We start from the raw sequence: 72,089 nt of genomic DNA on the forward strand, positions 1-72,089 counted from the left end.
AAAAATATATTTTCACCATTAAAAAAGAATCGACAAGACAAGAAGAAGTTGGTAGAAACCGTCCTGAAACAGCTCAGACAGTTAACATCAAACAGTGATTAGTATAATTGTACTTTATTCTTCCCTTTGTTACATATTTTGGTTTCCTATAATTACTGGCTTGATGGAAAGTATCCATTCAGGTTTTTGTGTGTTCAATGAATTAGTAAAATGTGACTGTTCAATGTCAAGAACATTGATATCAATTATTCTGAGAAGTGAGTGAACCAGGCTTTCAGTTAACATTAATAAAATATAAAGATTCTTATTATTCTTTACTGTAGTTTTGTTAAAAAATGGACAGTTCTAGAGCAGAGCTTACCATATTCATGTCTGCCATAAAGGGAAATTAGGCCAAGAAGTGCACTTTCTACTTATTTCTCACAAAACATATTGACCAGTTTTTGATTGTTTGGCTATATAGTTTTAAAATTTTGTGAGAGACAAAAACGTTTATGACACTAAATTATTAAAATTATTTGACCCATGTGTTGCTTTATTTCTCAGTTTTAAATCACTTTTTGTTTAGCCCATTTATTGTGTTATAGAATAGGAAAGAGTGTGATTCTAAGGGAAGTTTGATATTATAATTAAATTGTGATATTAGCACAAATAATAAAAAAACGACATTCAACTAGGGTCAGTGTTATAGTTCTCTTCTAATTTTCCATTTGATTTAATAGCCAGCTCATAACTGTTTGGTCTTAAGGTAATACATAGATATTAGAAAATGAACTTGAATCATCTAATAAACTGTTGTTGTGACACAACTGAATTCCTTGTGTTTTTCTGAATATAACTTAACAACTAATTGTAAAGTTACATACAGATATTAGAATATAAACAAACCTTGTGGTCTAATAAATAGCAGCTATGATAGATCTAAACTGTCTTCTTTATGATTCAACACACTGATATAGTTGTGTTGAGAGAGTCATCTGTATAAACAATATCTGTAAAGATGTGTTTTCAAAACAAACACCAAGGGCCTTTATGAGATTTTAGAATGGTACTTAATACAGTTATTCAAGTGTGGTCCCAGTGATTACTAGAAGAAACATTTTCATGTGGATACAAAGTAAAATTGCCAACCTGGTATGTGGTGAAGTAAAATGGTGAGCAGACAATACAGGAGAGAACAGTTAGTATTATGTACAATAATTTAGGTATAGTTGACTGGTATGCTGTAACATAATAATACATTGTGTTATAATAATTCAAAAATGGCTTAATGATTGTTGCTTTACACAACTGCTGCAACCTAATGGCAGACACTAGAAAAACACAGTACTCTGACAAGGAAAAACAATGGTAATGTGATTGTTACCCTGCTAATATGGTATACTCTAATATAGTGGGAGATGCTAAAAACAAACAAACAGTACTACAACCATGAAAAAGTGGCTAAATGATTGTCACTGTGCTGTACCTTGATGTTGCTATAAGGTGACTTTTTTGTGGTGCTAAATAATTTGACAAAGTTGTTTACCAAACTAATGGAGAAGAGCATATGATGTTACTATTATAGAATAATTCAGTTTGTTTGTAACATATACAAAACAAATATGTCTGTAGTAATATTACAAGGTAGTTTAATTTGTATAAACAGACTTTTCATCCTCTACTTACATCAGACACTTAGAGCTGGTTTTTACTTAATATTAAACATATTTACGTGTTATGCGTATCTGAAAGCCAGTGTTCAGTTTATTTTGAAATAAATCTCACACATCTCATGCTTGTAAGAAATGTTTGGTAGGATAGTCTACAAATGGTAAAAGGACTTTTAAAGAATCTTAAAAATGGGAATAATGTTTGACATGTTTCTCTAATAATTGGACACTGAAAGAAGTTAGTTGTGCTTAACTTTTATGAAACATTTAAAGTTGTGCCTTTTACTTGTCATATAAGTATGCTACTGGTTGAATTGTAATTGACTAATTAGATAAAATAATTATTAGTTATGTTGTACTGTACATTTTAGGCTCACAATGAATGACACATCATCAGGTTATTATGGGGTATAATTGTCAACAGTTTTTGTACTTTACATTAAATAAACCCCACTATCTGGTAGATGGTGTAGTTAAATACTTTTCCTTTGCAAAGAGGTTTTAGTGGAATAGTCCAGTGCAGTTAATAATAAGATAATATAATTTACTTTGTTTGTGTGAATAATACATACTTCATGAAAAATATGTTAAGATCCAATTTTTTTCATAATTACAGTCATTAAGTGTTGCTTTTTTTTATATATCATTCATGCTTTTTCATTTATAAATTTGACTGCTCATGGGAGAGATGTAATTAAACATTAAGGGGTTCTTTTTTTTTCTCTCTAACACTATACTGTTTCTGCTTCTGTTTGTTACATGAAATACCAATTTTGTGGTCCCAAACTTGTAGATGTTTACAGCACTAGAACTACTAGTAAACATTTGTTAATGAAGAAGAATTTTTGTAACATTACTCCTGTTACTGATTGTAAACAGAAGGCTTGGTACTCGTGATTTACATATCATTTTATGTTAGTACAAGTATAGTACTATATCATGTTTTTGTTTTTTTAATTCTTGGAATACCTATTGTGAATCATATTAGATACTCAAGAGATTCAGACAAATGAAAAAGGTACAGAGCAATATAAAATTGTGAATCATATTAGATACTCAAGAGATTCAGACAAATGAAAAAGGTACAATATAAAATTCTAACAAAAGATAGCCATGTTTAGATAGTGAGTAAAATACTTTCTTGTTTTGTTTTTGTTGTGAAAAAAAGTCAGAGTGGCCTTTTAACTAATATAAAACAATTTGTTAATGATAGTGCAAGTTCCCTTGCACAGGCCTTCAACAGCTACAAAGATTAGTGATAAGGGTTAAAATTTTCTGTGACCATCAGTTGTCTTAAGGGTTCAAAATATTTGTAAGCTAATAACCATCATGAAGGGTGGAAAGTTCTGTGAGGTATCACCCCTGTGTTTCTTAAATGTTTTCACAAAAACTCGTAGTTGTTTACAATCCATTTTGTCAGGTTGAACTTCAGTGGTCACATCATGTTTCAAACTGCTTACTCTTGAATGTTCAACATTTAGTTGTTTCTTGTCCCAGCCTTTTGTATTACTTTGTTTTGACCATACACATTTTTTTTTTTTTTTCAGAATAGTATGTTACTGTGGACATGAATAATTAGTGTAAATATGTGTATATTGCTTTGATGTTTTGAACTATGAAGTGCTTCTTTATGTTTAGTTTTACACTTCTGGAAACAGCTAAAACCATTTAACTGAATTGGGAGTTTAACACTCGTTAAAAGGTTATAAAATTTGATAATATTGTCATGCCTTTGTGTAAATAATAAAAATTTATCTAGAAACTAACTTTAAAACATAATATTTACAAGTAGATTTCAAATAAAACAAGTCAGAACTGTTTGTTTTTTTTGTGTGTGTGTTTGGAAAATATTTTATTAATCATTATAAACTTATAACTGCTGCAAAGAAACTGTATAACATACTTATTTTTCTGGTTGTGTTAGATGTTGATATTTTTCAGTTTGAAGAAATCAAGTATTGTGGAATGTTTTTTTGTTTAGTAACTAAGAAAGATATTTATCTGCATAGTACGTTGTACATTTTTTTTGTTTGTGGGGTACATTTTTTTTTCCACAAAATAGTTTATTGTAACTATCTGTCCATACCTTTGTTGCTGAGTTTTTGGGAAATAGTTTTCAAGTGCCTTTTGTGTGCAAACCAAACAATTTCCATAAAATCAGTTTATAAATGTTTGGTAAATTGATCCAATTTAATAATACCATTTTTTTGCTTGAGTTGTATATAGAGCTATATTTATATGTTTATGTACACAGTATATTTATTATCTGTTTTGGTTTCTGAAAATATTGGATGGATGAATGGATAGAATACATTAAAAGTTAATTGTATACTTATTGTTGTTTTGTTAGCTGATGTTTATTTTTTAATGTTTTAAAGAGTAATTTGTATGTATTAACCAGTACTATATTATATGAAACTATATTGTTTTATCCAATAACAAACAAGCATACTTCAATGACATGTTGGTTGTTGTTTTTTTTTAAGTTAAGAAATAATAATACAGTTGTTTACAGAATGACTAGTACACAGTTTCCAAAAAAATGTTTTGTAGATTGTTTTTATTATAGGCTGTGTTTGACTTACAGATATTGCTGTATAGTCACAGTTCTTTGTAGTAACATTTACTATGCAACTCTAGATACATATACTTCTCCCTCAAGTACTTTTGTCAGACATCATTTCATTTGTAGGTCATAAAAACGTGATGAATATAATCTACAGCCTTTGTTACTGTTTGTTTTTAACAACTAAAATAAGAAGACAATTTTTATGACACACTATCAAGATGTTCCTCTCATTTAATACTTCTGCTTATAATGACGTAAAATTATTTTTATGGAAGTAAACATTACAACTTTATTCAACATACATTATTATTGTGGCATTATATTTCTGATTTTATTTCATAACATTCAGTTTGAGATGTTTTAAGGATAGTTTGGTACAGCTGTAGCAATGTATCCATGTCTGATAAATTTTTTAGTGTTCGTCTTTCTTTTGTTCATGAATTCATATGTCCTAATGTGTTATTAAATACAGTTATTGTGAAGGAAAAAGAAAATTTATTGAATTTTAACATGATACAGGATATTTGAATATTTTGAGTTATTTGCTTGAATCATTTCATAATATTCATTATGAAGAATGAAGATTTAACAATCTGCATTAAACAGAAGTTTGTTTATACATTGCTATTTATCTTTAGTTAAGAAATTTTACATTTTTATGTTAGAGATTCCATCTTTTGATTTCCCATCCTGTGTTATAATCCTTGTACAAATTTTACAATCCTAGTCATTCCCTTGGTGATCAAGTCTGTATGTATATCTTCCCCCTTAAATAGCTGATTGGCAAATAGCAGTATTTTACACCAGCTGTTATTATCTTTGAAGAAAGTTCACTGAATAAAGTAAATTAACATTTTTCCAGGGATATTTTTTATGATACAGCCATGTTCTCAAAGCTCTCTTTGCCTTCAATTGAAGGTTTACTGTTAGTAATAGGGATAACACAAGATGAGTGTGTAAAATATTTTATATATCAATTTTTTACTTCCAATAAAAAACTTGCTTACAAGAAAACGTGGACAGTTTCACACTATTAACTCATCACCTCTTTTGTATGCCTTTTTTCAAGGAGCTACCACTAATAAAAATGGCCATTCTGAATTTTTATAGTTTATTAACTAAATGTGTAATAATCTCACATTTTCTTATTGTAGTAGCAGAACAAACAGTGTATTATACATACAGCTGTGATTGTTTCACAGTTTTGGTTTGGAATGTTTAAAAACAAGTGTTCAATTAGGAGATTTTGCGAGTTAAACAAAGGAAATTTGACAATTTTTAGATTATAAAATGTATTTTTAACTTTAATACTTTGGTCTACTTTCATCATTTTTGGAGTAGTGATCAAGTTCACACAGTAGATCGTTCTTTTGTCAATTTTCAAAAAGTAATTTAGAGAACTATGCAAGAGTCTGTTGGCTGTGGTTTGTATATTTGTACATAAATTTTCACAATGTACTACGAGAGACTTTGTATGCTGCAGTAATTATTAAGTTTTGTATTGATTATAATTTATTTATGTTTCAGTCCTATGTTTAACCATACTGGAAATGCATATTCGATAGTAGGTCGTATATATGTTTTGTAGATTTTTATTATGTTGTCTGGTGAGGTTCCTTGGTTTTTGCCGGTTAGACTATTTGCATAATTTGTGCGTTTCCAATTTTTTTTAAATATATTATTTGCATGTTTCATCCACGTTAGTTTCGTATTGACGGTTAAATCTAACAGGTTTGTTGTGGTCTGGAGAAGTGTTTCGCTCGTGTGTAATTTGGAAGGATCTCTTTTATGTTTTGTTTGTGAATGTAACTAATTGATTTTTGGTAAGTTTGGTTTAATACAATATTTCTCACAGTATTCTTCTATATTATCTAACAACAGTTGTAGATTTGTCGCTGTTACAGATGGGGTGGGACTACTTTTCCAGACCACAACATCGTCTGCGAATTGTGATGCATACCCAAGTTTGGGTGTTTTAAGGGCATATTGATGAACAGAATAGGGCTACTTACCCCTTTTTGGGGGACACCAACCTCTGGAATAAAGGCGAAGGTTCCCTTGATGAAATAATAATTAGTGATGTCGAGAAAACCCACTTGTAGAGAAATATATGTTAAAACGGCATCGTCAGGTTTACAAAGGATGACCGAAGAAGGTCGAAATGTTGTTCGCTCCTCAACGTAAAATATTTTCTCAACCCAAACGAGCCGTTTTTACATGCATAAGGTTCCCCTGAATTTATTTTCCAACTTCTATCTTCCAGAAAGTTAGATAGCCAGGTGATCTGTGGTCTGTCTCTATATTTTCTAAATTCATTTTTAATTCTAGTGATTTTCAAGTTATTTCTAAACAATTTGAGAGTCTATTACTAATTATTCTTTCGAGAATTTTTCCTACACAGCTGGCCAGGCTGATCGGGGGGTAATTGTTTGGTTTACTTGTTGGTTTTCCTTTTTTTATAGAACACAAAGACTATTGCTTGCTTCCAAAAAACCGGGATGTATCCAGAACTGAGTGATAAGTTAAAGATTGTTGTTATGTGTACACACAGTCCCTGAACGCCATTTCAAAAAGGAGAATGGCTTGTATGTCATCGTTTCCTGGTGTCTTGTCTTTTGTAGATTTTATTGTTAGTTTCACTTCCTTTCCTGTTATTTGTTTGATTGTTTTTGTAATTTCACGCAAAGCTTCACGAGGGCTATTTGCGCTAGCCGTCCCTAATTCAGCAGTGTAAGATTAGAGGGAAAGCTTTGTTTGTTTGGGAATTTCGCACAAAGCTACTCGAGGGCTATCTGTGCTAGCCGTCCCTAATTTAGCAGTGTAAGACTGAGGGAAGGCAGCTAGTCATCACCAACCACCGCCAACTCTTGGGCTTCTCTTTACCAACGAATAGTGGGATTGACCGTCACATTATACACCCCACGGCTGGGAGGGCGAGCATGTTTAGCGCGACGCGGGCGCGAACCCGCGACCCTCGGATTACGAGTCACACGCCTTACGCGCTAGGCCATGCCGGGCCAGAGGGAAAGCACTAGTCATCACTACTCACCGCCAACTCTTGGACTACTCCTTTTACCAAAGAATAGAGGGATTGATCGTACATTATAACGCCCCATGACTGAAAGGGTGAGCACGTTTGGTGTGACGAGAATTCGAACCCGCGACACATAGATCACGAGTCGAACGTCTGAACCCACCTGGGTAAATTGGTACATGCTCGCGCAAGTGTTCATTGTCATAGAAGCAGGTGCTGATTTTCGTACATGTGCGCGCAGGGGCATAAATTGTTACATGCGCACACAAGTGCGAAAAATAGTACAAGCACGCACAAGTCCTTATTTTTGTAGATGCGCGAACAGGTGCGAAAATAGGTATATGCTCGCGCAAGTGTTGATTTTCGTTGCAGCGTGCGCATGTGCGAAAATTGGTACATGCTCTCGCAAGTGTTGATTTTGGTACATGTGCGCGCATGTGTGTTTCAGATTTTGTTTTCTTTACTATTTTCACGTGTGGATGATTGGAGTAGAGACAGTGATTTCTTCTTTCATTCAACAGATATAGATATACAAGGATTAATTTGCTACATGGTTTAGTAACTGCTGATTTTGCAACAAGATATTCTGATTCTTCGATTGTTTGTGAATGGAGTTTTTCTCCTGCTACGTAACATAGATGAGAGTGTATTTGATTTTAAGAAAACAAATAATAATTTATTGTCTGCAGTATATTAATAAGCAATGTGAAATAGTTTTATACATATGATTCTGTACGCTTTTTTATACAACAAAGTAACAGGTTAATATGAATTTTATAAATCAAACGTTTTTCAATCCGCTTTTGACGGTAAGGTATGTAATTCTCTTCAGCGTCGAATAATTCCTGTAACCCATTTAAGTTTCACTTACAATGTAGGTGTCTTATACAAGGGTTCTAATGCAATATCAAAATGAAAGAACACGTGAATTTATGTTGTAACTAGGGTTAACATTTTCTTACTTTATATAAAAAAATTCGAAATAATAGTATGTAGAATGTGATTCATGTAGTGAAATTATCTTGTTGCTGTAATGTAAAAGCACTGAATTTTTCATATTATAATCTTACCCTTCCTCTGAAACCATTATCTGGTCTGTTGTTTTCTAATTATAAACAAACTAAAATTAATATTCCTTCTTACTGCATGTGTATACAAATCTTCTGGCATACCAATTCTCAGGAAGTTACACGAAATACAACTTTTGTCAGAAATAAAGTTACAATAATATTGTTCTATAAACCACTCGGACAGTTTAAATCAAGTTCGTAATGCCAATACATGCTTCAATATCTTTTCGTCAGATCAAGCCAAAAGCAAGCAATCCAAACACCCAAGGAAACATGTTGACCTAATTGATTTATTGTTGATTTCCTTTCTTTTGAATAGTCTAACAAAACGATTCAAGAGTTGTTTGCTCTATAAATTCCTTAACTTTGAACGGAAATACTATAATGACAGCAGTCAATCAACAGTATCCACTGCCAATTGTAGTTTACTATTGTTTGACTAAAGAATGGAATTTGACCTTACTCTTATAACACACCCATGATCCAAAAGTGTAGACCACATTTTTTTTTGTTTATTTACGTAGGTAGAAGAAGACAGATTAACAAAAATACACGAGAATAAATCGCCCCTGTTATGTGTTCCAAATATTCAAGTCTATGGTGGTGGATTCAAGATTTGAGGCATATTTTCCTGACATACAATGAACTTTTCGTTCCTTTAGAATGAATATCTCAGTATGATTTGTGATATACAGGTACTCCAAAGACGACAATACTTCCATACGTCATACCTAAGATTTGAAGAAACTTTTGACATCTCCTTAACCACCAATATCCATGATCTCAATCCTTTTTGATTCTGTTCATTGCAGACAAAATCCGTTGTTTGATTAACATCTTTGCTAGCCTGTACATATTAAAAAATAATTAGAAGCTTATAATAATTTTAATGAAAGCCAAAATAATGAATCCGTATTATTTGCTGAAATATATGAACACCATTGTACCAAGTCACACACCTGCGAGCGCATCTACAATTTTACTTACTTCGCGCTCATGAAAAAAAATAAGCACCAGCGTGCGCATCTACCAAACAAGCGCCTGATCGCACATGTATGAAAATAAGCAAGTGCACGCGCATCTTACAATTTACGTACTAGCACGCGCATGAACCAAAATAAGCTCATGAACACACATGTATTAAAATAAGCACATGCGTGCGCATCTTTTAATTTATGCACATGTAGGAATATTAATTTGTACACATACAAGCACATGTACGAAAATAACCTTTTGCGTGTCAATGTACAAATTTCTTCACAAAATCAGCACCTTCGCGCTCATGTAGGGAAATAAGCATGTGCGTGCGCATCTACCAATGAACGGAAACTTAGTCAGTTCCATTGTCTCAGCCCAGTCTCTGGTTGAATGTGTTACATTTTTCCTTTCCTGATTCATCAAGCCTCTGTCCATGTCTATTACCACAGATAATCTTTTGAATTTTGTCTCTTTCTCATTGTTTCTGCACTTCTCATCTTTCCCTATTATTCACCCAGTTGTTAAATAAAGACTTCTCCACTTCGATTGTGTCTGGCTATTGGGCGGCTTTACTGATTACCCAACATTTCATCTGGATTTATTTTTCTTTCTTTTCCCTCCTTTTATACATCTTTGAATTGTTTATTGTGATATCAGATATGTGTTAGTAAATCCATCACAGTGGTCACATACTTAATAAGATAATTCAATATGAACGATCATATGGCGTCGCTACATGGGCGTCGCGTGGCTAAATGTAGGAGATACTATCATCTGTGATAGGTTTCTAAAAATACCGTATCGTAGGTGTGATTGGTTACGAGAATGTTAGTGTGGTCACTAGAGTTATCGTTCTTAGTAAAATAATTTTTTCTCTGTCAATCATGGGTTTCAGCAAGTGGAAGTATATAATGTCAGGCTGTCACTCGAACGCATGGACGGGATTACTGGTTTGTTTGTTTGGTTTGTCTTGAATTTCGCGCAAAGGTATTCGAGGGCAATCTGCGCTAGCCGTCCCTAATTTAGCAGTGTAAGACTAGAGGAAAGACAGATTGGGTCTTTCCCAATCATTTGTTCATCATACGTGGGAAAACAAAATTAAATGTTGTAATGAAGTTCATATTTTTAATTTCAGATCTCAATTCTTCAGAAAACGCATGCACCGCCCTCTGTTGCACGTGGTTTAATGAAGGATTTGCTCATACCTGTTACTGGGTTTTAAAAATAACACATACGCTTTAGAAGTACTTGCTGCTTTTTTGTTACAGAGCAAAATCACAGTGAGTGATATGCTGTGCCTAACACCAGGAATCTAATCCGTAATTATAGCATTGTAAGTCTTTAAATTTACCATTGTTCCACTGGTAACAATTCCGGGCGATAATCTGACTTTGTGTATCTCCGGGTGTTGGGGGAGAGGGAAGAAACAGGACAAACAGTGGTATATTTTTAGTGAATGTCATGGGTATACTTTAACCCACAGTACAAAGATGAAGAAAGTACTCACCTTATCTGTTTCTCTTTTGTCCCCCGCTAATACAGCGGTATCTTTACGGATTTACAATGCTAAAATCAGGGGTTCGATTTCCCTTGGTGGGCTCAGCAGATAGCCCGATGTGGCTTTGCTATAAGAAAAAAACACACACAGTAATCGCTTAGGCCCGGTATGGCCAAGTGGTTAAGGCAATCCACTCGTAATCCCGAGAGTGGCGGGGTCGAATCCCGTCACACCAAACATGCTCGACCTTTCAGCTATGTGGGCGTTATAATGTGAAGGTCAATCCCACTATTCGTTGGTAAAAGAGTAGCCCAAGAGTTGGCGGTCAGCGATGGTGACTAGTTGCCTTCCCTCTAGCCTTACACTGTTAAATTAGGGACGGCTAGCGCAGATAATCCTCATGTAGCTTTGCGCGAAATTTAAAAACAAAAACAAATCACTGTTTTAGTAATTAATATCCAGGGGGGAATATTTTTGTTATGCATCCATGATCATTTTATCATTTTACAATTATATTAAAAACTTTAATGTTTCATAATCTAATTATATCAAAAATTTATTTTAAAAAATTATTGTATACGAGACATATCTATACCACTACTGAATAGTATTTCATAAGTGTAAGTAGATTTACTATACAAATTATCAAGAAAACCTTTAGATATGGGATTTAGAATGAACTTTCAGCTCCATTTATAATAAGATATTATGAAAATGTATTTATTTCTATCTTTTAATACGTTTAATTATTTGCATATTGACCCATCTCTTTGTACAGTTCATCTTTGTCTTTCTCACATTGCAGGCTAGTCCTCGAAAGAACAAAGTCGACAATAGACAAGAGGTGATACTTTTCTCACATTCCTCGCATATCTGTTTATTGTTCAAATAACAAGCCCAGTGGTATTTTAATTACTGGCTGATAAAAGAAATATACAAACAATTCACAACACAAGTATAATAATGTGTTTTATATTTTAAAACTACTAATTAGAACACTATGTTTATCTTCCCATTTATTCAAATGACATACGAACAATGTGAAATATTATATCGTGGTCAATGTTGCTTACTTACACCATACAGTTAAACATGAAACAATGAAAGAAATGTGTACTTTTAAAACAAGTGTTGGTCACAATGAAGAACATTGTAAGATGTCTTCAGTATTACATCTTTAACCAATTTTAAATATTATACTTCAACCAATAAAATTTTACATAATTAGTTTATATAATGTAGATTGCGCTTAATAGCATTTTTTCATATATTATAGTGAATAATTCAGAAACACAAATAAACATAAAATTGTATTTAAAATATAATAACATTATACTTTTATCATATTATTAAAGTTATTTGTAGAAATAAAATAAATAACAAATATCCACACAATAATTTGACAGCTGATGTTCTAATAATTAATAATCTTATTTACTGACTGTAATTCACATTTCACTGGATGTCAGGGCAGTTTAGGTGTATGATGTAACCCATACAGTGTTTTCAATAGATAAATAATTTATGTACAACTTGACTTTAATAACAAGAAGTAAATAATAAAACAACTAAAATGATTTTTATCAAATAACCTGAAACTTTAGACAATTAAAAAGGTTTGTGAAACAGGAATTGGCCTATAAATTTAGTTAACACAACTGTGTTCTTTAGTAGCAAATCATATATTAAGAAGTTCTTTTAATTAACGTTTTTAGTGGGGTCGAACCCAACAGCTGTGTGGGTATGCGTCGTACTATACTTTATGGCCTAGGAAATTGTTGTACTCTATTTACTCTGTTTGTTTCGTAGTAGAGAGACATATATACGTATGAGGTATAATGTGAGGACTTCCATCCTTCATATACTACAACTGCTTTTAAGTGAGTCGGTTGTTAGCCCACTGCACCTAGCCGTCCCTAATTTAGTAGTGTAAGACTAGAGGGAAGGCAGCTTGTCATCACCACCCACCGCCAACTCTTGTGCTATTCTTTCTGCCAACGAATAGTGGTATTGACCGTCACATTATAATGCTCCCACGGCTGAAAGGGCGAGCATGTTCGAAGTGACGGTGATTCGAACCCACGACCTTCGGATTACGAGCCGAGCACCTTAACCACCTGGCCATGCCGGGACATTTATATTTGCTTATTTTCTTTAGCTGTTTAACAAACCGGCATTAGCCAAATTTTCTTTGCTTGGATAACTGTAGAACTTTGATGTATCTTATCTGATGATCAAACACCCCTTTCGTCATGCCAAAATTTTAAACAGTAGAAATTCTCTAACAAGTTTACATTTATGCTAGCTAGAAACTTTCTAATTAAAACATTGGACTCATTTACGCACCACATAAAGTTAAAATGTGTTTTATTTTACTTTTTATGAAGCATCAATACTGTCAGGTTTGTATTCTTTTTGCGCTTTAGTTCAAATCGATAATGATGAATTTCGCAGCGCCATCTCGATGTTAAACTGCTTGCAAACAAATATTAAAATATTCGAATTTTAAATACAAAGGCACCCGTAGATTAAGGACATCTGGTGGAGCCCAGTAATACGAACGAAGACTTATAACTCTAAAAGTCTGGTATTAAAGTGTATAAAGGTGTTTGGTTTGAGTTTTAACTGTAAAAAGGTGTTTGGTTTTTCTTTAAAGTGTAAAAAGATGTTTTGTTATACCTTTAAGTGTAAAGAGGTGTTTGATTTTAGTTTTAAATGTAAAACATTGTTTGGTTTTAGTTTTATGTGTAAAAGATGTTTTGTTATAGTTTTAAGTGTAAAAAGGTTTTTGGTTTTAGTTTTAAGTGTAAAAAGGTTTTTGGTTTTAGTTTTAAGTGTAAAAAGGTTTTTGGTTTTAGTTTTAAGTGTAAAGAGGTGTTTGATTTTAGTTTTAAATGTAAAACATTGTTTGGTTTTAGTTTTATGTGTAAAAGATGTTTTGTTATAGTTTTAAGTGTAAAAAAGTGATTGGTTATAGTTTTAAATGTAAAAAGGTGTTTGGTTTTAGTTTTAAGTGTAAAACATTGTTAAGTTTTAGTTTTAAGTGTAAAACATTGTTTTGTTGTAGTTTTAAGTGTAAAAAGTTGTTTGGTTTTAGTTTTACATGTAAAAAGATGTTTTGTTGTAGTTTTACGTGTAAAAAGGTGTTTGGTTTTAGTTTTAAGTGTAAAAAGGTTTTTGGTTTTAGTTTTAAGTGTAAAAGGTTTTTGGTTTTAGTTTTAAGTGTAAAAGGTTTTTGATTTTAGTTTTAAGTGTAAAGAGGTGTTTGATTTTAGTTTTAAATGTAAAACATTGTTTGATTTTAGTTTTAAATGTAAAACATTGTTTGGTTTTAGTTTTATGTGTAAAAGATGTTTTGTTATAGTTTTAAGTGTAAAAGGTGTTTTGGTTATAGTTTTTAAATGTAAAAGGTGTTTGGTTTTAGTTTTAAGTGTAAAACATTGTTTAGTTTTAGTTTTAAGTGTAAAACCTTGTTTAGTTTTAGTTTTAGTGTAAAACATTGTTTAGTTTTAGTTTTAAGTGTAAAAAGTTGTTTTGTTTTAGTTTTAAGTGTAAAAAAGTTGTTTGGTTTTAGTTTTAAGTGTAAAAATTGTTTTGTTTTAGTTTTACGTGTAAAAAGTGTTTGGTTTTAGTTTTAAGTGTAAAAAAGTTTGTTTTGGTTTTAGTTTTAAGTGTAAAAGGTGTTTGATTTTAGTTTTAAATGTAAAAAATTGTTTGGTTTTAGTTTTAAATGTAAAACATTGTTTATTTTAGTTTTAAATGTAAAACATTGTTTGGTTTTAGTTTTATGTGTAAAAGATGTTTTGTTATAGTTTTAAGTGTAAAAAGGTGATTGGTTTTAGTTTTAAATGTAAAAAGGTGTTTGGTTTTAGTTTTAAATGTAAAAAAAGGTGTTTGGTTTTAGTTTTAAGTGTAAAAATTGTTTGTTTTAGTTTTGTGTAAAACATTGTTTGGTTTTAGTTTTAAGTGTAAAACATTGTTTTGTTTTAGTTTTAAGTGTAAAACATTGTTTGGTTTTAGTTTTAATGTAAAAATTGTTTGTTTAGTTTAAGTGTAAAAAGTTTGTTTAGTTTTAGTTTTAAGTGTAAAAAGGTGTTTGTTTTAGTTTTAGTTTAAGTTTTAGTTTTAAGTGTAAAACATTGTTTTGTAGTAAAAAGTTGTTTGATTTTAGTTTTAAATGTAAAAATTGTTTGGTTTTAGTTTTACGTGTAAAAAGGTGTTTGGTTTTAGTTTTAAGTGTAAAAAGGTGTTTGGTTTTAGTTTTAAGTGTAAAAAGGTTTTTGGTTTTAGTTTTAAGTGTAAAAAGATGTTTTCTTATAGTTTTAACTGTAAGTATGTGTTTGGTTTAAGTTTTAAGTGTAAAACTTTGTTTGCAAACGTTGTTCGCACTTCTATGTAAAATATTTTCTCAACCCAAACGAGCCGTTTTTGCATATAAACTAAATAATATTTTTCTAATTATATTTACTGATTATCATATTGCACAACATATATTTTTATTTTGGTCATTATGCCATAATTAATGCACACAATGAAAATTTTAATTTAGATTTAAAAAAATGCAGCACTGACTGCACAATTTTTATAAACTATCATTAGCTCCAGAAAAAGAAAAAAAGCAACATACATGCTTAATAACTTTATACTAGATTCTTTAGTCAAGAACTGTAACTGAGCCACAAGTAAACTAAAAACAAATATCCAGCAACTGCTAATATCAGAGCTTCACCGAGTTAAAATAATTCATGTCACTTAGTGGTTAAGAGAGTATTCATTGCTTAATTAACTATTTATATAATTTTTACGTCATCATTTTACATGAATACTGACCTTTGGACACAGAAAGCTACATCATAGAAATATTCTCAACTTATTATATTCCTTTCTTGGACTTAGTCTTGTTCTATTTGGTCCTTTAACAAGGTATTTTATTTATCATAAAAATATGATCTCCCTTCACTTTAATAAAGGTTTCATTTATTTATCACACTGACCTACTATGATACAAAATAATACTTTTTGCATGATTTAGACAGAGAAAATGTGAAGAGTGAATTTAAAAAAAAAATTAAACCAGGGATTTGGTTCCCAACTTATAGCCCACGCGAGTAATCAGATCATTTTACTGATGTAATCATGTTAGGTTCAGGAAAGTTCTTGTAATATAAAGATATGTTTCTGTTTTACTGTGTTCAGTTTTGCGACTTGAAAACTGCCACTTAAAAAGCATGTTAGTGAAGCATGGTGGGTAATGTTTTAGTTATTTGACTTTTTGGCCTCAATATTTGAAACGTATTTAAGTGCTGATTTTAAGTAAAAGTTATGCACTACGTCTTTAATTTCAAATTCATTGGCGCGGCATGGCCAAGCGCGTTAAGGCGTGCGACTCGTAATCCGAAGGTCGCGGGTTCGCATCCCCGTCGCGCAAAACAAACAAACCAAATTCATTTTGTGCATTAACGAAACTTTTGTGCTCATTCGTAGTTCTAACGGTAATTTAGAAAAATGAGAGTTAGTTCCAATGACAATAAAAAAAAACATGTAATTCACCACTTAATGTCAATAATAATAACTTAGAGAATGTGATGAAATGTGGTATTTACAAGTTTTCTATTGAGTAACTGGCAGAATAAAAGGAGGTTCACCAGGAAATGTACTATGGTACAGAGTCGAAAAAAACAACAACAACATGGAAGCATATATGAAAAATATTGCCATTCTTTTTAGGATTAACACTACTGTATAAAAGAACAACATGAATACCAATACAAAGGAATACCTTTATACATAAACTATATTAATAAATATAATCAAACATCAAGCACACCCTATACATTCGTACACTCAATTACACAACCCCTTCAAACATGTGGTCAGCTATCGGTCAGTTATCTCTTTCTTTCTTTGTGAACCTGACAGAGACAGAAGAAGGTCAAAACGTTGTTTGCCCCTCTACATAAAAATCTTCTCAACCCATTCCAGCCGTTTTTAAATATATAAAAATACATCATGTTTTACTTTGAAGGAATTTTTTCCCTAAAAACAACCAAGCTGTTGTCTTAAATTAAAGCTACACAAATAACATATTGAAAAAAGTTTTAAAATGTATATTAAACAAAGCTGAAGGAAATGTAGTATGCTTCAACACCCAGACAAACAGTAAGTTTTAGCATTATTAACTGAAGACAGGGCCCAACATAGCCAGGTGGGTTAAGGCGATCGACTTGTAACCTGATGGTCACGGGTTTGAATCCCAGTTGCACAAATATGCTCATCTTTTCAGCTGTGGGGGCATTATAAAGTGATGGTCAATTCCACTATTCTTTGGTAAAAGAGTAGCCCAAGAGTTGGCGGTGGGTGGTGATGACTAGTTGTCTTCCCTCTAGTCTTACACTGCTAAATTAGGGACGGCTAGCACAGATAGCCCTCGAGTAGCTTTGTGCGAAATTCCAAAACAAACAAACATTCGTAGTTCTAACGGTAATTTAGAAAAATGAGAGTTAGTTCCAATAACCATAATTTTTCATATTTAAAACTGCTAACTCTACAATTTTGTTATCTGTAAAACTTCAGTATTTTTAGAGAGTTGCAAATTATTCATTATATTAGGGACTGTAAAGTTTCATACATTGTCAAGACAAAACACCACTTAAAAAACTAGTTTGTGAGGAGTATTGTAATGAAGTGGCCGTCCACTATTTAACCCAGACACCCACCTATTTGTTCATATGTCGAAACCTTGGGTCACGCAATTTCTTTATCAATATCACGGAATCTTCAGACCTTGAACTTCGTATTAAAGAAAGTTTACTCGTAACAAAAGAGTGCTCTGCTCTTAACGCCGTATACAGCTTCTTAGACTTAAAACTATTTAATAAAGTCTGAAATATTTCACGTCTTTTAATTTCCCACTTTAGCACCGTATGTGTGTATATCACGGAGCCAAAATGCAGCTAGTGGATTATGATATTCAAAAGGACTTAAAAAAAGGCCCCAATTTTGCTATACTTGATTTAAAAGTTAATTGACACTTTTCGAGAACTCGCCGAAAGTTTAATTGCCCTCCTGAAGTTAAACTTGAATCATGATCTAATCTTTCTTAAGTTACATCACAACGTGTATTGGTTGATTGGGTTTACTGTAACTTTACTTTCAGGAATGCTAAATTATTATAAATTAAACATTTATTAAGGTATTTTAATTCATATTGCTGGAGTGTATTTGCAAAAACAAGTTCTTTAGTCTTTTTACCCCCTAACTTCTGGTGAGAAACGTACGGTTTTATTAATAGAATATCATATTAGCATAATCTATTTTCTTTCTGTCTACCATGTCAGTAAATTAGTGTTTGACAATACTGTATCATTAGTCAACATATATTATTTTTCCAATTTTCTTCCAGATGATGGAGTAAGTATGTTCCAAAATTCTTAAAACTAAAAAAAATATTTTATGTTTTGCTAATGGTCATCTTTATTATTAAACTTTGTTTTCCCCACCACGAGTCCATTGGCCAACTTAAGTAAGAGACTGTATGTACTTGAGAAATGTGTTGGAGATTCTCTGAAAGACAAAAAATATGAAATCCATTATGTTCGCACACATTATAAATGATCCCAACTTTGGTTATCATTACTTAGAACACCTGTGTATCTACACTTTTTTTTTCTTAAGTATGCATGCTATCAATGACGTATTTAGGTTGGGGCTAGAGGGGACTTAGTCCCAGGGCCCATGGTTTTAATGGGGGCTCATTGATAAATTTATTATATGTAAAATTACATGGGATGTAAGGCCCACAAAAATTATCATTTTCTGGGCCAACAAACCTTAAATCCGCTACCCTATGGTATCAGTGTCTTCAGATTCTCCCGTAGTCTGACTGTTGTTTCAAATAAAGGAACATCTTTTCTGTTGTATTTTTATCTATAACACACAAATAGTATTTCTTATTCCAACATTCCAAAACATTGTGGTTTCAACGTTGTCTTTATGGCATAAACCTACAACTAACCAATCCCTTGAGACGACGAAGCGTATAACTTCATAAACAGTGTCAAATTTACTCTTAGGAGGGGTGAGTGATTTGTTACCGAGCATAGCAATATAATCAATATATAGATCAGTTTCAATTTGTTTCATAAAACGAATATAGCATCAATGTCTCCAGCGATGTCCTTTAGCACATTCATGTATTTACTTTATTTGTGTAATCAATTAATATATAGTTGTATTCTTAATGGTTGTGAGCAGTTAGACCATTTCCAATGTTTGCTGACGTGTGTTTCATACCTCATGTAAATACTTCATGACATGTTTATAAATGTCAGAAAAACACGTGTTCAAAAAGTCCTGTAACCTGAGTGCTTTCGAAAGGTGGATCCTGAAAAAACGAGTCCATCTTTTGAAAGTGCTCAGATTTTTATCACTTTTAACCCCATATTCAGAAATTTCTGTTCCTGATGTGATCCTTTTATAAAGTTTGCTTCATTCCATGCATTAATTATTGGGTGTTTCCACTGATGATAGAGCCTGCGTACGTCTGTTAGCTATTCATTCTTCTCAACTTTACCCAACGGCAAAAAGATATCTGTTCAATCATCACAACTTGGATTTTTTAATTTTATATATTTTTATTGTTTCTTTGATACATCCTCTGGATATTACTAGTGAATAGCCCCCCCCGCTAGTTCTGCGGTACGTCTACGGATTTACAACGATAAAATCAGAGGTTCGATTCTCTACGGTGGGCTCAGCAGCTAGCCCGATGTAGCTTTGCTATAAGAACACAAACATACTAATGAATATTTATGAAGAATGTCATAAGAGTTTTCAATTTAAGTGCAGTCTTATAAGCTTCATTCCCAAATAATCTTACCAAGTACCAAAATAATTTTACGTTTCACACAAATGTTTTGATGTGTGTTTCATTGAAAATATTTTGTAAAACTTATTTGGGAAAAGAAGGCCAAGTAAAGTTCATTTAATGATAACAAAATAGTTTATTTTTTTTCCTTATTCATTGCTGTTTACCATTCATTCTACAAAGTTGTAAACCTGGGTCACAAATATTGTTTTGAATTTCAACATAAATCTACTTCCTAATGGTAGTACAAATAAATAAAGAACATAGTTAAAAAAACAGGCCTGATGCAACAGTGATTAATTATAAGTGTGAGTACGTATGTAACCATGTCAAGGAAAGCACATAAAAAAAACAACATAAGTGTTAAGTTTAAACGAGCTAAGGGAAAACAAACTGAGGTGCCCAGAGATTTCTTTTCCTTGCTGTATGCAGTATTGTGACATTCACATTAAAGTAGGTAAATAAATATGACTGATTAGTACTTTTATAAAGTATGTTTTTGTTGTGAAATAACTTTCTAGTTTTGAGGTAACGTAGCACGTACTTTTATATCACGTGAGATTTAATATGAAACTTGATGAAAAGTAGTGAACCGTGTGTGTCGACTTTTCAAATATTTCCTTGACATTAACTGAACTCTTTCTCAAGGTTTTGATTAAGTCTGATATAACGGTTATTATTATTGAAGGACTGTAGAATGAGAATTGTTCTGGGATATCGTTTCAAGACTTGAGCTATTAGCCTAAAGATAATTTTTGTAACCTCGTAACCAAGGGCGTAGATTTTTTACACCCAATGGGGGAAGGGGGAAGATTTTTGCAACCACTTATGTGGACTGTGCAATTTCCAAATTGGTAATCTCTGATTACGTGAACCTGAAAGCTGTAAACATGCAAACACAGACTAATCTTGTTGCCACGATACTTGCATGTATAGTTAAATCTACTAACTGATACAAACTATCGCTTAGATCGAAAAGCTTAGAAGCACGCCTATATTAATGATGTACATTTCGGATTTGTTACATGGCTCTAAAACAGCGCTACCTCGCACCCTTGGATTTATATTCAGTTTATGTTGGTTTGTTCTGAATTTCGCGCCAAGCTACACAAGAGCTATTTGGATTAACCGATCTTAATTTAGCAATGATGAACTAGGGAGAAAGCAGCTAGTCAACACCTCCCGCCTCTAACTCTTGGACTACTCTTTACCAACGAATAGCGGGGTTAACCATTATATTATAACACCCCACGGCTGAAAGAGTGAGCGAGTTCAGTAAGAAAGATTCGGACCCACGACCCGCACATTGCGAAATGGGTTTTGTAACAACCACAAGATTCATATTCGTCCATGTTATTACAATGAAAGACATTTTTTCGGTAGTTTTTATGTCTGTTTTAGCTAATTAAACTGGCAAAAATAAATCAAATTGATAACTTTTCGGCGTATTTTATGTAAGTTGCTAAATTATTATTCGCATTGGCATGGCCAAGCGCGTAAGGCGTGCGACTCGTAATGCGAGGGTCGCCGGTTCGCGCCCGCGTCGCGCTAAATATGCTCGCTCTCCCAGCCGTGGGAGCGCATAATGTGACGGTCAATCCCACTATTCGTTGGTAAAAGAGTAGCCCAAGAGTTGGCGGTGGGTGGTGATGACTAGCTGCCTTCCCTCTAGTCTTACACTGCTAAATTAGGGACGGCTAGCACAGATAGCCCTCGAGTAGCTTTGTGCGAAATTCCAAAACAAACTTATCACGATGAAACAAAAAAGAAAATTTAATGAAAGGTAAAATCTGGGTGCTTCCTATAGTATATAGAAATTTCTTTGCTTGTATATAAACATAAAGCTGCACAATGGGCCATCTGTGGTCAGCCCACCACAGGTATCGAAAGTCTATTTCTAGTGTTCTTAGTCTGTAGACACCTCTCCCTCGAGATGGGGCGTGTGTAGAACTAAACACACAATACAACTTCCGGAATCGGTGAATTATTGAGTTAATAAATGTTTTAGTACAATGCAAGTCAATGAGAATTACTGCGTTTGTTCGTTAGAAAGGTTAATTAGCCAAAGTATTTGTTATCGATGAATTAGCAATGAATTTCTGCAAATAAGCATAGATTACTTTCACCCAAATATTAAAAACGTAAGAATAAATTCATTATTGTAACTTCGCATTATCTTTATCAAATCCTGATTGAAAGTAGTTTGGTTTCTCTTCTGAGACACCATTAGATAACTGTTATTAAAACAACAAAAAAGTCTTACATTATACACAATGCCAAGTAGGATACATGTGAGCTGATCACCTCCAGTGTCAATATCAATTCGCTACGAAAAACAAGATTTTCATGTGCCACTAAGTGTATGTATATATGTGTGTGTGTGTGTGTGTGTGTGTGTGATTACATCCTATATGTTATTTGGCTAGAGACAGACAAAACAGTTTGACTTTAACTAACCATCTGAAAGCAAAAATAGCCTGGTTTATATACAACATACATCAACAAATTCAGGACTGAACTACAAGCAAAGATTAATAACCAAAGGAGAATTTATAAATAATTGAGTTTCAGTTATATATCAGTGCCTTTTGACGAAATCCCATAATCTATATTTTTATAGATAATATTCCAAGATATTATTAACACATTGACTCTCACTCGACCCACCGGTGAGTCGTTCTCTGTTTTCTTTTTAGAAGACCACTTATTGGCTTGGACACAACGGCTACACATACACTCTTTCTAAAAAAGAATTGTAAAATGACTAATGGGACCCTAAAGAGTGTCGGTAAAATAAGCTTGGAAGCCAACGTGTTAACATGCAGAAAGTGAAGTTCGATATATTCTTCTGTTATTAACACGTCTCCCAGGAGCCAAGGGGTGTCTTTATAATTTGTTGAATCGCAAAAGTCACTTCAATCCAGTAACTCCTACAGAGGGTGGTTTTGGACGTATCTTTTTGATAGAATTTCGAAACAAGTTTTCACTTGCTAATTGATAAAATTCGAAGTGAAATATAACGTTCTCAAGTTTCCATACTAGTTAGTACTAAGATCAAACCGTTCAGAGTAAATTCAGTACATATCGATAAAGCCACATTCTTAGAATCATTAATTAAACAACTGACAACTTTTTATTTTTCCGCTATCACCTTTTAATGCTTATCTTTCAGTTTAGGTAGAACGATTTCACTTGTGATTCGGCAGAGAAGGTCGAAGCATGAAGATATCCAAGAAAAGTGTGAGTAGACAGGAACAATTTGAAAGTAGCTACAGACATAATTTTGTGCTCGACCTGTTGCACAGTGTCTATCAAGTTGGGCCTAAACCGTTCCTGTGATTTGGAGACTTCCACGCTTATTGTGCTTGGTCATTAAGTCCATGATGCTTAAATGTTTTTCGAATTTCGCGTGAAGCTACTCGAGGGCTATTTACATTGGACGTCCCTAATTTAGCAGTGTAAGAGTAGAGGAAAGGGAGCTAGTTACTTAACAACACCCACCGCCAACTCTTGGGCTGCTCTTTTACCAACGAATAGAGGGATTCATCATAACATTATAACGCCCCCACGGCTGAAAGGGCAAGCATGTTTATTGTAACGGATACTGAACCCACCATCCTCAGATTATGAGTCGAGCACCCTAAAAATCTGGCCATGCCGGGCTGCTATTGATGCACCTACAGATTTCAATCAACTTATGAAATCACTTTTCGCACCCCAAACATTAAAAGAGTGCGGGAAATGCCTTATTTTAAGCCAATAAAAAATTTCAGTTAAAATTAAGAAAAGTCGGATTGGATAATTTTTTCAACACAAATGTTCCCCATTGGTTCATGAGGAGCCTGTTAAAATATTTGACTGTACTTCGCTAAATTACTCTCCGCTTTATTAATGAAAGAAGTTGATAGTTACAAGCGAAAATGTCAAAAGTAGCATTACGTCCAACTGTTTCATTAAATGTTATGTACAAAGTTATTTATACCAAACTAGTAACGCCTGGCAATGTTTTTTTGTAATATACCTATACCATATGTCAGCTCATTGTTTTTAGTTGTAACATGAAATTTCTTGTTCAGTGAAATTAACCGTCACTCCTAATAGTATTTGTGATAATTTATTATTTTCCCCGTAAAACAAATTAAATTACGCTACCTAGATTAATATTATAGTATGATTTTATTTAGTTCTTGGCGTAAAAGACACACAATCATCATATAGCGAAGTACTTATAAGTAAAAAACATAATTACATTCAACTCTTATTCAGAGAGGCAGTATTTTTGTTATTAAAATAACAATACAGAAACCGTCTTACATTCTTATACAAACTTGACGTAACTATTTGGAGTGAGACTAGTTTTTTTTATCCACCTTGTGTTGAACATCTTTTAACTCTGGGATCGGTGTTATCAAACCTTTCCCATCGCAATACGACAAGACGTTTCTTGCCGCAAGTTTAGCCATATTTTGTCTAACTGTTACTTCTGCAGTTCCTATGTGGGGTAGAAGGACCAAGTTTGGTAGAGTGGTGAGTCTGTGATCTTTTGGTATCGGTTCAGGAACCATGACATCCAAACCAGCAGCACGGATCTTTCCATGTTTTAAGGCATCGTATAAATCATCATGTTGGACGACTTTTCCTCTGCTCGTGTTGATAAATATAGCAGTAGATTTCATCAGGTTAAACTGCTTAGCAGTAAACAGTTCTGTTGTTTTGTCTGTCAGATTGCACGTACAAAGAACGAAGTCCGACTCCCTCAGAAGATATTCAAATTCTACATAGCGGGCTCCCATACTTTCTACAGCATCAACAGGTTTGTGTATATCATAGTACACAACTTCATTGACCTTAAATGATAAAAGTCTTTCGGCAACAGCCTGACCGATTTTTCCCATGCCCACGATGCCCACAGTGGCATTTTTAAGTCCTACACCACACATCCAATAAGGCTTCCACTTTTGTACCCACTCTCCATTTTTTATAGCGTTTGAAGCTTCAAACAGTCGTCTCCCAGTTATCAGCATAAGAGCTACTGTTAATTCGGCAACGCTATCAGTTGGTATCCCTGGTGTATTACTTACTAGGATGTCGCGTTTCCTGCATTCAGTAACATCAATATGGTCGTACCCGACAGAATTGGTCGCGATTACTTTCAGTTGCTGTCCAGCTGCATCAAGTACTTCACTGTCGATTATATCTGTTGTTGAACAGTAAATAATATCCTTTCCCTGAATACCCTTAATAAGCGCCTCACGTGGTATTGTTTTGGGTTCCTTATAAAATTCAACATCACATACCTTCCTCAACATGTCGTTCACTTCCTGCGATATGTCAGGCCTAGTAACAAAAACTTTGTATTTTGTCATGGTGACTACGTTTTATCGTTAGCAGTGCTACACTGTCCGTGTAATGCTCAGTGAAACTCAGTCACTCGCATTGCTCAAGATTCATAATATAACCGATATTGACGGTAAGCGCCATCTCTGGATAAACACGTGCAAAAGGTTTGTTTGTGATTATTTGAGTTAACCCAAGAGTGTTGAATTTATAGAGCCATAATTTCTCTTTTGTTGATAATAGTAACATAATACTTAAGAATATGTTATTTAGCCAATAGGTCGCTGCATTTTTGTTTTTCTTCATATAAGTGTTTCACATTCTAATGGTAACTGTTGAAGAATTGAAATATATATTTTCTTATTGAAAACGTACTTCAATATTAAGCCACACCTCAAGTAATGTCCGATTTTAGGTTCAGAAAAAGAGAAAGGATTTCAAACACTTTTAATGTCACTTAATCAATAATGTATGTTTCTTTATTATTAATTACTTTCTGCCATCGATTCACAAGCTTCTGAATGCCACTTCTATAAAATTATTAGGGTTAGGAGGAAAAGAATGTAGAGAAGGTAGTTTTGACAATTTCATGTGTTCCAAGCTCTTTTCCATCAAGATAGTTCTGCAAACTTCGGAATAGATGATAATCAGATGGGAAAAGGTCTGGAGAATAAGGAAGTTGTGGAAGTTTTTCCAGTCTAGCTCTTTAATCTTTGCAGATGTGGGGTATAGGGCAGTGCATTATCCTGGTGTTACACAACATCTTTACAACTGATCAAAGCAGGCCTCTTTTCTTTCAGTGCAAACTTTGAGCGCTCTAACTGTTGACAATAGAAGTCTGATGTAATCGTTACATTAATAGCAGCAATTAAAGTGGATAACACCAACAATATCCAACCGAAAGATTAACAAGACTTTCCTAGGGTGGTGGTCCATTTTGGGCTGTGCTTTAGCCAGTTCACCTGCACGTAGCTATTGTCTGCGGCACTTAACATTTTTATAAAATATCAATTTTTCATCTCCAGTCACTAACCTGTCCAAAAAAGGTGAGTTACATTTACGAGAGTGCAGAAAAGTGCAAATGTCCACTCTTGCTCTTAGGTTGGCTTCTGTCAAATCATGGGTGACCCATTTGCCAAGTTTTGAAACGTTTTCAAGCTGCTGTAGATGACGGTGAACTGTTGAATGGTTTGAAATTAGCTTTTGTGCTAGTTCTTCAACAGTTACAGCACAGCCTTCATCAAGTGCAGCCAGCAGCAAGTCATCGTTAAACTATATAGGATGACCTGATCGTGGCGCATCACGTAAACTGCAGTCACCTGATCTGAACTTCTGAAACACCTTCGACATTTTCTTTCATTGAGAGATTTCGCATCATAAACACCTTGAATGTTTCGTGTAGTTTCTGCTGCACGGTTGTCTTTCTTAAATTCATAAAGCATTATATGCCTAATGTGCTCCTCATACTCTATACTACATATTTCAGTCATTAAAGTATTTTGCAAAGACAAAAATGACAATACACTTTCTGTATTACATTTTTGAAAATTACTTATGGGATGACCTGATAGTTTTTCCTTTTTTTTTTAATTTCGCGCAAAGCTACACGAGGGCTATCTGCGCTAGCCGTCCCTAATTTAGCAGTGCAAGACTAAAGGGAAGGCAGCTAGTCATCACCACCCACCGCCAACTCTTGGGCTACTCTTTTACCAACGAATAGTGAGATTTACCGTCACATTTTTTCGCCCCCGATGCTGAAAGGGCGAGCATATTTGGTGTGATGGAGATTCGAACCCACGATCCTCAGATTATGGGTCGAGCGTCTTAACCACCGAGCCAGGCCAGGACTCTTTATAGTTCAACAATACGTCTGTGAAATTAAAAAACCGAATTTTGTTTACCGTTGTGCGTACAGCAAAAATAGTCTATTGCAAACTTTCTACTTACCTACAAACAAACGCATCCAAAACATATAAATTATGGTGAATTAGAACAAAGCGTACGGTGAAATTTTCTCGTCTTCTCCAAAATGTGTAAATTGTATTAGGGTTTACATATAAAATATCTGTTTATCTACATTTTGTACTGATAAAGACCAAGATAAAATTTATTTTTGTTTCTTTTTTAAGCACAAAGCTGCATAATGGGCTGTCTGTGCCGTGCCCAAAGAATACAATAAGTATGAGTGATATTTTAGTTACACAGTCCACCTTGAGGAATCAAATTCCGGATTTTACCTTTAAAGGTTCGTATGCTTACTGCTGTGACTTACAACTTACTTTTATAAAGTTAATTACACTTTATACATCTGAGTTTACGATAGTGAAATACCATTAGCATTAATTTGTTGCAAAATGTTTTTAATTTCCTTTATACATGACTCGTAATCTGAGGGTCGCGGATTCGAATCACCGTTGCACAAAACATGCTCGCCCTTTCATCCTTGGGGCATTATAATGTGACGGTCAATTCCATATTCGTTGGTAAAAGAGTAGTCCAAGAGTTGGCGGTGGGTTAGATTAGGGACGGCTAGCACAGATAGCCCTCGTGTAGCTTTGCGCGATATTCAAAAGAAAACTTTTACACATACTGCTCGGATAATTAAACTAACGCTTTGTCTCTTTCGCCATCTATTGAGATTCCAAAACAATAATATTTTTGCCAAATTAATGTTGTTTGTAAGAGAAAAGTAAATGATTGTGTTATTTACGTTCATTCAAAAATAAAAGTTTATTTAGTAATTCCTTATAAAGAAGAGTGTGAAATAACTTAATGTCTAGGTCCACACCCTTAGTTATGTAAACTTTTAATATCACTAGATTTTATTTTTTCTGTAATTGGTGTTCATTGGTAAGTCCTCATACCAGTTTCATAGGAATAACTCTCCAAGAATATAAGAACTGTATAATTTGTTACAGTCACTAAAGAGGTTGTATGTAAGATCCTGAGCTTGGAACCTTGTTGGTTAACTCTCTTGCTGTCAACGTATTATTATTATCTCATGCTGGTTGTCACATTGTTTTTGCGTGTTAGTACTGTAAATAGGAGTGCATTACATAAAAAAAATTATATTTTCATTACAAATGAGCATATAAACATCACATTTTCCTAGTTTGTTTGGAACATACATAGTTGGGTAATCAATCCTGTTCAAACATTTCCATTTCTTCCAGTGTTTCCCACTGAGATCCTGTTTTGAAATGGTCGATGGTTTGGGTTCAGGCAGAGATTGGGACTGTACTTGGGGTGGAATTCCTGAACTGTTTCCTCGGGCCCTTCCCCGTGATTTCACCGACCTTCCCCTTGTAGTGGAACAACGCACCCTCGTGGTTTTAACTGTCTCTACTATCTTGGTTACTTTCAATTTGCTTTGTGTGCTTAATGTACTTTCTTCACCATTGTTTTCCGAGTCTTCTTCTGAGCTTTCATATTCAAAGCAGTCACTGCTTGAGTCTGAATCTTGCCAAGTTATTTACAAAACTTGAGCTGCAGTGAATGATGAACACCTACACGAAGCCATCTTGGAAACTTTGTTGACAACATTCTTCCCTTTTTCTGCATCCCGGAAACAATACTAATCACGTGATCAGATTCATGAATAAGTAAATATTCCAAGATAAACATCTAAGGCTTATTAAGTGGAAGTGCTGCTACCTAATGAATAAAAAAGACAATATAAACATTTGACGATAGTCGCAAATGTCACAAAGTCGTAGGATCGACTGCAGTCGGACTTTGCAGTGAAAGAGTTAATGACTGAAGTTGGTTTTTCTGACAGTCTCTCAAACATATACATTAATCGATAATCCACAGGTAACACACCGTTTAACAAACATGTGCTCTGCTCTTAACGCCGTATACAGCTTGTTAGACTTAAAACTATTTAATAAAGTGCTAAATATTTCACGTCTTTTAATTTCCCACTTTAGCACCGTATGTGTGTATATCACGGATCCAAAATGCAGCTAGTAGATTATGATATTCAAAAAGGACTTTAAAAAAAGGCCCCAATTTTGCTATACTTGATTTAAAAGTTAATTGACACTTTTCGAGAACTCGCCGAAAGTTTAATTGCACTCAAAAAGTTAAACTTCAAAGTAAAACAGAAATTTACATAAACCGCCAACCAACATAATACAGTAGCCACTGTTAATCTCGCTCAGAGATGTCACAACAAATACCTTGCTGAACTCAAAGTTGTTAACTGTTAATGTAGTGGCTTCATATCAAATACCCTAATGAAATCAAAGTTGTTAACTGTTCATTTAGCGGTGTCATAACAAATACCCTAAAGAAGCCATAGTTACAACGGTAACACGTACCATGATGAAGAAAGATACTTAAGTTATGCAAGAATAACAAATATTGTATGAAAGCAGAATACTTCAGTAATACTATGCAAGATAATCAATTATGCAACTTAAACAAATACTAAAGCATTTTACGCTGAACAGTGTTTCAAAATTTCAGTGAGCATTGGACTTTTGATACTTGTTAGCACAATGTTATTAGCAACCCCATTATGTCTTACAGATACAATTTTCTTGGCTGTGGAAATTCATTACAATTACACCTCCATGTCAAACCTGTGTTATAGTTATTAGTAACAAGTATTCAGGTTCATTCATGAAGTAAGCAAAAATAAAGTATAACATTAAACCAATCTTTAAGTAGAATTTTACCAAAACATTCTCTAATTGAAATTGATACTCAAGACTCTACAATTTGATCTTTAGCTATATTTAACTGTTGTGAAATGTATCTATTGTGTGATTGGAAAAAAAAAAACTGAGCCAGGCTGGCACAGATACTTATGTACATTTCTGTATTTTTGAACTTTACACCATCACTGACATCATTGTTAGATATGACTGGACATGCACTGGACATCAGCAGCTGAACTTATCAGAAGAAAACAAATACGACTACACATTGTAGAAAATGTAGGTGAGGAAGTGGTAATTGTTTATGTTTACAAAATGTCTTTATGGATTTTGTAGAAAGTAGCAGCTTATAAGTCACTTACTTTAAGTGTAAACCAAACCTTTACTCAAAGATAAACAATCATTAACAGTATTTTGTATTTATGGCAAAAGCTACTGAAACTACCTGCCACAATCTTTAATTTTGAGCTACTTATTAGAGAGAAGATAGCAAACCACTACTTCTCCCACCTCCTGTGCTAAGGGATTCACTGCTTCTTTTGTAACACACCCACAGGTTAAAGAACAGGAGACACCTTGTGGTATTGTAATGGATTTGATTTGATTGAAACACAGGAAGAAAGATTACTAGTAACTTGTAGTATAAGTTATTACATACTCATGCAGAAAGTAAACTAAATATACATCCTTATGCATACATGAAGTCAGACAGATGCTTCAGATATTTTGTCACTTCTGGATGATGATAACTATTTAAACACCCTTGAAAGAGGTACAGATAGTCCTGAAGTACATTCCTATCTTGGTGTCTTCTTGTGTCTGTTAACCAGTTTGAAGGATTATTCAGTTTCACTTTATTTATTTTCACCATGAAACTTCAGTTCATTCTTTAACTCTGTCAGAATGCGAAATATGTTCCAAAGTGATGCACTTGTTTCAAAGTTCCTGTAAAAATTAAATAAATTGAAAGACAAAGTAACTGAATAATTCTATATCCAGAGTCTAACACATTACCCTAAAACAAAACAATCCCATCAAAGATAAGAATAATGAAATTACTGAGACTTTAAAAAAAAAAACATAAACCATGAAGCTACGAAGCTGAATAGATAAAATGGTCCCAGAAATATCAGTTTTTGTTACAAGTTACTTTTTATTATGCTGAAAATATGTTCTGAGCCAATATGTTACTTGTAACCAGAAATTATGTTATGTAGCTACCAAATAATGCTTAATAACTAAACAACTACATATTATTTGAAATTTCATTCTTAATTAAGACTATAACTGACTTTATTAAAACCAGTATATGAAAAACAGTTTTGTATTTGGGTATCACTTACTGCTAAGTTTAGTGCTGCTGTTATTTGTTGCCATGAGATTTTAGTCTTCTTTGACCAAAAATGCATCTACGAGATTATTTGTTTTGTACTTACAAAGAGTGTTAAACTTTAACTGTATCTTATGTGGGCTTATTACACTTGTATAATTCAAATGATCAAATAAAGGACTTAAAATGTTTTCCTTAACTTATGTAAGCAGGTACTAGTGTTACTATCAGAAAAGTTAACTGTGGCTAGTGTAAAAGAAATTGGAGTTGTGATGGGAAAGTAACATAATTTTCCTTTCCAGGATAAATTTATAAAGGCCACAAAAAAAAGTGGAACAAGTGTGTAAATGTGTAGACAACTCTTTTATGCTGCTTTCAAGAAGGTTCACAAAAAAAGGTGGAACAAGTGTGCGTGAATGTGTAGACAATTCTTATACACTACTTTCAAGAATGAATGTGTAGACAATTCTTATACACTACTTTCAAGAATGTTCACAAAAAAAGTGGAACAAGTGCGTGAACGTGTAGACAATTCTTATACACGACTTTCAAGAAGGTTTACAAAAAAAGGTGGAACAAGTGCGTCAACGTGTAGACAATTCTTATACACTACTTTCAAGAAGGTGAAAGGTGGAACAAGTGCGTACGTGTAGACAATTCTTATACACTACTTTCAAGAAGGTTTACAAAAAAGGTGGAACAAGTGCGTGAACGTGTAGACAATCCTTATACACGACTTTCAAGAAGGTTTACAAAAAAAGGTGGAACAAGTGCGTGAACGTGTAGACAATTCTTATACACGACTTTCAAGAAGGTTTACAAAAAAAGGTGGAACAAGTGCAAACAATTTTTACAATAAAACACTGTTTCATACAAGGAAATGAAATGTGTACCTATGTTTAACCAGTTCAAACATCTTTTGAAAGGAAGAAAATACTGATGAGAGAATTATTAAAAGTCAGTTATGTGGATGAACCATGTATTTTGAAAATGGAAAAACCAGGATTAAAGAGCACATTCTCTTTAAACAAGAAGCAACTGGAAACAGAGTTTATTAAATGTTTTGATTTTTTAAAATATTCAAGAGAATAGTGTACAAGGGAAAAAATTCAAAGAATTCAAGTCTACCGATATATTACGAATAACCTTCCAACTACTCCTGAAGAGAATGATGCATCTAGAAAATTTTGTTTTCTCCATGACAAGAGTAACATCTACAAGAAAATGAAGACAAAGAACCCGCCCCCCACTAGTACAGAGGTAAGTCTACAGATGTACAATGCTAAATTAAGGATTCGATTCGTCTCGTTTGGCTCAGCAGATAGCTCAATGTGGCTTTCCTAAAAGAAAACACACATGCACAAAGAACCTTCCAATAGTAAGTTGAATGAAATGTGTGTCAAGAATTTTACAGGAGGAAGAATGTAAAGCTGTCACAAAGTAATTCTATTTTATTATTGGTAAGTCATCTAATTATTAGATTCAAAGAGGTCTGGGAACTAGAAGGTTACAGAATAAGGATGTACAGTCGTTTTTTACCAAAACACAGTTTTACTTATCCATAGAAAACAAAACAAAAACAACAACAATAAAAAAAACATGTAATTCACCACCTAATGTCAATAATAATAAACTTAGAGAATGTGATGAAATGTGGTATTTTACCAGTTTTCTATTGAGTAACTGGCAGAATAACAGGAGGTTCACCAGGAAATGTACTGTAGAGCAAAATTCTAAATTCTCTGACCTTGACTGAAGTTGAAGCAAAGAGAGAGATTGGCTTCAAGTAAAATCTTTATCTCAAACATTCATTAAACAGTCAAAGACAATAACAAGTGTATCACTTAGGTGTCTTTACTGGAAAGCTTAAATATCAATTATATTTGTAGCAAAATATAATCATATCTGTGGTCATTACTGATGGTACAGACTCAAAAAAAACAACAACATGGAAGCATATATGAAAAATATTGCCATTCTTTTTAGGGTTAACATTACTTTATAAAAGTACAACATGAATACCAATACAAAGGAACATTTTTTATACATAAACTATATTAATGAATATAATCAAACATCAAGCACACCCTCTACATTCGTACACTCAATTACACAACCCCCTTCAAACATGTGGTCAGCTATCGGTCAGTTACCTCTTTCTTTCTTTGTGAACCTGACAGAGACAGAATAAGGTCAAAAAGTTGTTTGCCCCTCTACATAAAAATTTTCTTAACCCATACCAGCCGTTTTTAAATATATAAAAATACATCATGTTTTACTTGAAAGGAATTCTTCCTAAAAACAACCAAGCTGATTGTTGTCTTAAATTAAAGCTACACAAATAACATATTGAAAAAGGTTTTAAAAAATGTATATTAAACAAGGCTGTAGGAAATGTTTCAACACCCAGACAAACAGTAAGTTTTAGCGTTATTAACTGAAGACAGGGCCCAACATGGCCAGGTGGGTTAAGGCGTTCGACTTGTAACCTGAGGGTCATGGGTTTGAATCCCAGTTGCACCAAATATGCTCACCCTTTCAGCTATGGGAGCATTATAAAGTGATGGTCAATCCCACTATTCTTTGGTAAAAGAGTAGCCCAATAGTTGGCAGTGGGTGGTAATGACCAGCTGACTTCCCTCTAGTCTCATACTGCTAAATTAGGGATGGCTAGCACAGGTAGTCCTTGAGTAGCTTTGTGCGAAATTCAAAACAAACAAACTGAAGACAGAACAGAATGACAGAAAGTTGCAGGCCTGTTACCTTAGGTATAAATATGCAAGTTTCAATACTTTATAAAAAACAAAAAAGACAAAAATGATCTTGAATGTCATTTTCATTATCTTAATAATTTTCACGCGTTCAGTATTTATTAACAAAAGAAGTTGCATTGTTTTATCTTAAGAATATGACACTTAGAAAATCTACAGAAATATACTGTTACTTCATGCACTTGACTACTGTGAATATAAATTAATAGAGCTTATTTACGTTCAGTGAAGTTTCCTTGCTGTTATGTTTTTAGATCTGTAGAAAACAAATGTGGTATGTATAAGTTAACAACAGTATAGAGGACAACACAAGGAGTACCAAATAACAACAAATGATGACTTACAATATCTGCTAGAGAGGTCATCTCTTACTATGTACTGATCTATGAGACTGGAACCTCTTTGTACCATCTGCAGCTTTGTCAATATCCTGTAAACAGATCAAAATCTTATGTTATCTAGATTCTAATCTCTTAATGTAAAGGATCTGTCATTAAACGTAACAATACAGAAATACCTAAATTATAAAAACAATAAACAAAGTCCCGTACTTGTGGACATAACATGGAGAAAAAGCTACACAAGAGAAATAAATTAATTTATTTCACAAAAATTTGATGATACATCCATTAACTTCTTTATAAAGTACTTGTGTTGGTAAAATCTTGATAAATCCATTAACTTCTTTATAAAGTACTTGTGTTGATAGAAACTTGATAAATCTCTTAACTTCTTTGTAAAGTACCTGTGTTGGTAAGATCTTGATAAATCTCTTAACTTTATCTACTATCCTGAAGTCTACAGGTAAAATGTCCAACTGAACAAAACTTTATGTTTGAGGAGAAACATTTATCAGAACAATAATTGAAAGCTAATGTTCTAATTTTCTTTGACTGAAAATGTATTTCTGACAGGTACTTCCCTCCTCTCACAAGATTATGTATTTTAATATAGTGCTGCCCTCTACACACAATGTTGTCTTTACACATGCCACATATTTTCTGCTCCCTCTTATTGAAATCAAATGATTCCAACATTTCTCTCTTTTAAATCATCATGCATCACTCATCTACCAATAAAAGCATGACTCCCTCTATATGTCTCTACTGAACTATCACTTCAAAGCTTGGCGGAAGACATAAGCACTGAAGGAAAGTGGGTGGAATGGTGGGAAGAGTTAGCAGAAGGAAGTACCAATTGGAAATATATTTTCAGTCAAGGAAAGTTATAACTCCTGATACAGTACTTCCCTCCCTTCTAAAACCCATCCACGGGGTACTGACATCCATGTGGGGAATAGGATGAGGACTCGACTCCCAGTCAGTGGGTTAACTGCAATTTGACACCTCACTCCCTTGTGAGTGTATATTGCATACTGAAGAATAGCATATCATCTACACCTGCAAAACACCACCACTCTACTCTGCAATGAATGGTTACAGCCGTCTTTGTATGGAATCCATTCAGGAGAGTGCCTCTATGGTAGACAACCCTGGTGGCTTGGAATTATAAAGTAATAAGATCTTCCATTCTCCACAAGAAGAAATGGGAGTGAGAAAGTGGTAGAAAGTCCAGAGGAATGTTATCACCTAAGACAGTGCAATGGGATACAATGAAACCCTAATATGAAAAGTGGACCATACTGATTTATTTAATACAAGGCATTGCAGGGATGGGCAGCTTTTCCCTTCTGCTCTACCCATGCAGTTCATCCATCCATCTGTAATGGGAAAGTTTATGAAGCAATTACATTGCAAGTTTATTCACATACAAGTGATTTTATGGAACACCCCATTTCAATTGTGAGCATTGCAAAGTCATGGAAGGTAAAGCATGAGTCAACATGGTTGTATAGTGGGGATGTCAAGTTGAAGAACAGATGGTCAGGCACCACTCACCACAGAATGGGATCCATATAATGAGTAAGTAAAGCAAGGGTTCCTGAAAGAAAAATAGGAATATAAACTTACCTGCTTAAAGTTGCACTGAAGCCTGAAGAATGGGTGCAGGTGGAAGACAAAAACCCAACAAAGAAGAAACTGCGATATGGTGCGATAAGTAATGGGAGATGAATGTATTTGATGTAGTCCACATGCCTGACTGTAGGATTTCATGGCTGATGAAGATGATATGTGAGGGAAAAAGTGAAGTATTAAATCTGATGTGAAAACATCGGGAACAAATTCTGGGAGGAAGCCAAGTCAGAATAAGTCAATCAAATAAAATGTCAAACCCAACTAGTGACGGTAGAAGGGGAAAGATCCCAAACAGAGGAAGATTTCAGAGTAATAAAGAGTCGGTAACAGGTACCGTGGAAGAAAGCTGTTTGGGTAGTATAACATAAAAGTCTATCTGGATTGAAACAACAAATGAGATGAGAAATATAAGAAAGAGAAACAGGCAAAAGGAGAGTTACCCTCCATATCATGTGAGGTCTTTGGGAGGAATAAAGGAGAATACATGTAGGGTGGTAAAACATATGTGAAACATCAATGATAAACAAATCTGTCCCTTGACATCCACAGTCTAAGGGGAGAAGGAAATACATTTTAAGAGAATGATGGAACATAAGGAAAGTGGCTGAAACAAAGGTAAATTGTGGGAATGGAGGACCACATTAATATTCCAGTCTGGAGGAATAAACCATAAGGGGGGATGACAAACCTGGAAGGAACACGTTAACATGGTAAGGACAGGAGAGCAAATACTCAATTATATCAGAAAAATCAAAGGTACAGAATAAGGCAGCCCAATAACCTGAGGATGATGAGATTGAAGACACATGGTTGAAAATCCACATAAGAAACTCTAACACTCTAGTCACAGTAGGTTGGTCAGTAGGGAATACTGGAGTTACATTTTCCATTTGGGTTGATACACCTCCATTGAAGAAGGATGTCTGGGATGAGCTAAACAGAAAGCTACTTGATATACTCACCAAGGACTAGAGAAAAGCCAAATGTAAAGACAAAGGAGGTGAATGGCTGGATGTAGAAAGTGTGACCAAAGTTAATGAAGAAGGAAGGGATACAAAGGTTGTGATACTGGAGGGAAAAATTGCAGTTGTTGTAATTGTGGAAACTACAGCTGAGGTAGCCAATAAGGAGTGATGAGAAGTACTTGACAGAGTGGTATGGATGAGAGAGATTACCTGGTGAAAAAATCAGATAAGAAGAAAAACACAAAGGAATTTATGGTATCAATCCTAGTTAAAGGCATTCACAGCTAAAGCCCAAGGCTGAGATGCTGGGGACTAAAAGAGGGCTAACTTGTGATTGAAGTAGGTAGCATGCCCAATCTACGTGGGGAAAATGAAAACCCCACCAATTACAAAGCCACCAGAAAATGAAGGGATCTAAAGATCACTCCATCAGATATATTTGATTGGGGCATGAAAGGCAATTTGCTAAGAGATTGAAAGCACCTGGAATGTAACACACAAGATTAATGTGATCTATTCAGGTCCAATATTGTTGATCCAACATTTTAAAACAGGGATCTCTTGACCACGTGTCCCTTTGCTGATTGATATGAGCTACCATTGTAGAATTGTCAGAAAGAATCACCAACAGACATTGTCTGGTGAGAGGAAGCAAGCATGTTTATATGCGTGTGTGTGTGTGTGTTTTTCTTATAGCAAAGCCACAATTTGCTACCTGTTGTGTTCATTGAAGGGGATTGAACCTTTGATGTTAGCAGGGGACAAAAGGAAGTGAGTTATTTAAAGTCCAATGGAGTGCAAAAAAGCTCAAGAACTTTGATATGCAAAGACCTTTTGATCTAAAGCCTTCTACAGCCCTGAAGGAATGCATCTGTGAAAATATGTAATTCTGGATAAGGAGAAGGAAGTGGGACATTCACCAACATAAGGATCTTGTCCAACCATCAAAAGAGATTGTTAATCAAGCTAGAAGTAAGTATAAAGGGAATTGACAAGGGATCCCAAGAAGGTTCTATTGATTATGAAAAGCCTAACGAAGGGGTCACCTATGTGCATGACAAAGTAAGACTAGTGACATCACTGAAGACCACGTCCCCCCAAACGACAGAACCTTACAAGCAGAAAGTGAGAGAGCTGAAAGAGCATGATGAACTAACAGTTCCATGGAATGAAGCTGCAGGGGAAAAGGTTGGACCTGGATGATTGGTGTTGAAAAAGACACCCAAGTGGATGTGATATTGGGTAGGCTGAAGAAAGGACATCTTTAATATGATTAAACAGCCCATCTGAGCAGTCACTAGAAGAAGCTGATGGGTATGGTTACCAAACTTCAGTTTGGAAGGAGCTAAAAGAAGCCAATAATCCATATAATGGCTCAATCACAACTCCAAAGCATGAAGATAATAAATAAAAGCTCTGACCTCTTGACAAAAAACATAAGGGGCAGAAGCAAACTTGAAGAGTATGGAACAAAACACCATGTGATGGACGAACTGAAGATATCAACGAGACCATGGGGATATAGGGATGTGGAGATAAACACTGGTGACATCAATACTGGGCCCAGAGAAAATGCCCACTGTCAGGTAAGAAACAGTAAAATGGGACAGTTGAACAAAGTAATTGAGGAAAGACGAATTGATGATAGGCTTCAAGTCCTGGTTTTCTTAGGAACAAAAAGAGTCTTGAATAAAACTAGGTGAAAGATATATAACAGATTCAATGTCCTGCTGAGATAATAGTTTCTGAACCACCTCCAACAGACACTGGCTGGTCATGGGATTCCAATATGGAGGAAAGAAAATGGGTATAGGAGACATTGGAGGAAGGAAAAAAATGGGATTATGAATCCTTCCAATAAAACTTGAAGACCTTAATGTTCCATGTTGAAAGGATGCCAGTAGTGAAGAAAATTGGTAAGCCAAGCTCTCACCAGATTAGAATCCACCAGGTGATGTGATGTGCATTGTCAAAGAATGCGATGAGATGAGTACCTCAAAAAGAAGGAACAAGTAAGTGTTGGGAAAAAAGAGGGAGAAGAAATGGTAATAAGTGCTGTAATGGGCTCTGACCGAGACATAACAGACTGTTGTTGTACTGCTGCAGTTCATGATTCAAAAAGACTCAGAAATTGTGTCCAATATGTATTACCATAGAAGTGGGCCATATGTAAACACCTAAGATAAGATGATGGTAAACATGTATGAGTTAAGGTTGCATCACAGTCTAGACGGTCCCAACAACAGAGAAACCACGTATGCAGAGCCAGAGCCGAAGACGACAAATGAGCCAACATAGAATAAAGAAGGGACAGGATATCCCCCAAAATCCCTCAGGGTTTTGATGAAAAGCTTAAGAGAGGATATGGGTGGTTGAGAGATAATGTAAAAAAGTTGTGAAGGTAGAACAAAGGCAGGAAAGTTGGGCATGTGTAAATTAATAAAACAATCTGTACTGAATTGTGAAACATACTGAAACAAATGTTCTTTGTAAAGAACAAATTTTATTACATACAAAGTACAAACAATTAACAAATATATCAGAATATACACTATAAATTAGGTGTATATCATCTCTGTAATTCATTAACTAAATAATATTACAAATGGAAGCATGATTAAAAACTGGCTGATAGCATAGTAAGCAATACTGTTAACATTAAAAAGAATCAATTTTGATGTACTGTACCACTTGAAAAAGCAGTAAGAAAACTAGGTTTAAAACAAGTTGTTCCTATGCCAACACAGTTGAATAACAAAATGGACATCTAATTTATAAAAAAAAATATGGCATTAATGCAACATGTTTTCCTGTGTGTTGTGTATGTTTTCTAAGTATAACAAGATCATATGGGCTTTTTATAGAAATATTTCTTTGCACAATATTTTAACATTATATCTCTGTCTGCTTAATACATGCATACTTTACATAATAATTTCTGTTGTTTAAATGGGTTTATGCTGTATTTATGTGTGTGTGTATATGTTTATATTCTCTCTGAATTCTACACATTATATGTTAGTGTAGTACTGTCTTATTAGTAAACAAAACAAACATTAATGGACTAAAAAGTCTACAATAACAAACAGATGTTCTGATACATGAACATAGCAATAAGGGTGTTTACCTCTTCTGGTTTAAACCACTGAGATAACAAAAACAATAAATGTTCCGCTACAAGAAGTAGAGCAAAAAAAAGTCCTCCAACTGCACCAATTTGTCGATACCTGTGGAAGAGGGAAGAAATAATAGTTTTTATACCAACGTAAACTTAACGTCAGATAACAATACAATGGAAGCACTTTTTTTCTACTATATAAAACCTTATATGCTAATACTAGTAAAAATTGGTCCTTAACTTTTGGAAATATACATTACTTGGTGTGTTTTGATACAAAATAGATGAAATCAACTTAATTATAAAAACAACAACATTTAACCTACATAGTAAACTAATAAATACATTTCATACCATTCTAACCAACAATATCTTTTTCAGTATCATAATAATTTTGGAAACTATCCAAATAACAAGACACGAGATTCTTATTCCCCTTTATTATTATACTGGAACATGAGTTGCTTGTAACTGTTTACTATCCAATTGGTACATGAGTTGCTTGTAACTGTTTACTATTCAACTGGTACATGAGTTGCTTGTAACTGTTTACTATTCAACTGGAACATGAGCTGTTTGTGTAACTGTTTACTATTCAACTGGAACATGAGCTGTTTGTGTTACTGTTTACTATTCAACTGGAACATGAGTTGTTTGTGTTACTGTTTACTATTCAACTGGAACATGAGTTGTTTGTGCAAGTGTTCACTATTTAACTGGAACATGAGCTGTTTGTATAACTGTTTACTATTTAACTGGAACATGAGCTGTTTGTGTAACTGTTCACTATTTAACTGGAACATGAGCTGTTTGTGTAACTGTTCACTATTTAACTGGAACATGAGCTGTTTGTGTAACTGTTCACTATTTAACTGGAACATGAGCTGTTTGTGTAACTGTTTACTATTCAACTGGAACATGAGCTGTTTGTGTAACTGTTTACTATTCAACTGGAACATGAGCTGTTTGTGTAACTGTTTACTATTCAACTGGAACATGAGCTGTTTGTGTAAGTGTTTACTATTCAACTGGAACATGAGCTGTTTGTGTAAGTGTTTACTATTCAACTGGAACATGAGCTGTTTGTGTAAGTGTTTACTATTCAACTGGAACATGAGCTGTTTGTGTAACTGTTTACTATTTAACTGGAACATGAGCTGTTTGTGTAACTGTTCACTATTTAACTGGAACATGAGCTGTTTGTGTAACTGTTTACTATTCAACTGGAACATGAGCTGTTTGTGTAAGTGTTTACTATTCAACTGGAACATGAGCTGTTTGTGTAACTGTTTACTATTCAACTGGAACATGAGCTGTTTGTGTAACTGTTTACTATTCAACTGGAACATGAGCTGTTTGTGTAACTGTTTACTATTCAACTGGAACATGAGCTGTTTGTGTAACTGTTTAATATTCAACTGGTACATGAGCTGCTTGTGTAACTGTTCACTATTCAACTGGTACATGAACTGTTTGTAACTCTCTATTTATTCAATCATAAGATGAGAAAATATGAATAGAATGTGCTCTGATGAATCACTTATTTCACACCTTTTCATTATAGTCAACAATAATGACTGACTTGTGACAAAACAGAAAGTGTTAGGACTTTACTTTTAAAGGAACCAATACCTAAAATTGTGCACAGTGGAATACAGTATAAAACTTACAATTTATTTACTTGGTAGTTTTCCAATAGCCATAACCAATACTGTAGTAATGTTCAGTATGATAAATATGGGAAGGTATTTTTATTCAAATAGTATCACATTGCTTTGTATAAATAACAATAGTGTAAGCACAGAGGAAGGTGATTGCATAATGCTAAAGGTACTGAAAAATGTTCAGTATAATTCATAAAAAGTATTTGACATGTTTATTTATTATATTTTCAAGCTGGAAAATCTTAGCTGCACTCTCTAGAAATATGAAGAACAGTTTCTATTAAAAGGAGCACATACCAGCTAAGTTTAGTACCAAGACTGTGCACAGGGTCTTGTATGATTCTGTTGTACACTACTTCAGTACGAGATGCAATATCCTTCCACTGGTATGCTTCTTTAATTTTCTGATGAGCAACCCATGGAGGTACCACTTTTCCAACTTTTCGATCATGTATAGCTTGATTAAGACCTGCCACGAGACCTAATTTACAGAAAACAAATTTTAAAGTTAAGATACTGAACTAGGCTACAACAATATTTAGTTCAGATGTAACTTTAGGCTTAGTCATACAAAACAACACTGATGTGAAATATACAATGTTTCATTTTAATAATATAAAACTGATTTCTTTTTAAAGCTTGCTCTGTCCTCTCATACTTTATTTGGAGTATTATGTTACAGTATGGAAGGGAAAAATGTTTTTGTTGAAAACAATGAATTTTTTATTGCTGTTAGGCCTTTGTATTAAGCCTTTTTTCCACTAGTTCATATTAGCTTAAGTGACTGCTTGAATTGGTAAAAACATTTGCTAAAAAAATTTAAAAAACAGTGAATATAAACAGGATTTAAAATTATTACATGTATCAAATGAAACTTTTAGGTTTAAAATCTTCAAATAATTGGTTTGTTTAAAACTTGAGTTATTTTTATTGTATTCCAGTGATAGAAAACTGTGAAGCTGTGTATATTAATTTTGAAATTAAGGACAACAATATAGTTTTGTAAAATAGTATAGGAAAATTTTAAGACAGTGTAAGAGGACAAAAAACAGAAAATAAAATGTATCACAACAAATATTTTCCACATTTCAAAGCTGTAAGTTCATATAAATATCACATACAGAAAACATTTTCTTTGCAGATGCTACCTGTGGAAAGAAATTCTGAAATTTCAAACCACTTCATCCAATGGCTTTCTTTTTTAAACCATTCAATGTAACAAACCACACAATGGTTGCACAGGTTTGATGTACCTGGGTATTACATAGTTAAATACAACTTTGAGGTAATCTAGCAATCTGTATTTCAGTTTGGCCTAATAAGGTGTGTAAAGCCAAAGGTTTTTACAATGCAAGTTTAATGTAATTTCACTAATGTTGGCCACTCTCATTTTTGATTTTCAAAAATATGTATAGATACAGATGTACTAGTCAAGTATTTTCCAATATGTATAGATACAGATGTACTCATCAAGTATTTTCCAATATGTATAGATACAGATGTACTAGTCAAGTATTTTCAAAACTTTGTATAGATACAGATGTACTAGTCAAGTATTTTCCAATATGTATAGATACAGATGTACTCGTCAAGTATTTTCCAATATGTATAGATACAGATGTACTAGTCAAGTATTTTCCAATATGTATAGATACAGATGTACTAGTCAAGTATTTACAAAACTCTGTATAGATACAGATGTACTAGTCAAGTATTTTCAAAACTTTGTATTCATACAGATGTACTAGTCAAGTATTTTCCAATATGTATAGATACAGATGTACTAGTCAAGTATTTTCCAATATGTATAGATACAGATGTACTAGTCAAGTATTTTCCAATATGTATAGATACAGATGTACTAGTCAAGTATTTTCCAATATGTATAGATACAGATGTACTAGTTAAGTATTTTCCAAACTTTTGTCATCACTCTAGGTACTAAACATGATTTCATGTGCCATTTTTTTTTAGATAAGGAAAAGTTATGTGATTAGATATAATACACAGATACATATTAAAACATTATATGTATTGTAGTAATTAATTATTATTTTCATTAATAAAAAAAATATCTAAACACTTAACTGTGCATTATTGTGCCCCTTCACAGATCATTTATGCCTCCCTGAGATGAGGGTGGAGTGCCCCACTCTACGGGAAATATTGTACTAGCTGATATGGATGCTATGAAAATGAAACAGACAGTATAGTTTGTTCACCACAGGGTTAGTTTTAATGACTCTTTATTGCTGCAGGGCAAAACAAGTAATGGACTTCATGGAAAGTTAGTTTATCTTGCATCCTTTATTTACAGAAATGTTAAGGTATTTTTGGGCACCTATTCTATACCACCAAATACTCAGGTTAACCTTTCATACTTACTCAGTTTTCTAGAGGTTTACGACCGTTTTGTATTATCTGATTTATTTCTGAATACAAAAGCTAATTATGAGTGAGAAAAAAACAATTACTTACCAGCTACACTAGGTTCTGTCAACCACACCAGGTCTGGTGGTAAAACCTCAGGTACTCCCCCCACTTTAGTACTTACTACCTGCAAACTAGACAAGAAACTAAATAATATTTTTCAAATTATATTTACTGATTACCATATTGCACAACATATATTTTTATTTTGGTCATTATGCCATAATTAATGCACACAACGAAAATTTTAATTTAGATTTTAAAAAAATGCTGCACTGACTGCACAATTTTTATAAACTATCATTAGCTTCAGAAAAAGAAAAAAAGCAACATACATGCTTAATAACTTTATACTAGATTCTTTAGTCAAGAACTGTAACTGAGCCATAAGTAAACTAAAAACAAATATCCAGCAACCGCTAATATCAGAGCTTCACCGAGTTAAAATAATTCATGTCACTTAGTGGATAAGAGAGTATTCATTGCTTAATTAACTATTTATATAATTTTTACGTCATCATTTTACATGAAATATTCTCAACTTATTATATTCCTTTCTTGGACTTAGTCTTGTTCTATTTGGTCCTTCAACAAGGTATTTTATTTATGATAAAAATATGATCTCCTTTCACTTTAATAAAGGTTTCATTTATCATCACACTGACCTACTATGATACAAAATAATACTGTTTGCATGATTTAGTTAGAGAAAATGTGAAGAATGATTTTTTTTTTCATTAAACCAGGGATTTGGTTCCCAACATATGACCCACCCGAGTAATCAGATCATTTTCTGGGATCATGTTCATATGAAGGAGAAGATCATTTTACTGATGTAATCATGTTAGGTTCAGAAGAGTTCTTGTACATAAAGATATGTTTCTGTTTTACTGTGTTCAGTTTTGAGACTTGAAAACTGCCACTTAAAAAGCAATGTTAGTGAAGCATGGTGGGTAATGTTTTAGTTATTTGACTTTTTTGGCCTCAATATTTGAAACGTATTTAAGTGCTGATTTGTGCACATAACTCTTGCTAAATACATTGACGGATGTTCCCGTTTTAAATGATGACATATAACAGAAATGTTAAGGCACAAACCATGTACATAAGCAAGGTAAACATTTCAATATAATAATACAAAACTAAGTATAAAAAATAATATTAAAAATATGTTGAAAGTGCTATAATTTCATTGGGTTTCCATGCATATGCCTAGCAAACATTTGTGATCCCACATATTTTTACTTTCTTTAGGACAATTATAAATTCTTCATTACCTTGTCTGTCACAAGAATAACAGAGTACTTGTAGTTGCATAAAGAATGATTTACCATTAAAATTTAATTCTCAACAAACTCTTTGTCTCAGTTAAATACTGTAAACTAAGATTAAACTTTCCACGTCAGTGTACTGAGTCCTCTGGACTTTTATCTAGTATCGAATTAATTATGATTCACTAGAATTGTTTCATCATCTTTGAGCACATGGAGGGAAAAGCATATTATCATTATATATTATCATTATATTATCATTACTTGAGTAAAAGAAAGAACTCTTTCAAGAACTATTACAAAGATTTCATAATACCATACCACATTAATCTCTAACAAATGTTTCTTGATATCATACAAAATTAATCTCTTACAAAGGTTTCTTAATATCATACCATATTAATCTCTTACAAAAGTTTTTTAATACCATACCACATTAATTTCTTACAAAAGTTTTTTAATAACATACCACATTAATTTCTTACAAAAGTTTTTTAATAACATACCACGTTAATCTCTTACACAGGTTTCTTAATATCATACCATATAAATATCTTACACAGGTTTCATAATACCATACCACATTAATCTCTTACAAAGGTTTCTTAATATCATACCATATAAATCTCTTACACAGGTTTCTTAATATCATACCATATAAATGTCTTACACAGGTTTCTTAATATCATACCATATTAATATCTTACACAGGTTTCTTAATATCATACCACATTAATATCTTACACAGGTTTCTTAATATCATACCACATTAATATCTTACACAGGTTTCTTAATATCATACCACATTAATATCTTACACAGGTTTCTTAATATCATACCACATTAATATCTTACACAGGTTTCTTAATATCATACCACATTAATATCTTACACGTTTCTTAATATCATACCACATTAATCTCTTACACAGGTTTCTTAATATCATACCACATTAATCTCTTACACAGGTTTCTTAATATCATACCACATTAATCTCTTACACAGGTTTCTTAATACCATACCACATTAATATCTTACACAGGTTTCTTAATATCATACCAAATTAATCTTTTACAAAGGTTTCTTAATATCATACCACATTAATATCTTACACAGGTTTCTTAATACCATACCACATTAATCTCTTACACAGGTTTCTTAATATCATACCATATTAATCTCTCACAAAGGTTTCTTAATATCATACCACATTAATCTGTTACAAAGGTTTCTTAATATCATACCACATTAATCTCTTACAAAGGTTTCTTAATATCATACCACATTAATCTCTTAAAGGTTTCTTTATATCATACCATGTAAATCTCTTACACAGGTTTCTTAATATCATACCACATTAATATCTTACACAGGTTTCTCAATATCATACCACATTAATATCTTACACAGGTTTCTTAATATCATACCACATTAATATCTTACACAGGTTTCTTAATATCATACCACATTAATATCGTACACAGGTTTCTTAATATCATACCACATTAATCTCTTACAAAGGTTTCTTAATATCATACCACATTAATCTGTTACAAAGGTTTCTTAATATCATACCACATTAATCTCATACAAAGGTTTTTTAATATCATACCACATTAATCTCTTACACAGGTTTCTCAATATCATACCACGTTAATCTCTTAAAGGTTTCTTAATATCATACCACGTTAATCTCTTAAAGGTTTCTTAATATAATACCACATTAATCTCTTACAAAGGTTTCTTGATATCATACCACATTAATCTTAATTCTAAAATTTAGTTAAGAATCTATTTGATCTTAGTTTTTAAGAAACCATATTGGACAAACACTAAAATGATAATTTCTGTTCAAATATGTATATTCATCTAAACATTTAAATGGTTAAATCACACTTCAATAAAAACAATGTTATTTTCTTGGTAGACTTTACATTGTAACTTGTGGTTGCACTAACTGAGAGAAAGAGAAGATTTATTCTGAAATGGAAAAAATAACGTGTTCTAATTTTTGTTAATATTACAAAATTTATTATAAGCCAAATGTATACTTTCTGTTGTCACAGTTATAACCATACTGCTAGTAGTAACAGTCAATTTATTAACTTGAGACTCAGAACTAAGAGGAAAGTTATTCAGTTATTTTTTAATCAGTTGGCAAGTCCCTGCTTTACTTAACATTCTAATGTTTTCTTTGTTTTTAGGCCTCTGTAGACAGTTTGAACTGTGTTCTGTACATTTAATACGAGTATTTAAATGAAATAAAAATAAAGATATTTGAACACATGCTGCATAGTAACATATGTTATTCCATAATATGTAAATAGCACTGTGTCTGAGCTAAGACATTCTATAATAACTTACCCACATGCTGCAGCTTCAACTATAGACATACAGAAAGCTTCTGTCAATGAAGCATTCAAAAAGATGTCCCCACAAACCAAAACCTATACCAAAAGATTGCACATTATTCAACATATCTTGTAATAAGAATTTACAGTGGAAAATATGCTTTTGATACAAGTTACATATTCCTTTATTCACATCAGGAAACAAACTTAATATTTCTTTTTAAGAGTTTTTGAGTGCTGGAACAGACCTTTGGTTGATTAAAAAAAAACCTTCTGAAATTTTGTTCTCTTCTAAATCATGAACAATTTTTATTTATCTTTTGGCTAGAGCTTTCCTACATTGAGAAACCAGTGCCACATGGCTGAAACCTATAGTTTAAAAGACTAGCCTAAATGTACATTGGGATCTAAGTGGTATTTAGATATCATATCATGGCCACATGTGGATGTACTACAATTTAATTTATATTTGTGCTTCATCTGCATAAATTCATACCATTATACACTACTAGATAGAAAACCACACTTCTGTTACTGCAATGATTCTAAACGTAGGACATACAAGTATAGATTTCCAACTTTCTTTTCTTGACCCACAGTCTTTGGCCAAAAGTTTATTTAGCAGCTTATAGAATCAGCTACATGGTCTACAAGTTAACAGACAACATAACCAGAAGAAAGCCTGGTTCACAATAACTTGGGATACCAAACGCTATAAATTTGTGAAATTAAAATACAAAATATTTTCATACATTCAGGGTACACTCCCCTTTATGATGGCCATAAACAATGTTTTTATATAGAAAGAGATGAATGCTGACATCTTTTCCATCTTCTATGCTAATCCAGCTTATCCTTTTAGATTTTTAAATGCCTAACATGATTATTTGGAGCACTTGGCAACAGGCATGAGATAATTTTTGTGCCCTTCATGTAATGAGTTAGTCATCCCATTCACACATAAAAGTTAATCAAACTTTACACAATGATTCTTATCTTGCTCCAAATTTTTAAAGTAAATAAACTGATTCTTTCCTAATGCAAAGAAAACTTTGGTTCTCGTAATTTGGTGTGCCACTTTTCACATTCTAATGCATTATTTGTTGTCAGATCTTCAATTTAATTATCTTAACAATTTTAACCCTTTCAAAACTGTTTTGTTGACTTTTAATGGTAGGTCTTGTTCTTAGAAAGATGTTTATCATTCTGTGAAAAGCAATAAATCACAGTGAGAGTTCATATATGATTCTCCCACAGATTAAGTAAACAAAACAATAACAATTCATATAGTTTGAGCCTCCAAGTGTAAGTCCCTGAGAAAATTCTATTTACTTTTGTTAAAATATACATAAAAATATTCAAAACATATGCATAAAAACCAGGAAATTTATAACTCAGTTTATGTAATGAGGTCAGTTTACACTTAGATATCACATTTTAGTAACCCCTCTTTTTTGGTTGTCACATAACTTTCAAATATGTATTTTAGAACACCAAAAATACATTACATACTAGGAAAGAATGTTTCATAACTACTGGCTTTCTAACTAACCTATAAGTGTGTCAAAAAATCTTTGCACTGACAGAAGCAACAATTCTACTCACACATTTCTTGTCAACTGTGATCTTTAACATTAAATGTAAACAAATGGCCTTAAGATTCATGTACACCATAACAGCCTCTTTTATTGGTTATAAACAAGCCTATCAGATGGGTACAGTGATTTTAATAATTGACACAAAAGAGATGAGAAAAATTTATTGATATCTCAACAAATCAGGAATGTAGAATGTTCAGCTTTATTAGCAGTATGTGTATTTTGAGTTTCTAACTGTTTGTACACCTCAGCTGTTTATTTATGACATTAGAAAATTCTAAGAGGGAAAAAATCAGAGCTGTACATGTCAGGTGACATAGAAGAGTGAAGATTGAAAATTCTTTTTTATATTTTAATTTCTATAATCTTAAAATTTGAATTATATGCTACGTTTGATGCCAAGTGTAACACTGATAACAAAGTTGTTTAATAACATTTTGCATATAACTTTTCAAAAGATCTGACATACACGCTTCAATTTTGTTGTATTCATAGGGTTAATGGTATCAAACAGCAAAGGACAGGAAAGAGATGTTATTTTAATCACCACAGAACTGTAATTTTGTTCCTAGTATCCCATTTTTTTTCTGGTTCTTATCCAACAACACATGCTTCAAATATTTAGAAATTATTCAATCCACATTTGACCTGATAAACTGGTTTTAAAGTTTAAAAAATAAGTTCACCAACACTTAATAATAAAACCATTTTGCACACTTACATCTCTCACTTTACTGTGATCAACAAAACCTAACATTGTAACACGATCTTGAAGCTGGTGGCGTTCTCGCACCTCTTCTAACACTATCCTTTTAGACCCTTCTCCACCTGTACATATGATTAGGTAACTGTTTATACCCTTGTGGTTCAATATCTTTTAATCTCTTAGCAACAAAAGTATGTACACAGAAAGTTTTTAAATTTGGTTTAACTTAATGTAGGACAAATTAAAAACATCAGAATGACAATTCAAAAGTTACACAAGTAAACATGAAAGCCAACATTATTACTGAAGAACTAATAACAGCCTCCATGTAGCTAGGATCATAAGTTTTGTTAATACATTTATATACATACATAGCATACAAATCCTAAAGTTTGTATACTAACTTGAAATTTGAGACAGTGTGTCAATAAGTTTGTTGATTTATTGATGAGAAATGTAATGATTTAACATTGAGTTGCTGCCAAAAAACAGTGATTCGCTACTGAATTACTGATAGAATGGTACTGACTCACTACTGAATTACTGATAGAATGGTACTGACTCACTACTGAATTACTGATAAAATGGTACTGACTCACTACTGAATTACTGATAAAATGGTACTGACTCACTACTGATTTACTGATGATAAAGGTACTGATTTATTACTAATTTATTAATTATAAAGATACAAGTTAAAAAATATAAAAAAGTATTCTAATTAGATATTAAGGAATGCAAGATTATGGTTGAAGATTAATGTTCTTAATAAGAATGCTAACATACCTATGAGGAAATTAACTTGTGGATAGTTTTTACACAAAATAGGTATAACCCCTGCTAGAAAATCCACTCCTTTTCGGTACACAAGCCTACTGATAACCACAATGGTCACTTGAAAAGAAGATTATAAAAAAATGCCTTTTTTTAATTGTTGAAACAATTCTGCAAAACAAAAATCAATTTTACTAAAATGCTCAATTTTTTTAAAACTAAATATAGTGAAAGATATGTTTTACCTTTAAATCAGATGATGGATGTAACAGTACCACTGATTACGTTTTTATCGATGCTGGAAATACCTCACAACAAAACAAACAGACAAGTGCTATCACAGCTTTAAAGTTTGAGATACCAATTTAATATCTAATATAAACAGGGTTTAATAGTCATAAATACAACAATTGTAATTGCATTTTTGTTCATACCTTTATCTGGGTTTCTCTTGCTAGGATCAGGAGTAAATATAGTTGTGTCAACTGCGTTAGGAATAACAGACACTAATGATGGTCTCACCTTAGCTCTCAACACTGTATTCTCCTTTCTAGTGAAAAAAACAAAAAAATACTTCATTAACATTGACAACTTATCCGTGGGGTGATGGTCGTTTTGAAAAATTCCTTTAATTTGAAATATGAAATGTTGTTTATAAAATATGCAAAAGTCTAGTTTAAGGATTTTTTGAAATATTTGATTTTAAGTTCCTCCTTAAGTGAGATGCAAGAGAAATGTAACTATTTCAATACATAGCTAAAACCCATTTCACAAACTTTAATGTGTTAATGCTTAAACAATTAACATGAATTTCTTCAAGCTTTTATTGAGAGACACACCTGTTACTTGTCTTAAAAATACAATAACACACGGTTAAAAGTTTACATTCCATGTTTTATTTTGTTTTGCCTTAAAGTAGAGAAAACAAGCATTTATTTTCACATGTTTGTTATGCAGATAGTTTCTTATGTAAATGTAATTGCCAGGTAAAACTGAATTGCAAAACAGTCTTTTAATTCTTACCTACTAACTTTCATGGTTTTAAAACTGTACAGAATTCACACAGACTTTAGAAAAGAAAATGTCAGGACCATGACTTAAAAACAGTTGATTTCCAGTACTGAAATTTCTAGAACTAATGTACCAAGAGTTTCCAGGACTTGAAGTAATTGTGTAAACACTGAACATAGAAGCTATAACACTAATACACTCATAGACTATTACTGAATATCACAAACAACAAGATATCTTTTACCAAGCTCTATGTTAGTTTAAGTAATTTTTATACATCTTGACACATATAAGCAACAGATAAATTATAAATACTTATAAACTTAGAAACAAATATATATAAATACATAATTAGATATTACTGTGAACAATGTTTTGTTTTTATGTGTATCTAACTTATATTATTGCTTGATTAAACATTTTATATTAAAATTAACTGGCTTGTCAATAATTTTGGAGAAAGATTTACTAAAATATCTGATTTAAATTGTATACATTAGCACCATTTGGTGAGATATATAGCATAATATGTGAAGTTTTGGAAGCCTTATAGTCTCTTCAAGGAGTCAGTTATTAGAGAAATAATTTGACTGTTTGGCCTAGAAACTGAGTTGTTAGGCCTGAGTTTGGTATCAAAGAAATAAGTATGTAGCCTAAAAACTTGAAAGTTAGGCCTAATTTAATTAAAACATTAAACAAATAAATGTATAGATTATTAATTTAGTTAGAAACTTATTAGCCTACTGTTCAATATCTCCTGATGTGCAAGTGAATGATGGATAAAAAATATGATAAGAACAGTTACCTTTATTTTCATCTTTTAACCTTTGACAATATTAAATCATATTTATTTATCTATAATTATTAACTTCCAATCATTTAGGGTTTTGTTTTCTGTTTTGGACACTCCATTGGATTTGCTACCTGCTAGTACAGCGGTAAATCTATGGATTTACCATGCTAAAATTAGGGGTTCAGTGCTCCTCTGTGAGCTCAGCAGATAGTCTGATGTGTCTTTGCTATAAGAAAACACATAAACCATTGGATTTGATTTTCAGAGTGGACTCTACCTGAATTCTATGAATTATTTCCTCTGATTCGATAGTAATAAAGACTTGAAAGTACAGAACACATTAAAGCCTAATTTATTTGTTAACTGGAATCTTACAAGATATTAAACTGGTTATGAGGACTTGAACATTTCTGCAACTTTTGTTTTGACAAAATTTCAAGTCCATTTGTTTTGAACTTCACATAAAACTACATGAGGAAAATCAGCATAAGTTGTCTCTAATTTAGCAGTGTAAGACTAAGGTCATCATCACCCACTGTCAACTCTTGGGCAATTCTTATATCAACTAATAGTGGGATTGACTAAAACATATAATACCCTGAGGCTGAAATGGCAAACATTTTGGGTGTGATGTGGAATCAAACTCATGACCCTCAGATTGTGAGTCGAGTGTTCTAACCACCTATTTGTGCCTGAGCCTGAAAACATTCCAAGCTTTATCCTTAATAATGAATATAACCTTTATCTTAGATAACCACAATAACTGTAGCTAAGAAGGCACTACTAGCAACTTCATGTCATGATCAACAATAATGAGATGGTCAACCTGAAAATGAAAGAGTAAAACTGGACAAAAAAGGTTATTCAGCAGACTGAAGAACAAATTACATCGTTCAGTTAACACTTACCCAACATGTGACACACAGATAACATGATTACACAGAGTCAAGGCCATCTGAAGTAGTTTATTGGTAATTATAGCACTGGCATCAGCAAACCCAAACAACGAGTGATCGGTGAACACAGTTTTGATTCCCATAGTGTTGGCATGAAATACTGACTCAAGGCTAGGGCAGAAAAAGCCTGTATGATATAGAGATGGAAAACAAAAAAAGTAAAAATAAACCAATTTCTCCAAATATGTCATTCTTTAATTTTGTTGCAAGTTTTAGTATAGTTAAATGCTACATTTATTTTGACCTTTAACAAAATCCCTAACTTATCAATACTTATTCTTTTCGTGAACATCTGGGTTTCATAACTCCCAGTTTTTTTTTGTTTTTTATCATTACAAGTCACGTTTCTCAGTTTATCTATAAAACCAAACTGCCAGTGTCCATGTTCTATTTTGTTGTATTTCAAATTCATGAAAATGTTGTGGCAAAATGATTTAAATAATGACAAATGGTTAAACTAACATTATTATCAGTTGTTTAGTAATAAACTGAGGTTTCTTACTTTCTTTAGTTTAGTATAAACCAAAATAAAAAGAACTTTTCCATAATTCTGTTGTTTAATACTAATATGAATATAGGTATACTTGACTGAAATGTAGTTTTATTTCTTTTAGTCATTTTATAAGAACCCATGAGTGAAAGGAAAGGAGAAAGTATTATAATGTCAACCAAGTTGCGTGTCATATCAAGTGTTGAAGAGGGCTTTCACTGGCTCGGCTGGGATATAGCACACAGCATTGGTATAGGTGCTATATATTTCAGTAATTTTCATGTATAGCAACTATTATGATGTAAATATCGTTTGTGCAATATTCTGCTTTTAAGTTTTCTTTAAGCCTACCTTTCTTAATTTCTGTGGGGCAAATGCCTCTTAGGAGCTTGCAAAGCATAATTATAATTAATTTTGTCTTCAGACATTATATTAGGCCTATTGTATTTCTGAAGTCTTAAGGTATGTATAATTAATTATATTCATGCATTGTAAAATTATAAAAGGTGTTCTCACTGTAATAACTGTTGTTGTAACAAATGATGCATATAAATAGTATTCCATGTACTACTGTACTTGTCGTACCCCAGCTGGTCTGAAGAGCTCTGGACCGAGTGAAATGCGTGGTTAGTAATGGATGTGTTGAATATGGTGCAGTAGAAATTGAAATACCATCAATTCACATTCTCCTAATTCATGAAAATCCCTAAGGGACTAGATTATGAATGTAGTGTTAAAAGTATAATTAAGTTTTAACTTTTTCTTTTGGTTTTTCTATATCTCTGTTAGGTGTTACATTCTTATGCTTGAAATAATTCTGTTTCATGTCTCCTCACATCTTACTCTTTGTAATGAACACATCACACTGCTGGCTCTTTGTATAAATGTCATGTTTTTGTGTTATTTTCAATACATCTTGTTCTGTTCAGTTTGTTGATAAGTCTCATACATTATATTTTTATGTGATTTTGAGCCGCCCTAATTTCTTTACAACATTCACTTTCTAATTCTTGCAAACACTCATCTTCCAGTGTTTCTTTCATATCTTATAGTTCTGCAATCCCTTTTTAATTTCTTTCATTAAAAGTACTTGTTATGATTTTACTTTTGAAAAAAAGTCACGTGAAATGCAGTTACTGTGAACGTTTTGAATAACCTTAAGAAACTCACAGAATGGCCATGTACCACGGTGACTTTCTCTCATATAAAATGTTATGTAGTAAAGGAAGCGTCGAAAATAATGTGGGCAGTGTGCACTGGTTGTAGATTACCAAAAGCGGAAGGTAGTAAACCTGGAAAAACAAAACTTATTTGACATCACAAAACCAGAGTTAAAACCAAAATTTCTTCATTTTTTTTCTGTGAAATATCATTTAGCTTAAAAGACATCTAGAATTATGCTGTTAATTTGCCAAATTCAAAAAACATATTTTGTTATTTATACACAGACTGTTTGTGGGCCTACAAACAGTTGTTGGTTACCACATTTCTAATAACACACAAAAAAAGTACAAAAATACCTCCAATACTGGATTTAATCTCACAATTTACTGCTAATGTTTTCTATGTATTCTTCATAGAAATAAAGAGTAATTTCACCCACATTTTTCAGTCAGTTCTTAACACATTATACCAACATGCAGAATCACTGTTATTCAATGATTTGTAAAGAAATTTGTAATTTTTTGATTTATTGATTATAGATAAAGTCATTTCTGCATTGATAGTCTATAAATGTTAAATTTTCTTCTTTTTTTTAAGTACATACACAACAACACCTATCACACAAAGATTCAGATTAACAGAATCATGGCTAAGAATGAGAGAATGTGTTCCTAGATACAGAAAGACAGATTCTGCCTACAAGAATCACTTTTTCTTTCCTTAAACAATATGATGTATCATGCACCTAGAGTAAAACAATATGATGTATCATGCACCTAGAGTAAAACAATATGATGTATCATGCACCTAGAGTAAAACAATATGATGTATCATGCACCTAGAGTAAAACAATATGATGTATCATGCACCTAGAGTAAAACAATAATCATGCACCAATATGATGTATCATGCACCTAGAGTAAAACAATATGATGTATCATGCACCTAGAGTGCACCTAGAGTAAAACAATATGATGTATCATGCACCTAGAGTAAAACAATATGATGTATCATGCACCTAGAGTAAAACAATATGATGTATCATGCACCTAGAGTAAAACAATATGATGTATCATGCACCTAGAGTTACTTTTCTTTCTTTTAGTCAAAATGAACTGAGGAAAGCTTTATTTATATATTGAGAAACTGTCATCAATATAAAACTTAATGAACTTAGAATTAATTTCATCTCTTGATGCAATAAACACAACTATCATAATTTAAAAAAACTGTTTTCAATTAAACCCCACATCAAATTTATTTTAATAGCATGTTCTGCAATCTTTAGTAGCTGTTTTCAAATACCATTGATACCCACTGATTTGTTTTTGTAAGAAAGTATTAAAGTTTTAATAAAAGGTTTATATCATTCAAAACATTCTTTTAACAACTAATTTTAAAGATGCCTCAAAAACAAAAAGAAAGAGAAAGGATGCGTTTACCATTTGGGATGACGTTTACAATGTTTGCAAGTGAATGACTGCTACAGCTAGGCAGTTAAACTGATTACCCATAGGCAGTGGACTCATAGTGTCTCATATGCTAATAAATTAATGTTATGAAAACAATCATCTAACTGAAATTAGTTTAGCGGTCATGTGACTTGGTTATTTGAATATTTACTTGTTTAAATATAGCATAATCAATCCTCTTTATATTGAACAAAGCATACATTTATTTCATGAATAAAATACTTAAACACAAATACATGTTCCATGTATTTATAGTTTATTTTAAAGCACATTATCTAAACAAAACTTACTTTCAAACCTGAGGTCATGTATCTAATACCCTTTCTATTGCCATAGGCATGTGTGATGACAATTACTTTGTGTCCTTTAGCCAGAAGACACTGGGACAGTTGGTAAATGTGACTTTCCACACCTCCCATGTTCGGATAGAAAAAGTCGGATACCATGCTAGAAATGATTGATATAAAATATCTGTATACCACACATTCATTTACTCCAGTTTATTAAAGCTGTGGGCCTAATGCAGAGCATGCATAATCATACCCGACATCTGAAATATCAACTAAAAATAATTCAAGTTCTGGGTGCACTCGCTCTACAAATCCAATCATGGAGTGTTTGAAATAGTATTTGAGTTTTTTGAAATTTAATTTATATTGGTAAACATTCTATAAATAATTTAAAACTTACAAAATATTGCATAGGTTAACAGTTTCATTCTGAGTTTATTTACTGTTTAATTATGAGTTATGGCTTTTAGAGTATGATTTGTTTTAGGACGGGTACAATGTTTTACTCAGTGGTCCAGTCATTCTCTTCTCACATATTTGAAAATGATTGCATCAGCAACAGACACATCATACATGTTTTACAACAAATTTTACTTACTGTAAAAGCTGTAACTTATAATATTTGTCTAGGTTCTTTTATAATTATACAGTGACATATAAGGAGTTATGAGCATTCAAAATGTAATGGCTGAAGAATAATGGTACATAACAATTCTTAACTAAGGGATACAAACATAAGATTAAATATTAAACATAGCCCTTGAATAATTATGTTACTTTAAGGACAAAAAGTGCATTATTTTCAGAGCCCAGCAATTAATGGAATTTACTAATCAAGTAATCATCACACTAATTAACCACTTACATTAAAGTAATTGTCTGTTCTCACAAAAGACTTGAAGAACTGGAATAATCAGAAAGTCATAATTGGAAAGGATAATTTTGCTTACTTAAAGTGTTTCAAAAGTCAGACTTTTCCAGTTCATTAATGAAGATGGAAAGCTGTACCTTATGAAAGTGCTTGAAATGTTTTGAGCATTATGATTATGACAACCAACAGTGAAACTAATTTTGCCATATTCTTGTTTAGTCAGTAAAACTATCCATGACCCTGTAAAGAACAGCACATCTACAGCATTGTCTTTCAAAAATAACCTCAGTAGCAACAGCAAATGTTAGGAACAAGACTCTTGAAATAAGCTCACCTAATCACTGGTGTAGTTAAAAAAACAGAAGTTAATGTTAGAAATAAACAAGTTGAAACTATTTTAGTGAACACTCCGAAAGAAGCTGTAAGGTGAAATGCTGAGGGTCTAATTAAATACATTTTGGTGTTATAAGGTTGTTTATTTATAGTGTTAATGTGTATTCTTATACACCAATATGTATTACTGATGTTTTAAAAAAATGTGGTTATTTGGTAAAGAACTGACTCACTGTCAACATTTGTTTTCTATGATTCAGCCAATTTTCATTTAAAAGGTTTGCACTTGCAGATATTTCTAACCAAACATATAACTTAGGTTCGGCAATGTTAATTTTTTGGTTTGATCTGGTTCTTACCTTGCCAGTGTTTTTTGCTCATATTTATTTAAACTTTTAAATAATCAAAGCATAATTTACTGCAGGCACACAACAAGCACCAATATGTTAAATATTTTAATAACTATTAAAATTAAAAAAACTTTATTCAGGCAAATGAAAACTAAATATAATTTTATTGTATATACCAAACAATTGTCTTACCATATAGAATGTCTCCTAATCTGCTTCTTTTTAACCATTTTCCTGTTTTTATAATCTTGTTTCTCTAATAACATTTCAATTTTCAAAAATGTTTTTCATTTGTTAATAACACCAGAAGCTATCAGTTCAGAATGCTATATATTTTAATGTGCACTTAATGGATACTGTTCAACATCTGTATAAAAAAAAAGCAGACAAAGTACAAATTAAGATCAACAAGTAAGAAATTTGAATTTAAAAGGCCTTTAATATGTTCACTGAGTTAAGTAAAGTTTAGAAATATTAAAATACAATCAATATATTCTAGCCTAATAATTAGAATGCTATCTTTGAAATTGTCTATGGGTCAAATTTTGAAATCAATTACAGCCAAATATTCTAAAGGGTCATAGTTCAAAATGGTTGTTATTCTGAAAATTAAATGTAAAATTAATTCAATATGCAAAGCCTAATGTTCATTCAGGCTGTTAACATTTTGAAAATTTATGTCAAAGTTATCATACTAATAATACCATTATTGTTGTAGGGATGAAAAATTTAAATAACATAAAGAATAGTAGAGAAAATTCTTGGAATACTGGTTTATTCCCTAGAATTTTTGCAAAAAAACGTATTCCTTTCTCTTCAGTTTCATACAGTAAACGAATTACAAGGAAGATATTTAAAAGGAACAGCTGTTGCACATTCAATGATTAATAGGTGCCCGAGTATGCCATGTCAGAATAAATGTAGAAAGAAACGATAATGCAAGCATTCACTCACTAATATTTGATATTATTACTATTATATCTCTTAAACTTATCTACCATGTGTATTATATGTATACTTACTTGTTACTATATGTTTATACACAGAGGAAGTACTTTATCCAATAGTCAAGATTATACAATTCATTGTTTTAACAATGTCTAAAAGGTATAGATACGTATCGAAATTGGCAAATGTTAAAAGTATTCACACGTTATCTTATTTAGTAATAGTAGCATTAGTAACTACTTGAGCTATAAGAATTCAACAAACCTCAACTATTATTAAGCCTAACATAACTTCATAATTTCACTTTTGTTTCATGAAATATGAAGCTTATAGAGAACTTCTCATGCTTGATGTTTAGTAACAAATTGAAGAATAATTTAAAGTTTCCAGCTATATAAATAATATTTTATTTTTAAATGAATTAACAAATTGCATACTCAAACACTTAGTTAAAATAGTTTAAATCCATTATCATTTCTTATTTAAAAGTTCGTGGTGCCATCTGGGGAAATAAACAAATTCCAAAAATTGTATCGCATAGAAGTTAAGTATAGTTTTGTGAACGTATTTCTTTTATCATGATTTACTTCGCGGTGACTCAGCAGTAATTTACAACCTTATAGTTATAAAATTCGTGGTTCGATTCTTCAGGTTGATCAGAGTGTAAATAATCCATTGTGTAGTTCTGCACTACAAAACAAGTATTTGTGATTTGACTCATAACTAGTGATTAAAACTATATATGCATAAACGGCTCGTTTGGGTTGAGAAAATATTTTACATAAAAGAGCGAACAACATTTCGACCTTCTTCGGTCATCGTCAGGTTCACTAATCAGTGATGTCGAGAAAACCAACTTGTAGAGAAATATAGTATTGCAAAAGTATCGTCAGTGAACCTGACGATGACCGAAGAAGGTCGAAACGTTGTTCGCTCTTCCATGTAAAATATTTTCTCAACCCAAACGAGCCGTTTTTCCATATATATTTCTCTACAAGTGGGTTTTCTCGACATCACTGATTAATGATTAAAACTGTTTAGTAAAATATTTTATAAAATTAAGACATATTTTAGGTTTCAGCCAACAATGAAATGTCCTACTAATTTTTTTCTGCATAAAATTTCACTAATATAATTGAAACTGTACTCTGTACAAACGAAGTGTTGATCACATATCAGTAAAACTGGCTTTATTTCAAATCACATTTTTAAAGATAACGATCGTATTTATGCTTTATAGTTGTAGACCGACAGGTGTTGGAGTGACAAAGTAAAGTATGCGGTGGCAAAATTAACAGAGTCTTCAAAATAGATAAACCTTTTAAGTTAACACAAACAATTTGGTTTATTCGACAAACATTGATGTAAATTATTGTATCCCCAGAGGAACGTGTTGTTTTCTATTGCCTCTTCGTTTATCAAATACTTTTCAGTCGACTACCATTCCCTAACTTCTTGGCTGATTGACATGAAACTTCGAGATGTCATTTTCATTTTTTATTTAAATGTTTAGGCCCTTTCGAGGAATTTATGGGGTCAAAAGTCAAAACGTAAAAATGTATATGTTGTGCTTCTGTGCGATACTATTTGGAATAATGAAGATGAACATTGGCACAAACATTTTTTTACTCTCTTAACACTGTAACACATTGACATAAAAAGCTGTTGACCATATTGAGTCTTTTTAGGATGTTTTCGTCAATTATTTGACCATATTTCGATACGTTTACATGGAATTTAGTTCATGGATAATTTTCTATAGGTCACACGCAATGACAAACAAAAATGGTGGACTTGCCCATTTTTAGTAATTATATGGAGGATCAAGATATCACAAAAACGTAATTTTAGGATTTTCTGACAACTGCCTCAGCGTAATTTGGCTAATCTACATGGGATTTGGTATAAAGATACTTATAATTTACACGTCCCATCCATATACGTAAAAAATGTAGGATATATTTGGTGATTTTAAGGGTTCAAAAGGTTAAATAAACCCATAATCTTAAGAGTTTTGGTCAATTACTTAGCCTTGTTTCTACCAATTTACACGTAAGTTGGTACAATTATACTATTTACAGGTGTCTAATATAGATAAAGACAAGTTTGATATTTTGTCTTTTGCTCAAAGTTTCAGCGAAGAAAGTACAACTTAGGGTTTTCGTGAATGAACTATTCATGTGTATGCCAATCATCTTACAAAGATATCTTTTTGCAGGTCCCAAGCAATAATGTTTCTTTGTTGTTTTTATTTTACTGATTGTTTTAGAGTCAAAATTGGCCACGTTGGGACTGAGTGGCAGATACATGTTGAATTCGCCTGCAAATGTTGGACTCTAATTTTTAAAGATTCCTTTGTTATAACGCATTCATAGCCCAAATCACGAATCACTAGGGTACTCTCGGTATAATACAATAACTTTTTTTTTAGTATAGTTTAGATGGTAACGTAATTGTCAAAGCATCTCATTACTCAAAGGGTTAAAATAATGGAGTATCTGAGAAGGGTTCGTTTACCAGTGTTATAATAATTGTAAAAAAAATTCAAATAATTACTTTAAATAAATATATTTAATAAATTATTCTTAACAAAAATCTGTAAGAAAAATGAAAAATTACATAAGAGAATAAGCGAATAAACAGATCAAAATATCGTGTAGAATTGTTGAAATGAATGGTAAGTACTTCAGCCAGAAATCAACAGAAGACAGAAGTGATAAGGAAAGATAAGGTATACGTGCATAAGGCCTCCAGCATGGCCTGGTGGGTTAAGGCGTTCGACTCTGAGGGTCGCGGGTTCGAATCCCGGTCACACCAAACATGCTCGCCCTTTCAGCTGTGGGGCGTTATAATATGACGGTCAATCCCACTATTCGATAGTCAAAGAGTAGCCCAAGAGTTGATGGTGGGTGGTGATGACTAGCTGCCTTTCCTCTAGTCTTACACTGCTAAATTAGGGACGGCTAGCGCAAATAGCCCCGGTGTAGCTTTGCGCAAAATTCAAAAACAAACAAACAAAATAGGTGAATAAGAAGTTATAGTTCTTAAATATAAATAAATATACACACACACATATATATATACACACAAAATGCGTAAAGTAAAAGCAATATACGTTAAAGTATTTTAAAAGCGCTGAATTTATATGATATGCGAAGGCTTGAGTTTTGTTTCCATTAATCGCTGACAAAGTAATGAGAATATGCTAATAATTTGCTTCTCCCCCTAAACAGCTAAAACTAACTGGGAATTTTTGTTTTGCTCTTAATTTAGAGACATTGAAAAAATATTACAATTATTATGTTTGTTTACTCAATATGAATTTACAATTATGTGATATATGTATATAAAAGGTATTTTTTGTAATCGTTTGAAAGTGTTGACTTATTGATCAATAGGTGGCAGTATAGTCATATAATTTTTCACTTTTAATGAGATTGCATTGATCCATTTTGTTATTACTATTTTGTAAGTGTCATTATTTTTAAGTGTTATGATATATATATAACGCTAGTAATAAATTAAACTCTTTTAAAGTAGTCTTTATTATTTATTAAATAATTGTTAATATATTTAGATATATGCATCACTGCGGAGTCACGAGATAAAATTTAAGTGCTATTTATTTCCATAGTAACTAATTCAAAATTACATAAATTGCAAGATACAATAGCCGGAAGAGTATAACATAATACGATAAAAATAATTAATTAAAGCTGACTTGCGCTATAAGAAAATAAAGTTAAAATACTGAAAAGTAGTAACAATTCAAAATTAATATATTGTTTAGAGAACGTCTTTTAAAATTAATTTTATCAAATTAATTATAACGTTTCATTCTTTACAAAACAATATACAATAGATTGAGGCAAAGTTACAAAAAAATTAAATAGACTGGCATACTGATCAGAGTAGAAATTCGAAACTACGACTACTTATATGAAGCCTAGTCTCTTTTTCACGAAAAAAAGCTGGAAGTTGTCACCAGCAGCTCATTTTCGGCTGCTCTGTGACGGACACAGTTAATAATGAATGGGTGGGTCGATTTGCCAATAAACATCATTTGATGTGATGTAAAAGTAAATCAGCAACAAAAAATACATCCTTTATTGGTTTTTGATCTTAGTACTAGGAACCTGTAAGTGTATCAACACATATTTATAAAGTACAAGTCGATGTTTCACACACAATGTTTCTCATATGCTACTACTAGGTAGTTTATTTTTATTTTTTACTCAAAACTACAGAAAGCAATTAACCACATGTCCAATTAAGATCCACTTTTGTTCGGCAGCAGGCAGGAACACTGGTTGAAAGAAAATTAATAGTGGTGTTCAGTTGGTTTTACTGAATCGTTTTGAAAGTTCTAAGAATTATTTTCGTAGCCTTTTCTGGTCTAAAAGTTAGCCACAAATGTCATCATTTGGCCTATATTTGATAAAAACTTATGTTAAAAATTATTTATTATCTTAGTGTAAGTTGTTATTCAATGTTTGGCTTTAAGAAACCTTTGTGACAAACAAAAATTTTGTTTGTTTGTTAGTCAATCAATATTAAAAACAAATAAAAAACAACATCTATGGTTTGTAACTGGAGATTAAATATTACAACATTCAAAAAATGTCACTAGTTTACACACTTCCAAAAGACAATAGAAAATTCCGAAAATATACTTGATATATACAATAAAAATGCCTAAAATGACAAAATTTTGCAAGTTGAGATTGATAAAACTGTAATCACCAGGGAGTGCCACATGCCCAAATATATCAGCTTAATATTCGTAAAATAAAAGAATAATTTGCAAAGCTGATCATAAAAATACTAACCAATAAATAATTTCATAATCAAATAGATACGGATCAATAACTACAATTTCTCCTACTACCACGTAACAGACATTAATATCCTCTAATTCAGTGGTTCTCACCTTTGTTTAGTTTGTGACCTCACTTTATTAACGGCCAGTCGTGACCCTGTAAAGAGCTTTAGTGTATAATACATCTGGCTTACTCGGTAAGCAAACTACTAATTATTTTCAAAGACTATTCCTGATTTTCTCATGTACATTCTGACGACCTTGTATTTTGACCCGTTACTTGAAAAAAACTCTGCTCTAATCTATAACAAGTACTGTTAAAATCTTTAAAAAAACTTTGTGATCGTCGAAGAATTTGGAGTGTTGTGTCATCGAGAACTTTTAAAACACGCGAAAGATTGTGAAAAAAGACAGAAATGCACGCCATATAACGTTACTTTCTTTTTTCTTTTAAAATATAGCGAAATATGTTGAAAAATTAAATAATTATAATAATAAGATACAATAAAACTGATCTTTTGAGATTTATTTTGCATCAGATCATCCTATAGGTAATGTCCGAAAATTTAATACAGAAAGTGCATAATCATTTCTATCTTTGTAGAAGGCTTTAATGAATAAAATATGTAGTAAGACGTGTATAAAAATGTTCAGACAAATAAAATAAATTGATCCAACTCCACTTTCTCAGATCATTAATCAAATTAACCCTTATGAAGATGGATGTGTCTGTGGAGCACATTAGTGACAACAGTGCAGCAGAAACTACATGAAAATTCAAGGTGTTTATGGTGCGAAATCTCTCTATGAAAGAAAATGTCGAAGGTGTTTTCAGAAGTTCAGATCAGGTGACTGCAGTTTAAGTGATGCGCCACAATCAGGTCATCCTATACAGTTTAACGATGACTTGCTGCTGGCTGCATTTGATGGAGACTGTGCTGTAACTGTTGACGAACTAGCACAGAAGTTTATTTCAAACCATTTAACAGTTCACCGTCATCTGCAGCAGCTTGAAAACGTTTCAAAACTTGGCAAATGGGTTCCCCATGATTTGACAGAAGCTAACCTTAGAGCAAGAGTGGACATTTGCACTTCTCTGCCCTCTCGTGAATGTAACTCACCTTTTTTGGACAGGTTAATGACTGGAGATGAAAAATTGATATTTTATAAAAATGTTAAGCGTCGCAGACAATGGCTCAGTGCAGGTGAACTGGCTAAAGTACAGTCCAAAATGGACATGGGAAAGTCTTGGGAAGCGTCTAGTGGGATATTGTTGGTGTGATCCACTTTGAATTGCTCCTATTAATGTAACGATTACATCAGACTTATGTTGTCAACACTGAGAGCGCTTGAATGTTGCACTGAAAGAAACGAGGCCTGCTTTGATCAATTGTAAAGATGTTGTGTAACACCAGGATAATGCACGGCCCATACCCCACATCTGCAAAGATTGAAGAGCTAGACTGGAAAAACTTCCACAACTTCCTTATTCTCCAGACCTTTCCCCATCTGATTATCATCTATTCCGAAGTTTGCAGAACTATCTTGATGGAAAAGAGCTTGGAACACATGAAGATGTCAAAACTACCCTCTCCACATTCTTTTCCTCCAAACCCCAAGAATTTTATAGAAGTGGCATTCAGAAGCTTGAGAATTGTTGACAGGAAGTAATTAATAATAATGGAACATACATTATTGATTAAAATAACATTAAAACGTTTGAAATTGTTTATCTTTTTTCTAAACCTAAAATCGGCATTACTTAAGGGACGACCTGATAATAAAAACAAAACAAACAAATAAAAAAATCCGGAGATTCTTGACCAAAGACTCGTTTCTTAGAATTCGCAATATGACAGTAATGTCATAATTCAATATATTTATTCTGGTATCAAAGTTAATCATATATACTTTACACATTATTTAGTCTTACTGCATGTTATACAGCTTTTTTTGTTTGATTTGGACCTATTTATTCAAAAATTAATTTGTATCTGCTTGCTTTGTAATTTGCTAATAAATGAAAATTTAAATATGTTTAATAACACACATCTGTAGAACTTTTAAATTTATGTTTCCTTTAAAGTAGAAACCGAAACAAAAAAAGAGAGAGAGTTATTTTGGAAATGTTTGTTTGGTTTTCCACTGCAAAGCAACATTGTGTTATTTGCTATGTACATGGCGGGAAATCGCTTTCTAAAACATGCAATATATTTAACTGTATGAATATGTAATTGATGATAAAGCAAAGTCGAAATGAGAAAAAAAAAATGTAAATATGTTTTCCCTCTCAGCACGAATGAACATTCGAAAATTTTCAAGGGATAACTTTTAGCCAGAATGTTATGGTCACTTGACATCTATATTAATTCCCTTTAGGCTTATTGGTCAGCGTAATTGAATATGGATCCAAGGCTCACATCTTGTTACTATTAAACAATTCCGTACCGCACCTTGGGGCCATGGGTGCGTTAAATGAGTGACGATAATGTCCTAGTATTTGATTGAAATTGGCGGTGCAATGTGCCTACCCTCATGTAGTTCTAATACAAATCATTCACTCTATGTACATATATTTGCGTGAATCTATATGTACATGTTTATTCTCATTGTTAAGTAATGCCACGTTTTCGAGCCACTCGTCTGCATTATCGTTCAGCTATTGTAAACGCTATCAGTGTCTTTAAAAATTCCGAATCAATATGGCTGATCGTCCACTATGAGAAACATTACCAATGTCTTTGCCTGTATGTTAAGATTGTAATATTTCTGGTTCTTTAAACTTCTCTGCCAGGTTATTTTGTTTACGATAGGAAATAAGTTGTTAGTTGATTTGTTTTGTTTGTTTGTTTTTGAATTTCGCACAAAGTTACTCGAGGGCTATCTGTGCTTACCGTCCCTAATGTAACAGTGTAAGATTAGAGGGAAGGCAGCTAGTCATCACCATCCACCGCCAACTCTTGGGCTACTCTTTTACCCACGAATATGGGATTGACCGAACATTATAACGCCCCACAACTGAAAGGGCGAGCATGTTTGGAGCGACCGGCATGCGACCCTGCGACCCCCAGATTATAACTTGAGAGGTAATTCCATTATTCGTTGAGAAAAGAGTAGCCTAAGAATTGGCTGTGGGTGGTGATGACTAGCTGCCTTCCTTCTAGTTTTACACTGCTAAATTAGGGACGGCTAGCGCAGATAGCCCTCGTGTATCTTTGCGCGAATTTCAAAAAACAAACAAAAACATTTTTTTTAATCATCTTGTACTAAGCTGACGTATTTTCCAACTTGCACTTTTCCAACACGCCTATTTATCGTATTTGTATATATGTTAACTGCTTATTCTACTGGAAGCTCATTGTCAGAGAATTATTAAATATAATTTTTGTAAAACCGACGTGATAGTTATAAGCCTAATCAACTAGTTCTACGTGATTTTAGATCTTGGAAACATTCAGTTCGTCCTAGTCGAGATAAAGTTAAACGTTTGTTTGTTTTGATTATCTGCTCCAAGCTGTAGGAGGATTATCTGTGTTAATAGTTACTAGTTTCGGACCGATAAACTATAGGGAAAGTAGCTAGTCAAGCGTAGCCACGCTATGTTTCTAGCTTCTCTAATAGGATACTAAGATATGACTGTCACTCTTATAGCGCATTAATGGTTCCAAAGTGCGGAGCGCGATTTTGCGGTAAGAAGACATGTACCGCGAACTCTCAGATTCACAGTCCGTCCTGTTAACCAAGATACCACGTCTAACTCAATATTGTACTTATATAATTTCAATCTTACCCGTTTTAAAACACAAATCAAGCTTATATTACCGCTGAGGTAATATAGATTCAGTCTAAGCTGTTCGTAAACACAAGACAAACTATCTCCTACGCTGAAGTAAGATTTTAGTAAATTAGCAAATGCTTGAGATCAGTCTTTAAGATATATTTTTAGGGGCTTTGTGAGTTTTAACGGCCAAGTTTAACATGTTAATTCTCTTATTCAATTAATAAACACTGAAGAGTGTTACACAAAACTTGAATAACTCGCGATTAATTGTGTAGCACGTTATGCAAAAAGGTGCTCACACAGTATACCTTGTAGAAGAAAACCAAAACCAAAACGGATTTATTTCCATGTTAAAGTATTCGTCCGCGTGGAGCACGTTTGATTATTTCATTAAAGCTCTTTCATTGCTGACAATTAATTCGAAAGTCGTAAAGAAGAAGATATTGGTATCAGGACAACATAGATTAAATGTTAGTTTCGACCGTTTGTGGGACGTTTATTAGCTATCTTGTAGCTTCACTGAAAGACAAATGAACGAAGTATGACCACATGTTTTCATAGCTGTTTTAAAAACGTTACATGGCGATGAAAATGGGCAAACGTCCCTGACAAATAAGACAAAAATCATATATATTAGTGGATAAAGGGAAGTGGAAGTCACTGCGCGCGTGGCTTATAAGAGCTCGTGACGGACGAAAAGTTCATATACGAAATATATTTCATTCAGTGAGAAATAAAAAAAAACCTACAAAATTCACCCTAAATTACAAAAGTAATTAAAACAGACGTCTTAGTAATCAATTCAGTGGTGCAGAATGCCAATGAAAATCTAGCCTAAATTAATGACACAGACGCCGAGAGATAGGAGTCTTTCAAAACAATACAAAGTTGCCTGTCAGTGGAATTAATTTTCTCTCTTTCTGTGCACGGTGAAAATGAAAATTACAGTACATACGAATACTACTCTAACCCTTCGCGAATTTATTAGCAATGTTCAAACATCCAGTCATCAACTGTATGACGGTAAAGGGTGCTTAATATTAATTACCAACTGTTGTGACATCAATAGAAATAGCACAGTAATTAACTCCCTTTTGAAATGACATCTCATTTTCGATATATTAGTGGGGCAATTAATATAAATGCATATGAATAAAACCTCTCACAATGACAGCTATAACATTTCCTTTGTGTCTGGGCAGGATGCGCTCGCGCGGCTCTACTCGCGTGCAGGAAACGCTCTGTAAAGTAAACCATGACTTTATGCCCCTATTTCATTTCTGTACGAAATTTTTGAAGACTCATTATACTTGACAAATTATTCAAATGTTACGTTTTCAGAAAAAAAAAATGTTATTTTAAAAGTTAGTTCTAAACATTTTGGACATATATAAAGAACTTGACAAATAATCACATTATTTTTTTCAAATATTCACCGTGATAAAATGCACCGCGTGTGTTTTTCTTACATCAAAATCACATCGGGCAATCTGCTGAGCCCACCGAAGAGAAGTGAACCGCTGATTTTAGCGTTGGAAATCTGTAGACTTACCGCTGTACTAGCGGGGGCACGAATGTATCACCCTCAATTTATTTAACGTATCTATAAAGATTGTTCTTTGTCTAGAAATATTAAATGTCACATTACAATGTCTCATTTATTTATTCCTGTTATTTATTACCTCTAGTTGCTCTTTAGAAAACAAGCGTTTTCAATAACTTCCGAATCAACAATAAAAATATATTTTATCGTCTGTATTACATCTGAACATGGATTGAAAATATTCTTATTTTAGCAAAGAACGCATTGTAATAGTGTTTCTAAAACCGATGCTTTTGTAAAGTTAATATTCTAACACAACAACAAAAACTAGTCTTCACATATCTGTGTTTTAAAGTGTAATTAAGGTTGTGTAGTTTCTCCGCTAGGATATCGACATTAGATTTTGAGAGTTTATGGGTTAATAGTGTACGGTTTTAAATCATGCCGAAGATAGACGAAGCGCCGTTGAAGATTTTTATCAGCGTCGGCTGAGGTTATAGTCGTTGTTGTTATATAATACATACACAGTGAATTTATAACGCAGTATTATCAAGAAACGAGGGACATAAAACGCGTTCTTTAATCTCCGTGTAGCATCTATTCGGCCAGATATCCTATCTGAACCGGTGCAGTGTGAACAATCGAGCGAACTGGGCAGCGACAATAACAGTTACTTCGAATGAAAAGGATACCTCGGTTGTCAAACGTCTTCTAATGTACACACTATCTTATTCTTATAAGCAGGTAGTATAGACAAACGCAAATTGCACGTCGCCTCGACTACTTTTGGTATCATCAATGACAAACTCCGGTTGTTTAGGCCTAGCACTTCTTACTTCTTACGTCGAGTGAAGCCCGTGGATTAAGCACAAGCCATTGGACACGGGTGAAACGACCCGAGAAGGCACGTTCCTCTCATTGATTTAGATGTCTTAATTATGGCCGAGATTAACGGGATCTCTGATATGAGTGAATTATTTAGACTGTAACGCTACTGTTGTACCACAGCAGTAATTTTGTCATATGCACAGCGTTATGTGAACGGTGAAATAGATAGATAGGGAGAGAGGTGGTTTAGTATTGAATGTGTTAATATCACCAGCTCCGATTCTTTTTATCACACTTAGAACTCCCATTCACGTAAATCACATTCGTTCCACCTTATTTCGCTGCTTAATATAAGGAAATTTTGGAGCGAAGGCGTTGAGGGGCTGTTACGTTGTTTCCAAGAAAATAGTTAAAATAGCTCTTCTCGAGCGAGGTTTAAATCTTCTAGAAACTTGTTTAAGAACGTAAAATAACATAAATAAATCTGTTTGGCTCCAATGACCACAATTTCCTCTTGAAGTTTAAGTAAACTGAATTCGGAAATTCAAAAAAGGAACTGTTAACATGCTCCCCCTTTCGTGCAGGGTGGTGTATACAAGTTAAAAAGCGCCGTCCACGTGCATATACAACGGTTTTCCCGAATTGATAATTATGAGCAATGAATTTCTGACTAAAATTATCATTTCTGAAGCCTTTCAAATACCACGTTGAGGGCGATCCGCTCTTAGCGTGGCAAAAATTGCAACCTATATTATAGAGGGAGCTCTTCGTTCATGCTTCATACAGCTCTTAAAATTATGCATTAAACTAAACGACTTTCCATAAAACTTTCGGAAAGGTTTAACACAGAAAAACCAGGGCAAATCGCATTAAGCAGAACAAATGATTTATGATATTATTCATATCCAAAAACATACATAGGCTGTGAACTTACAAATAACCTCTTTCAATAAATCTTAGAAAATTTTCATAACGGAAGTACTTTATAAACCTAATATGCTAGCAGAGTTAAGAAAACAACAACAAACTTTTATTTCATTTTATAATTCGTCAACTTAAATTGTAAAGTCCAATTCATAAAGCATAATTCAGCTTTCCAACATTGGCTTTGTAAAGGTGATGGTCAAAACGGTTATTGACGATACGTTAAATGAATTTTATTTTTTTTTAATATCACATGGACATCGTGATGCTGTCTCAAGAAATGGAAGGAATGGCGTGTGTTTGTGTGTGTTTTCTTATAGCAAAACCGTAGCGGGCTATCTGCTGAGCCCACCGAGGGGAAGCGCACCCCTGATTTTACCGCTGTACTAGCGGGGGGCAGAAAAAAAATGAAAACTTTAGTTTCAGAAAAGAAGCAGTAAGTGAACTTTAAGTATCACAAACAACGATTAACATTGGTTGAAAAATTAGAATATTATTCTAATGTTTGTTTAATATTGGTGCAGAAATAAACAAGAGAGAAAAAGTGCATTCAAGTTTCCTACATTTATTTATCTGTTCGCAAAAAATAAACTTTTAGTAAGTAGATCAATCAAATAGCTTGTTGGTAAGCACAAAACTACACAATGGATAATCTATGATGTTCTCAGCACAGGTATCGAAACTCGATAATCTACTGAGCCACCTGGTGACCAAGCAAATAGACGAAACTCTTCATGAACGTGAAATTCAGAGTCAATGTAAATTAATATTGACGTTAAATACCTTATAAAAGAAATATGAAATGAATTGAAATCTTGAATATTTTTCTACCTTGACAAATGTGCACATATGAAAAACACACTTGGGACTCCGCATCGGAATAACTTAAATTAT

At 32.9% G+C, this 72,089-nt stretch overlaps 1 protein-coding gene, 1 long non-coding RNA gene and 2 pseudogenes across 6 annotated transcripts in view; 1 reads left to right on the forward strand and 3 right to left on the reverse strand.

The window, feature by feature from the left end:
• LOC143256112 (uncharacterized) overlaps nt 1-3,988 on the forward strand; it is an 88,624-nt gene extending 84,636 nt beyond the window's left edge. For all 3 annotated transcript variants that reach the window (XR_013031082.1, XR_013031084.1, XR_013031083.1), the window contains one exon: nt 1-3,988. This exon is cut by the window's left edge and continues 22 nt beyond it. This is a non-coding gene — a long non-coding RNA (uncharacterized LOC143256112).
• A 15,795-nt stretch (nt 3,989-19,783) lies between these two features.
• Nucleotides 19,784-25,103, reverse strand: LOC143256105 (glyoxylate reductase/hydroxypyruvate reductase pseudogene; annotated as a pseudogene). Its single transcript, XR_013031038.1, has one exon. The product of XR_013031038.1 is annotated as a glyoxylate reductase/hydroxypyruvate reductase pseudogene (transcript).
• A 4,927-nt stretch (nt 25,104-30,030) lies between these two features.
• LOC143257714 (phosphatidylinositol N-acetylglucosaminyltransferase subunit A-like) lies at nt 30,031-54,915 on the reverse strand. The gene is made up of 11 exons (XM_076516749.1): nt 54,864-54,915; nt 53,335-53,509; nt 51,057-51,172; nt 50,635-50,742; nt 49,864-49,970; nt 47,558-47,640; nt 43,971-44,068; nt 41,790-41,973; nt 39,838-39,937; nt 34,114-34,199; nt 30,031-30,613 (listed from the first exon to the last, which is right to left on the reverse strand). Exons 1-10 carry the CDS (start codon nt 54,913-54,915, stop codon nt 34,131-34,133), a joined length of 1,092 nt encoding a protein of 363 aa, XP_076372864.1. The 3' UTR covers nt 30,031-30,613; nt 34,114-34,130.
• A 123-nt stretch (nt 54,916-55,038) lies between these two features.
• LOC143257715 (phosphatidylinositol N-acetylglucosaminyltransferase subunit A pseudogene) lies at nt 55,039-59,808 on the reverse strand (annotated as a pseudogene). Its single transcript, XR_013031987.1, has 4 exons — nt 59,565-59,808; nt 58,545-58,719; nt 56,799-56,955; nt 55,039-55,164 (listed from the first exon to the last, which is right to left on the reverse strand). The product of XR_013031987.1 is annotated as a phosphatidylinositol N-acetylglucosaminyltransferase subunit A pseudogene (transcript).
• Between the last annotated feature and the right edge of the window lie 12,281 nt (nt 59,809-72,089).

The sequence above is a fragment of the Tachypleus tridentatus genome, chromosome 7 (assembly GCF_004210375.1).
Source record: "Tachypleus tridentatus isolate NWPU-2018 chromosome 7, ASM421037v1, whole genome shotgun sequence".
Lineage (NCBI taxonomy): Eukaryota > Metazoa > Arthropoda > Merostomata > Xiphosura > Limulidae > Tachypleus > Tachypleus tridentatus.

Coding starts and splice junctions, on each gene's coding strand:
- LOC143257714 (XM_076516749.1), bottom strand. CDS start 54,915: ATGAAAGAAACACTGGAAGATGAGTGTTTGCAAGAATTAGAAAGTGAA. Junction 53,510..54,863: donor AGAATTAGAAAGTGAATGTT/GTAAAGAAATTA, acceptor TATATCATACAG/GCTTTTTCTGCCCTAGCCTT. Junction 50,743..51,056: donor CAAGAGAAACCCAGATAAAG/GTATGAACAAAA, acceptor CTTCTTTTCAAG/TGACCATTGTGGTTATCAGT.